This window comes from Mya arenaria, chromosome 6 (assembly GCF_026914265.1).
Source record: "Mya arenaria isolate MELC-2E11 chromosome 6, ASM2691426v1".
NCBI lineage: Eukaryota > Metazoa > Mollusca > Bivalvia > Myida > Myidae > Mya > Mya arenaria.
In genome coordinates this window covers 7,014,700-7,086,788 of record NC_069127.1, presented here as the reverse complement: position 1 = coordinate 7,086,788, position 72,089 = coordinate 7,014,700, and the positions used below count along the sequence as shown (strand labels likewise).

At 37.2% G+C, this 72,089-nt stretch overlaps 5 protein-coding genes across 12 annotated transcripts in view; 2 read left to right on the top strand and 3 right to left on the bottom strand.

Moving 5' to 3' along the window:
* Window positions 1-10,084, top strand: part of LOC128238778 (solute carrier family 35 member F2-like) — a 13,319-nt gene extending 3,235 nt beyond the window's left edge. Inside the window, exons 3-10 of the mRNA XM_052955019.1 lie at window positions 312-436; window positions 4,414-4,520; window positions 5,072-5,265; window positions 6,267-6,426; window positions 7,398-7,554; window positions 8,198-8,253; window positions 9,177-9,331; window positions 9,625-10,084. Of these exons, the coding sequence (XP_052810979.1) occupies window positions 321-436; window positions 4,414-4,520; window positions 5,072-5,265; window positions 6,267-6,426; window positions 7,398-7,554; window positions 8,198-8,253; window positions 9,177-9,331; window positions 9,625-9,951 (1,272 nt within the window). The 5' untranslated portion in view covers window positions 312-320 and the 3' untranslated portion in view covers window positions 9,952-10,084. The remainder of the gene's footprint in view (window positions 1-311; window positions 437-4,413; window positions 4,521-5,071; window positions 5,266-6,266; window positions 6,427-7,397; window positions 7,555-8,197; window positions 8,254-9,176; window positions 9,332-9,624) is intronic.
* A 7,779-nt stretch (window positions 10,085-17,863) lies between these two features.
* On the top strand, window positions 17,864-33,269 carry LOC128238155 (S-adenosylmethionine decarboxylase proenzyme 1-like). Its single transcript, XM_052953754.1, has 9 exons — window positions 17,864-18,019; window positions 22,449-22,535; window positions 23,073-23,199; window positions 23,930-24,032; window positions 27,075-27,172; window positions 27,501-27,581; window positions 28,167-28,334; window positions 28,593-28,673; window positions 29,622-33,269. The coding sequence occupies exons 1-9, from the start codon at window positions 17,910-17,912 to the stop codon at window positions 29,757-29,759; spliced, it is 993 nt and encodes a 330-aa protein (XP_052809714.1). The 5' UTR covers window positions 17,864-17,909; the 3' UTR covers window positions 29,760-33,269.
* On the bottom strand, window positions 33,126-37,709 carry LOC128238154 (uncharacterized). Its single transcript, XM_052953753.1, has 4 exons — window positions 37,449-37,709; window positions 36,825-37,099; window positions 35,448-36,295; window positions 33,126-35,278 (listed from the first exon to the last, which is right to left on the bottom strand). Exons 1-4 carry the CDS (start codon window positions 37,558-37,560, stop codon window positions 34,072-34,074), a joined length of 2,442 nt encoding a protein of 813 aa, XP_052809713.1. The 5' UTR covers window positions 37,561-37,709; the 3' UTR covers window positions 33,126-34,071.
* Window positions 37,710-38,513: 804 nt separating this feature from the next.
* Window positions 38,514-42,531, bottom strand: LOC128238627 (uncharacterized). Its single transcript, XM_052954739.1, has 4 exons — window positions 42,301-42,531; window positions 41,749-42,014; window positions 40,527-41,599; window positions 38,514-39,966 (listed from the first exon to the last, which is right to left on the bottom strand). Exons 1-4 carry the CDS (start codon window positions 42,416-42,418, stop codon window positions 38,994-38,996), a joined length of 2,430 nt encoding a protein of 809 aa, XP_052810699.1. The 5' UTR covers window positions 42,419-42,531; the 3' UTR covers window positions 38,514-38,993.
* Window positions 42,532-67,962: 25,431 nt separating this feature from the next.
* The window catches only part of LOC128239219 (uncharacterized), a 9,541-nt gene continuing 5,414 nt past the window's right edge, over window positions 67,963-72,089 (bottom strand). Inside the window, exons 4-10 of one of the 8 annotated variants that reach the window (XR_008261847.1) lie at window positions 71,212-71,294; window positions 70,687-70,728; window positions 70,338-70,386; window positions 70,125-70,182; window positions 69,755-69,928; window positions 69,398-69,434; window positions 67,963-68,423 (exon numbers count right to left, since the gene is read on the bottom strand). Coding sequence is in view for 2 of the 8 variants with exons in the window: in XM_052955764.1 (XP_052811724.1) it covers window positions 69,399-69,434; window positions 69,755-69,928; window positions 70,687-70,728; window positions 71,212-71,294 (335 nt within the window). In the remaining 6 variants the exon portion in view is untranslated. Of the gene's footprint in view, window positions 68,424-69,397; window positions 69,435-69,754; window positions 69,929-70,124; window positions 70,183-70,337; window positions 70,387-70,548; window positions 70,620-70,686; window positions 70,729-71,211; window positions 71,295-72,089 lie in introns of all 8 variants that reach the window. The other 7 variants (XR_008261845.1, XR_008261848.1, XR_008261846.1 and 4 more) reach the window with 7 other exon arrangements.

The window sequence follows — 72,089 nt, the reverse complement described above, 5'->3', positions numbered from 1 at the left end:
ATTAAGTGTGTATGGGGTAAGCCGCCCGGTTAGTTCAGATGGTTAGAGCAATGTACTTATATATTGTTCCGGCAGTTGTTGGTTCAAGCCTAACACCCGGCTCACATTTTCTTCCTAGCTTAAACTCTATAACTGAGACAATGACTGAACAAAAGAGATGGGGAAAGAGGCTGGTAGAGGTGTAGTTAAAACTACATGTATTAAATAATTAAAGATGTGGCATACCAGAATTTCTGGAAAATAAGTTTTTGTCTAATCTGGAAATGATATTGAAAACTTCCTTACAGCAGACCTTGGAAATTACATTACAGTTCAACTGAATGGCCAATGAGGCTGAGAGAGAACAACTGTTGACTGCGAGAGACTGTCAGGTCAAGGAGGTCTGCCAAACCGTCAGGCGGAGAGGGAAACAACTAGCTAAAGTTTGCTGTACTAGGTATGATGTTTTCTGTACTAGGTATGCTGTATGCTGTACTAGGTATGATGTTTTCTGTACTAGGTATGCTGTATGCTGTACTAGGTATGATGTTTTCTGTACTAGGTATGCTGTATGCTGTACTAGGTATGATGTTTTCTGTACTAGGTATGCTGTATGCTGTACTAGGTATGATGTTTTCTGTACTAGGTATGCTGTATGCTGTACTAGGTATGATGTTTTCTGTACTAGGTATGCTGTATGCTGTACTAGGTTTGCTGTATGCTGTACTATGTATGTTGTACTAGACTTGCTTTATGCTGTACTAGGTATGTTGTACTAGACTTGCTTTATGCTGTACTAGGTATGCTGTATGCTGTACTAGGTTTGCTGTATGCTGTACTATGTATGTTGTACTAGACTTGCTGTATGCTGTACTATGTATGTTGTACTAGACTTGCTGTATGCTGTACTATGTATGTTGTACTAGACTTGCTTTATGCTGTACTAGGTATGCTGTATGCTGTACTAGACTTGCTGTATGCTGTACTATGTATGTTGTACTAGACTTGCTGTATGCTGTACTATGTATGTTGTACTAGACTTGCTTTATGCTGTACTAGGTATGCTGTATGCTGTACTAGACATGCTGTATGCTGTACTATGTATATTGTACTAGACTTGCTGTATGCTGTACTATGTATGCTGTACTAGGTTTGCTGTATGCTGTACTATGTATGTTGTACTAGACTTGCTTTATGCTGTACTATGTATGCTGTACTAGGTTTGCTGTATGCTGTACTATGTATGTTGTACTAGACTTGCTTTATGCTGTACTAGGTATGCTGTATGCTGTACTAGGTTTGCTGTATGCTGTACTATGTATGTTGTACTAGACTTGCTTTATGCTGTACTAGGTATGCTGTATGTTGTACTAGGTTTGCTGTATGCTGTACTATGTATGTTGTACTAGACTTGCTTTATGCTGTACTAGGTATGCTGTATGCTGTACTAGGTATGCTGTATGCTGTACTAGGTATGCTGTACTAGACTTGCTTTATGCTGTACTAGGTATGCTGTCACCTTTATTAGTCATGGAATTTGAATTAGATAAAATGCTGTATGTAAATACTTTTGTTATTAACTTCGCTGTTTCTCGAAAAGAAAAAGATAAGATATATTGTTTTGGCCTTGATGTTATTGTTATTTATTATTGTTAGCGGTCATTTCTCTGGTATGCAAACAGTATAATGCTTGCCATAACACAAACAGTGTTAAAATGCTAACAGTTCTCGAACTAACCACCAAACCGTGCATTAGACTCATTGTCTTAAATAGCATAGAAACAGTCACAATTCTAGTGTTATACGTACGTATATCCACTCCCATTTTCAATGTAACCGAAAATTTCGTGCACACAGTATACAACTTGTCGCCATTACAAGGGACAGCACTCGTTTACAATCTCGATTACAAATGCCGAATCATAGGTACCCAGTTAATTGTTACAAAATGTGGAAATCGTTACACGATGTGGGTATGAGGACATGGGCCACGAGTGTAAAGATCTGCTTATTAAGTACGATTTAGGATATGTGTAGGTCGCTCAGTCTGTCACACTTACAAATAGTTTAAAACACTGCTTACTCCTGAAAAATATTTGATATTATATATATATATATATATATATATATATATATATATATATATATATATATATATATATATATATATATATATATATATATATTTTAATTGGAGCATCTAATGCGTGCCAGTGCCCGTATATATATATATACATTCGACCTACCCTTTAAGATTAGACGGGCACTGGCACGCATTAGATGCTCTAATTAAAAATTAAATGGAGAACTGGGCAGACATTACAATGTACAACGTGACCGAATTTGTTTACATTTTTTACATTGTCTTACACATTTAAATGTTCAAGTCACTGAAAATGAGTTTTATGCTTTCTTCGAGTGTCCTTAATATGTGGGCAATCTTTTTAATTGGTACAGTGGTCAGAGATGTCAAATTTCATTTTATCATCTAATATAAAACCTATAATACGTGTACAATTTAACAGGTAGCATACTTAAAAAATAATGACTGCGTTTGAAAAAGATCAAACAGTCAATAAAGTAGGGTGGCCCTACTGTATTATTATTGTAAACACTGTTTATGCTGTATTCTGGGCCGCAGGCCTTTATTTACACTAAAATTGAGTTGAGTAAAAAATGAAATGAAAGTTGTAACTTTTAAAATTATATAATGTATAGCAAGCCCCGTCAGTCCATCTTAAATGTACCAACTGTCAGCGATGTCCAAATGACCAGTCAGAAAATGTAGGTTTCGCCAACTTTCCATCAACGTTCACCTCACAGGTGATTTCATTGGCCGATATATATTCAGGTACTTTTACCCAGTTTATCATGTTGAAATCACCCTTCCTGGCCATGGTTATTTTTCACAGTTCTTTCCAGTTTAACACAAGGGATATAGTAAATGATATACGTCTCTGATATGCCCAAAAGTACCAAATAATTAAGTTTGCCATACTGACCATATTGATAAATTGGACTGATTTTGTTATGAAAAAATAAAACCGTCCCATTGGACAAAATATATTTTCAAACACTATGTCTATTTAATGACATTAAAAATGATTATAATGCATGAAATAAATAGCACACGTTTGTTTTAGTTTGTTTGAGCAGCAATATTATAATAAACCTCTCATTATTTGCATCAGCTGATTTAAAATGAAGATAGGACACAATCACAGTGCCCTGCATAATAATATCCTGCCATATTTGTTTTATATAAGGCAATGGAATGGCTGTCTGGCCTGTGGAGCATGTATACTGCACATCCACGTGGAGGTATGAGACCTTGGTGCTGGAGCTATTTGTCACTCATTGAGTGGCTGATTCCTACGGTCTTACCAGTACACATACACTCGTTTACGACCATTTAAAGTTAAAGTCAGGCAGTTTAAACTTAATCTTAGTTTAATGTTCAATAGGATACCTTTAAACTGTGTGTAGTTCATATAGGAAAATAATTAAAATACGTGGCCCTGTAAATGTCATTAATGGAAAAAACCCACTGCAATATGGTTGTAAGAAAGAAAAAAAAACAATCATATTATGTAATCTCTATCATTTACCTTTATTCGCCGTGCAGATACATTTGGCAGGATCTTAAATATCACTCTGGAATGAGAAAAACTATATAATAATTATTTACTTGGCCTGTTTGTATTAGATTTCAGTTAACAGTGGGGATCTTAGATGAGCAATTATTTGTTTGGAAATAATGGTTTCATATGCTTATCTGTTAGATAACTGGAGGTAAGACTTTAATATGTTCGGAGGAATAGCTGTGGTATATAGTGTGCAGGTACCAGTATCAGGGATGGAGCCTGGAATTGGTGGGGTGCACAAGCTGAAAAATGTTGAAATGGGGGGGGGGGGGGGGGGGTTAACCTTAAATGGTGGAATTAAGTTGAACATGCTCCCCCATAAAAACTGATCGTTAGTAGTAGGGGTTTCCTCTGGACTCAGATCACAGTTTTGTGATAATTTCATATGAAACGAAAGGACGAAAGACTGATATTTTTCCATTCTAGTGAAAAACGCAGCACACATCTATACTTATGTGATCAATTCATTCATGATTATCTTGTAGCCGTATAATTCATGCATGCAATGATTCATTTATAATTAGCGTTAGTCGTTTATTTTTTTTTGAAGCCTTATCCTCGTAGGTAGGTAATATTTGGTTGTTACCGTGGTAATGATATATGAACTGTATGTTCAATTGTTCATTATTTGCGAACACATTCAGACACATACATCACAGGCTCCTTATCATACAGTGTGCATCTCTATTACAATTGTTAAGTACTGAACTTGGTTGTGACCCCTTTGAAATCCTGTGCTAATGTTGAATGTCCAGAAGTTGCAATACAGATGTATATATTTTTATTTCAGGTACTTTCTGAAGTCATTGCTACTGGGCCAGTTTATATCGCTGCTGTTATGTGGTACGGCCGTTAGCACTGGCCTTTTACAAGAGCAGGGGGTGAACATCCCTACGGGTGAGAGGCTTATGATTACACTAGAAAGTAACAGTATGAAGATAGCTACCATTTAAGCACGTCTGATGAAATACCCTGCAGGGCTTCCCTAAAGGGGCGGGCATGCTTCACAACTAATTTTTCATTCCTCACTGCATATGCCTTTATCCAAGATTTGTCAATACATGTACTGATGTTGGAATAATAGCAAACACCGCTGTTTAAAGGGTTGAAGAGAAATGTTACAGTATTATTCCATAAAGTGTTGAATTTGAATTTGATGAAAAGTGACATTGCGTTAATTATTTCAAACCTGCCTCCCTGAAAATAATGAATATAATAGATCTGCTTGATTTCTTTCTTTGCTGACACATGTTATACTGCAATATCGAAACTATGTAAAGTGATCATACATAGTTTAACTAATAAATTGTAACATATTCTTAGTTAAGTCTAAAACATGTTGAACGCTTTATAATATTTTAACATACCCTATCGTTGGGTATTATCCTTGCATTTCATCATAAGTAACAATCTGTCTAATATTGTGAATCTCAAATGATCTATTCCAGCACAAAGTTTTTTCAACTATGTGCTTCTATGTATGGTGTTTACTACCATCCTGGTGTGTCGGCGTGAGGGGAGAAGCATGGGTGAAGTGTTACGATCCTGGGGCTGGAGATACATCCTTATTGCTGTCGTCGATGTAGAGGCCAACTACTTGGTCGTGAAGGCCTATGCCTACACGACAGTCACTAGTGTACAAGTAGGTGACTTTTGCCTACACGACAGTCGCTAGTGTACAAGTAGGTGACTTTTGCCTACACGACAGTCACTAGTGTACAAGTAGGTGACTTTTGCCTACACGACAGTCACTAGTGTACAAGTAGGTGACTTTTGCCTACACGACAGTCACTAGTGTACAAGTAGGTGACTTTTGCCTACACGACAGTCGCTAGTGTACAAGTAGGTGACTTTTGCCTACACGACAGTCGCTAGTGTACAAGTAGGTGACTTTTGCCTACACGACAGTCGCTAGTGTACAAGTAGGTGACTTTTGCCTACACGACAGTCGCTAGTGTACAAGTAGGTGACTTTTGCCTACACGACAGTCGCTAGTGTACAAGTAGGTGACTTTTGCCTACACGACAGTCGCTAGTGTACAAGTAGGTGACTTTTGCCTACACGACAGTCGCTAGTGTACAAGTAGGTGACTTTTGCCTACACGACAGTCGCTAGTGTACAAGTAGGTGACTTTTGCCTACACGACAGTCGCTAGTGTACAAGTAGGTGACTTTTGCTATTTACATTTACTGTTGTAATTATATAAGCATCTTTAAGCGTGTCAGTGTAACTAAGACAAGGTGTTAATGTTTTCAGCATTGTTGGCGGTATCATGAAACTAATGCCATAAAACCTTGCTTCATTGGCCGTAACTAAAACCGTTGAAACTAATGACATAAAACCTTACCAACTGACAAAAACATTAATTCAGTTAAACAGTTGAATTCAACGTGCGTACAGTAATTAACTTGTATACAGGATAAGGAGGAACAGTTTGGGAGTCTGTAAATAAAGTAATAGGTGAAAAATTATGTCGTTAAGACTGAACGATAACACCAGAAAAGAGAACACTATATACCTAAATGTTTTCTAAAGAGGTATCAGCTAAAAAACATTCTTGTGAGACATTGTAAGTTGGCCATTTTGATCGATACATAAGCACTGTTTTAAGGGCATCCCTAATCACTATTTTTTTCTTTTCAGCTCCTAGACTGTTTCAGCCTTGTGAGTGTAATTATATTGTCGCGGATATTCCTGCGGGCTCGTTATCGACTGCAGCACTTGATTGGGGCAGGGGTCTGCCTGCTTGGCATGACGGGGCTTGTTCTCACTGATGTTCTGGTGGGCAAAAATGATAATCAAGGTGAACACAGAAGGAAAGAAAATACTTTAGTGGAATTTGCTTTAAAGAGACTGTAAACCAGATTGGCACCAACAAAAGTTTTTTTTCTGTAACGAATCTCAGGACAATTATTTAATGAAATGTTTTACTCTTTGATGTCATAATTGTAAAAATACCAAAATGTAAAAAAATCGAGTCGGAGACCGGGTTCGAACCGGTGTCGCCAAAATTACCTCAAGTGTTGTATCCACTGTGCTACGAAGGCTTACCTTATACGGTTGGAATATTTAAGCTAGGAAGACATACCTAGTAATATTTTTTAATGGAAAAATACGAAAAAACTGCGAAAAAGGAAATTAAACTGTAAACTATGTGGTACTCCAGTAAGTAAGTTTCAATGCATTGTACACATCGATACCATGTTAATGTCAGTTTTCGACAATTTTTTTTTTCGCCTTTATCATATCGAGTACAGTCCCTTTAAATACGCGGACCTTCTTTCATTATCTTTTATTTTCGCCAATTATGCGATGTTTAAATTTATGACACCACCATTTATCAATGGCAGGCATACAAAAGATATGTTCATTATTTTGCTTGGGACCGGATCCATTCTTTAAAAATGAAGCCGAATATTCAACCTATGCCAAATTTAACAAGCTACCTTAGTTACCATGTTAAAGATTCTGCATGCTTATATGTTGTTGTTTCTTATATAAAAAAGGCTACATGTTACTCTTCCGAAAGAAATATGTTTGGAAATGCTATTTTTTATGTTAAAGTACCGCTTTCAGGTTGTTCACCTCAGTAATATGGCTCTAGATGATGTTCGGATTATTATGGGAGCCTCAGTGATTGCGGTATAAAAGTGTGGTGCTTGTGGTATGAACATTGCTAGCTCGTTGGTACCACACTATATGGGACGTAATACGTGTACGTGTTCGTGTACTGTTGTACAGAAATTGTTAAATGTTACATTTTGTCTGTTTCAGCAAGTAACATAGCTCTAGGTGATGTGCTGATCATTGTTGGGGCGACGCTGTATGGGGTATCTAACGTGTGTGAAGAGTATGTGGTACGGACATACGACAAGGTGGAATTCCTGGCCATGGTTGGCCTCTTTGGCAGCTTCATTAATGGTGCTCAGTTGTAAGTACCAGACTAGTACATCATATATATTATGTATTTATGGTAGGATACTGTTAAACGGTAATAATACCACTGCGTTTCAGACTTCCTCGATACGTTTTCTATGTTTACGAATCGAATGGCTTTAGAAGATATATTTTTATGACACTTTTCATTACGTTACATTTTTCAAACAAACACCAAGGAATGAACACAAATATTGCGAGTAAACTTCAGATTTTGCAAGTTGGCATTTCAGCACCTGCAAAAATTTGCGAGTACATCTTATCTACATTCAAGCCTTGGTCATGAAGTTGGCGTCAATAATAAATTTTGCACGCGCAGTTTGGTGGAATATCTAAAAAACACACTTGAAAGTGTCAATATTGCATTGAATTTTTAATTTTCGATATGGAAGAATAGTGATTTGTTTCGGCTCATATCATCACAATTAAAGTAATATAAGTCAATTTCAATTAAGTCGATATGATGAGATTTTAAAACCTCAATATATCCTTCATCTGGAATGGTTAAAATGATGAAAACCAATTATTTAAGAAACCTAATAAGAATTTCCATTTCAAACACACACCCCATTTCTTTATAATGTTTATATGGATAATAGATGATATTGTATTCAAACTATTGTTTATTTATGTTGCAGTTTGATTTTGGAGCGTGATGAAATATCAACATTAGATCTTACATCTTACAAAACAGGTATGCGTGAAAAAAAATTCAATCATACTTCTTCAAGCTTCAAGTTCATATGTTTTACCTTTCTTTATGACAATCATTTAATAAACATGCCAAAGAAATTCAAAATTATTGCATGTCTGTATAACTCATGTGTCCCAACTTCAGTGTTGCCGGAAATTGTGCTGTGTCTGCCTATCAACTATTCATTCAAGTGGTTCCGCTTCGGGTGAATGTGCTGTGACTGTTGTTATCGTACCTCTCTATATTTTCAAGTGGTGCTACTGCTGATGTAGTTGCTGTGCATGTTCATGCTTTGTTCGTGTGTGATGGTGGTTATCTAATTATGACTTTTCCCTGATATTGAATAAATAGGGAGACATTTTTTTGTTGGAAATGTCTGTCTGTCTGTCTGTCCGTATGTTTGTCTGTCCGCCACAAATCATATCCAGCTCTTTAAGTCTATAAGCTCTATAAGGATTTTAGAATAACTCGCAACAGATGTTCACCGTATTGAAACGATGTTCAAAACGCATTTTACAACCAGCTTGGTTTAAGGTCAAGGTCAAATTTAAATGTCAAAGGTATTTGACAATTATATGACTATTGACTATTTTTCGTATCCGAAGTTTACCATATTGAGATGATGTGCAGAGCACGTGTGACGACCAGCTCAGTTCAAGGTCATGGTCATACTTACGCGGTTAAATGTCATAACTACATTCTACATTTCGTGCCCACCCATATCCCTTGAAGGATTTGACCTAATGCCACAAATCTTTATCTTATTGAGACAATGCGCAGAAAGTGAGACATCAGCTTTTGATTTTAAAACAACCGTTTATATCGATATATTTTATTGCTGTTACTACTGGTGTATATGTTGTATTTGTTTAATCCTCACTTATGTATAACTGTGGCCACCAAACTCTCTCTATATTTTCTAGTGGTGCCACTACTTGTGTTTGTGCTGTGTCTGTTCACGCTGTACTCATGTATGACCGTGGTCATCCAGCTAACCAGTGCCACAACCGTTAACATGTCAATACTCTCAGCAGACTTCTACACCCTCCTCTTTGGACTTTTTCTCTTTAATTATAAAGTAAGTGCGTTTAAAGTAATTCAACTTACATTTTAATCATCTTTCAGGGTAAGATTGATATCCTTTACTCGAATCTCTCAAATGAAATAACAGTATAGCAATTTGTATTCCAGGTTATACTACACCAATATTGATATTACTTATGTTTTCTTTTCTTTTTTGTATGGATATACTTCAGTAAGAAGTCAAAACTCCAATCTTGATTATTTCATTGTTCTTGTTTGTCATGAATATTTTGTTTTCAAATTGTTTAGCAATTTAAACTAACTCTCAAACACTTCTTTCCCTTTCAGTTTCACGTACTCTACTTTGTGGCATTTGCTGTGATAATCCTGGGCCTATCCGTGTACTCCGCCACACCTACTCAGCTGGAGTCACTAGTTGAGGAACTGGAGGTTCAAGTAGAGGGCTCTCATTTACATCATAACCAGACGGAACTAAAGGTGGACAGTAATGTCTGTATGTCTAGTGGCGTTGATGGTGAAGCAGAGTTTTATGGCTCTATTGATTGTGCTAATGCCAACGGTGATATTAAAGAAAAACATTCTAGTGTTAAGCATGGTGGTTTTTCCAAGTTGGATGACAATGAGGGACTAAGGGTGGTTGAAAACAAATCTTGACCATGTAGTGATAATGCCCAGTGCTGTGACCAATACAGATTGTTCATTTTTGATGCTAATATGATAAAACAATGATGTACATGTGTCTGTTCAACAAGTAAGGCTTAAAATAAAATATAAATGTTTCCCTTTCCACGACCAATAATTTTTTTCTAAAAGTGGAGATGTTAAAAGTGATACTTTTAAAAGTGAGATGTTATTGTTTTTATTTTTGTACAATTCAGATTAAGATATATTTTCAACCTCATTTTAGCCTTTATATAAATTTGCGCTCAACACTTGCATTATCATTGTATGAACAGTTGTGCTTTTGTTTCATTGGTTGTACTTATCATAACAAACTTATAGCATGATGTGGCTTAAATGAGTTTATGTGTTCACAGTCAATATTCCAAGAGAAGTAAAAGGATAACAGACAATTGGAGCTATGGAGAAAGAGGACCCAAATAAGAACGTTCGGTTTAGGTGTTACTTTTTAAAAATAACTTTATTTTAAGGTTTTGACTTGAGTATAGTGTCTCCAAAATTAGTATAGAAATGATTTTTATACCGTATATTATGGCACAATTCTATGCTTGAGCGAAGAAGACATCTGAACTGTTTATGTTTAAATTATAAAATAACATTTAAAGAGGGAGATGACTGCCATGCCAGAAAGAAGGGACTTCCATGCCAGAGTGAGGGGACTGCCATGCTAGAAAGAAGGGACTTCTTTGGCAGAGGGGGGGGGGGAGAGGTTGCCATACCAGAGTGAAGGGACTTACAAGCCAGAGTGAGGGTACTGCCATGCCAGAGTGAAGGGACTTACAAGCCAGAGTGAGGGTACTGCCATGCCAGAAGGAAGGGACTTACAAGCCAGAGTGAGGGTACTGCCATGCCAGAGTGAAGGGACTTACAAGCCAGAGTGAGGGTACTGCCATGCCAGAAGGAAGGGACTTACAAGCCAGAGTGAGGGTACTGCCATGCCAGAGTGAAGGGACTTACAAGCCAGAGTGAGGGTACTGCCATGCCAGAGTGAAGGGACTTACAAGCCAGAGTGAGGGTACTGCCATGCCAGAGTGAAGGGACTTACAAGCCAGAGTGAGGGTACTGCCATGCCAGAAGGAAGGGACTTACAAGCCAGAGTGAGGGTACTGCCATGCCAGAGTGAAGGGACTTACAAGCCAGAGGGAAGGTACTGCCATGCCAGAGTGAAAGGACGTACAAGCCAGTGTGAGGGTACTGCCATGCCAGAGTGAAGGGTCTTACAAGCCAGAGTGAGGGTACTGCCATGCCAGAGTGAAGGGACTTACAAGCCAGAGTGAGGGTACTGCCATGCCAGAGTGAAGGGTCTTACAAGCCAGTGTGAGGGTACTGCCATGCAGGAGAAAAGGGACTTCCATGGCAGAGTGAGGGGACTGCAAGCCAGAAAGAAGGGACTGTCATACCAGAAAGAGGGGACTAACAAGACAGAGTGAGGGGACTGCCATAACAGAAAAAAGGGACTATCAAGACAGAGTAAGGGTACTGCCATGGCAGAGTGAGGGTACTGCAAAACCAGATAAAAAGGGACATCCATGGCAGAGTAAAGGGACTACCATGCCAGCAAGAAGGGACTTCCATGTCAGAGTGAAGAGACTTCCATGGCATAGTGAAGGGACTTCCATGGCAGAGTAAAGGGACTTCCATGCCAGAGTAAAGGGACTTCCATGTCAGAGTGAGGGTACCGCCATGCCAGAAAGAAGGGACTTCCATGGCAGAGTGAAGGGACTTCCATGGCAGAGTGGGGGTACTGCCATGCCAGAAAGAAGGGACTCCCATGCCAGAGTGAGGGTACTGCCATGCCAGAAAGAAGGGACTTCCATGCCAGAGTGGGGGTACTGCCATGCCAGAAAGAAGGGACTTCCATGCCAGAGTGAGGGGACTGCCATTGCAAAGTCAGGGTATTGCCATGGCAGAGTGAAGGGACTTCCATGACAGAGTGAGGGTACCGCCATGCCAGAAAGAAGGGACTTCCATGGCAGAGTGAAGGGACTTCCATGGCAGAGTGGGGGTACTGCCATGCCAGAAAGAAGGGACTTCCATGCCAGAGTGAGGGGACTGCCATTGCAAAGTCAGGGTATTGCCATGCCAGAGTGAGTGGACTGCCATGTCAGAAAGAAGGGACTTCAATGATAGAGTGAAGGGACTGCCATGACAGAGTGAAGGGACTTCCATGCCAGAGTAAAAGGACTTCCATGTCAGAGTGAGAGTACCGCCATGCCAGAAAGAAGGGACTTCCATGGCAGAGTGGGGGGACTGCCATTGCAAAGTCAGGGTATTGCCATGCCAGAGTGAGGGGACTGCCATGTCAGAAAGAAGGGACTTCAATGGTAGAGTGAAGGGACTGCCATGGCAGAGTGAAGGGACTTCCATGGCAGAGTGAAGGGACTTCCATGGCAGAGTGGGGGTACTGCCATGCCAGAAAGAAGGGACTTCCATGCCAGAGTGAGGGGACTGCCATTGCAAAGTCAGGGTATTGCCATGCCAGAGTGAGGGGACTGCCATGTCAGAAAGAAGGGACTTCAATGGTAGAGTGAAGGGACTGCCATGGCAGAGTGAAGGGACTTCCATGGCAGAGGAAGGGTACTGCCACGCCAGAAAGAAGGGACTTCCATGCCAGAGTGAGGGGACTGCCATGCCAGAAAGAAGGGTTTTCATGGTAGAGTGAGGGGACTACCATGCAAGAGTGAAGAAAGAAGGGACTTCAATGCCAGAAAGAAGGGACTGCCAATGCAGAAGGAAGGGACTTCAATAGCAGAGGGAAGGGTATTGCCATGTCAGAAAGAAGGGACTTGAATGCCATAAAGAAGGGACTGCCATGCCAGAGTGAAGGGACTTTAATAGCAGAGGGAAGGGACTGCCATGCCAGAAGGAAGGGACTTCAATGCCAGAAAGAAGGGACTGCCCTGCCAGAAGGAAGGGACTTCAATACCAGAATGAAGGGGCTGCCATGCCAGAGTGAAGGGACTTCCATGGCAGAGGGAAGGGACTGCCATGCCAGAAGGAAGGGACTTCAATGCCAGAAAGAAGGGACTGCCATGCCAGAGTGAAGGGACTTCCATGGCAGAGGGAGGGTACTGCCATGCCAGAAGGAAGGGACTTCAATGCCATAAAGAAGGGACTGCCATGCCAGAAGGAAGGGACTTCAATGCCAGAAAGAAGGGACTGCCATGCCAGAGTGAAGGGACTTCCATGGCAGAGGGAGGGTACTGCCATGCCAGAGTGAAGGGACCTCCATGGCAGAGGGAAGGGACTACCATGCCAGAAGGAGAGACTTCAATGCCAGAAAGAAGGGACTGCCATGCCAGAGTTAAGGGACTTCCATGGCACAGTGAGGCTTCTGTCATAACAGAGTGCAGGCACTTTCATGGCAGAGGGAAGGGACTGCCATACCAGAAGGAAGGGACTTCAATGGCAGAGTGAGGGTACTGCCATGTCAGAAAGAAGGGACTTCAATGCCAGAAAGAAGGGACTGCCATGCCAGAAGGAAGAGACTTCAATGGCAGAAGGAAGGTTACTGCCATGCCAGAAAGAAGTGACTTTGATGCCAGAGGGAATGGACTGCCATGCCGGAAGTAAGGGACTTCCATGGCAGAGTGAGGTACTGCAATGCCAGAAGGAAGGGACTTACATGCCAGAGGGAGGAGACTGCCATGCCAGAAGAAAGGGACTTCCATGGCAGAGGGAATAAACTATGTACTGTCGATTACATTTAACACATTTTTTTATGAAATAAATGTCCAGTATTTTGTTGGTTTTTTAACAACACAGTTCATGTTTTACTTCTTCTAGGTGTTTATTCTTATTTCAAGTTTAGTCTAGACTGATATATAAGAATTCTAAGTATTCTTAGCAGTATTTTTCTCGTTATTCGTCTGGCCTAGTGTTCACACTTCTTTCTAAATAAACATTGACCTAAACATTAAACATTTGTAAGTTGGATGAATACACTCTGGAAAATTATCTGGCTTCTGCAATAAAGCAAGAAGCATGCAAGCTTGGTTTCTGAAACATGGAGAGCTATGTGTATTAAGCTTGGAGTTTGGTAAGGGAGAGATCATTCACAACGATTATTATCCAACAAAAATGTTGTTGCTATGGCAACAAATAAATGTAATTGCCAAACTTAAATGGATACCAAACGAATTGAAGCTGCTAATGTAAATATATAGAGGAACAAGTGTAGAGTTATGCCCCTTATTGACTAAACGAACAAACGGACATCAACGTTCGCTTTGCGGCGCATTTGTAATACATCTTATTTTGTCTTTAGCATAACTCCAAAAGTCTTTGAGGTATTGATAGTGCAGTGTTCATGAACCATAGCTCAATCTTAGGCTATTGCCCTATGTTTATTTTGAAATTAATAGTGGATTTAAATTCCTGAAATCGTGAAATCATGAAATTGAAATCATAAAGTTGAAATGTCATCACGGAAGTTTTGTATGATATTTGTAAAAACACGACGATTTCCTTATTTGTTTTTATTCATATATAATCTACTCAAACGCCAAGGCCAGGGCGCAGAGTTGAAAAACAGAAACATCCAATTTTTCAAAAAGTACCCAAGCTGCATAGGCAATTACATTTATTTGCAATAAATTACTCGTATTATTTTAACCTTTGCAGTTTTCATTTAAATACATTTGATATGTCTTATCTCTAAACACTGCCTTCCATCATGTACTAGTATGAGTATGTATGTGTTATGAAATATTAACTTATGAATAAGATTATATATATGGCAGTCACGTGGTAGATACTATAGTCCAGATACAGGACATTCAATTTTTGAGAAACGTAGAAGAAACACATCTGTTGGATAATCATACGTACCGAGTTTTTCTTTGTGATTTTTTTCTATTGATACAAAGATACTGATAGTACCTCAGCATTTATCATCAAATACAAAACAAAATACAAATATACAGTGGTGTTTGTCCTGGAGTTGGTGAGAGTGAATAGTTGATTATTCAAAGTTACAAACAATTTAGATGTACCAAGTAGCTCAAGGGTGTACTATCATCAACAATAAAACACACAATATAGGCACAGTTGTACTTGTATAAATGAAATACAAAAAAAAAAACAGTCATAAATTACGTACATGTGTACCGACCGACCGACCGATCGACTGACTGACTGACTGACCGACCGACCAACCGAAAGTCCGTATTTCTGGAACCAAATGTATAGCTACAGCTGTATGTTGCACAAGAATATCTAAATTATAGCTATATTTGACGGCTCACTGATAGGATACTGCAACTTTGAGCTACTTTATATGACATTACGTAATAAAACTATACTTGGTACAGGATATTGCATTAATTATATATATTATCTGTATCCGTAACTTGATACAAAATTAGATACGAACTTCATTAACTTAACATCCTGCCATTACACTGTTAAGTAGATATTTGCGATATAATCTACATGTTTTCTTTCTTTAATTGTCCTTTAATATGTGTCAATCACCTTAGTATCATAACCAAAAATTATCAAAATCCCAAAACGTAAATTAACACAGTATTTCATGACGGTAAAGCTGGTAGGTAGTTTGTAGTTTCCGATTCGAATAATCAAGAACATATAGTAGATGTTGATATTTAGCTAGCAATTTACATAATTTTCAGTCGGTTATTTGCAACCAATTGATAGTTGGGGATTCAGATTTTGTTAATGTAAAGAAATATCAACTACCAAAAAAGGTAATTGTATATTCAAATCCAAAGCTACCATTGAACTACCTCCCAACTTTATCGTCATCAGTATTTCTTCAATCTGAGTTGAACAAACTAAGGAAAATTTAAAAAAGAATATGAATCACGAATATTCCATTCTAATTCAGTCACCCGTCTTGAAAAAATGTCCAGGCAATTTTCGATTAAGATCTTGTGTTCTGTCTATTTAATTAATTATTCGTTGCCTCGTGGAACTTTTTAGCTCAGTTGTTGTATTTGTCGGCGAAGGGCAGCATACATATATAAATGGGGCCGACCCCAAGGCTTCCGATCAAAAACTGGCAAACGCTTAGACAAAGGAACCTCAGACTTGGTAGGCAGATGATCCCCTATTGAATTTGAGGACATTGGGTCAAAGGTCAAGGTCGTGGTGATCGCGAGCTAAAAAATCCATTTTGGACCAAAAAACTGAAGAATGCTGCCGGGCAGAGGGACCTCAACTTGGTTGGTTTATCATAAATAGTAGATAACCCCTATTTTGTGAGTCAGTCGGTCTAAGGCGAAGATCGTGGTAGCATATATATATATAAACCTGAAAATAATCCGTGTCCGATCAATAACTGAAGAACTACAATACCTCAAACTTGGCAGGCAGGTTGGTCATGCCCAGTAGATTAACCCTATTGGTTTTGAGGTCAGTTTGCCAAAGGCCAAGGTCGTGGTAACCTAGCTTGAGCTGAAAATCCGTTTCTGACCAATAACTGAAAAACGCGGAGGTCCAAGGATCTCAAACTTGGTAGGCAGGTTGGCCATGACCCGCACATACGACCGTATTGATTTTTAGATTATCGGTTAAAGGTTTCACGCTGTCGACAGTTTCAGCACTACCAGCGGATGATACCTAATTATTCTGACGGAAATAGGCTAAATGTGAGTCATGAGCCTGCAGTGTGCTTTTGTAGAACAGTTGATTTTCAATACAGTCAGCTGGACCATAATTCGATAAATTGACCAATCATATATCTGACAGTGAATAATGGATACTCGCATTTCAAGGCTGTTAACATTTACCTACATCATTCACTTAAAACTTTTGCAGTGCAAGTTATCTTGATTCTAATCATTCATTCACCATGTTTGTTTGTTTCAAACTTGCCGAATTTATAAATACATGTAAGACAACGTACACGGCATTAATTCAATGCCTGTTCTTTTTTAAATATAGGTCCGTGACATGTTCAATAAATACAGATAATATACATTTGTATACAAAAGGCAAATGGACCAGCACCTAAGCGGTTCCGGGGGGGGGGGGGGGGGGGGGCATCTGTACCCCACTTTAAACCGTCCAAGTTAACTTGCTTTATCAACTGGTTCCGAGGGACAGGCGCAAGTCAAAAGGTTACGCCCCATCTAAAGTCCAATCATATGATTGGATATGTTATGTTATGATATCTTAGGGGGCCGCACCTGTACGTTCAGATACAAAGTCTGAACAAACAACTCGGGACACTTGTATCGTCTTCTCAAATGTGCTTATACATATATGTATAGATAATTGATAACTAATTGAGGTTTTATATGACAGATAAGTTATATATATATATATATATATATATATTTTAAACTTGATAGCCACCACGTACGGTCCCATAGATATAACATGGACTTTTTGTACGCTCATCTTTATGGTGCTTTTTCTAATTATTTCACTCATATTCTTAATTATATCTTCATACATGTACAATAAATATTGGCCGGTTTAAATGCACCCTTTCCGGGACGTAATGTAAAGCAAGTCAAACTGTTTCCAAGATTTTAATCCAATAGCTGAAAATATTCCTTGTCCCATAAATGAACTCCGGATATGTGAGAGCGAAAATGTAAAAACTCCTATCTTCAGTATCTGGAACAATAGCTTCCAGTTCATATTCAATAGTGATCATAAATTGTATTTGTGTATTGGGTACATTTGAAATGGAAATTTTCCGTCAGTATACTTTTACATTCATGAATGCCCCACTTGCCCTTCTATTTATTAAAAGCATTTAATATTAACATTTATACAATTTATGAAACGTAAACATTCGTTCATGCATGGTCAAATGAAAGATCGATTAAGATTAATATCGTATGTTGGGCCGGGTTTAATTTAATCACAAACCTATATCCGTCATATAATTTAATAAATTATGGTACTGTAGGCTAACCTTGGCTAAGTAACGAGCTCGCACTTGTAGGTCACACAAGATGGCTGCCTCCAGTGAGAGTACGTTTTTTGAAGGGACAGAAAAGCTGCTGGAGGTCTGGTTTTCTTCAACTAAAGAATCAGAAAAACCGGACTTAAGAACAGTTGAAATGTACGTTTTATTTTTATTATAATTTATTTGAAAAAGTTTTCATGCACTTTTATCACGTAATTTCGCGATGGAGGAGGTAGATATCTTTTTAACATTTTATGTTCTTTTATCGTTTGCGCATACCATTTTTCTTGCATGTGGTAGCAAATAATTATGCCAATATTCACAAGCAATTATTGGCGATTGTAGGTGGATTACAGAGACTAATAAGTTTTATGAGGCAGTTGACACTTCAGTTGATCTAACACTGTCAATAGTCTAAAATTATAGATGTGTCAATCCAATCGCTAACATCTAAATCGGTTTGTGCAAAAACCGGGGATGTTTTGAAAAAATATTGAAATTGTATTAAGTGAAGTATTTTATGGTTAAAATTGATCATAAAGGTTTATATTCATATTTTACCATGTAAGTGAAAAGTTATTTTGCACAAAACAAGCATTTAATGCATTAAAACACATTATTTACCTTTCCAATAAAATGAAAGTTGACTGACACAGACAACAATTATGTCAAGCGGAACAACTCGACCCAATCGTAATAACTCGGCCACCTCCGACAAGCATCGAGATAGACCTCGTAAATACAATCGTAACAACTCGGCCATGGCCGAAATGTTACGATTGTTTAAAAATTGTGCCCTGAAGCCTTGCAGGTGCCCTTCATGTATATAGCGCTTTGTTTTGACAGCAAGAAATGAAAAAAACCCTTCAAACTCATAATTATTCGTAGGATATGACATTTTTATGTATGGAACTGATATAAAATAACATAATCTGGTAATATTTCTTGTTTTTATGATATTTTTTAGATGTTAAATGCTTTAACCCGGAATCCCGATCGGAATAACTACCCACTTTTGATACTAAACAATTTGTACGTGAAGGATTTGCCATATCAAAAAACGTAAAAAATCTGTAAACGTACAATTATTTGGGTTAACACTGTCAAATTCCTAATGCCAAAAACAGCTGATCAATTACTGCAGTTATTACCATAGGCACCCTTTGTTTCTCTAAGTAGTCATTGAAATAATCAAATTGAACCAATTTTCAGATTTGCTAGCAAATAGATTGACTGATTTATATTTAAATTAACAACTTTAAGAATAAGTTGTTGTCTTTGAGACACAATGTTGAATCTGATCTATAATCAAGTGAAAGTTTTTCTTTTCCACATGCAATTTTATAGGGTTAATACACTTTATTCAGGTCGTTACCACTGCAAAGGCCTGCAAAATGGTTTACAGCCCGAGTGCCTAGCATGATTTTAAGTGCCTTTGCAGATGGTAACGACCGAAAAAAGGTGTATTATCGTTTTTATTGCATAAAATACACAAAAGATTAAGTTTTGTGTTTAAAAAATCTGTTAAATGTCACGAAAATGCAAAAACAGTAAGTTCAAAATATCTTCTATAACAGGTACTTGTGTGACGTCATTAGCGATGCCATTGAAAAGGTTTTTCATTAAGCTTGATAAGGGCAGCAACATAACACGACAGTTGCATTTTTGCTTCAACGCCATTTTTTCAGTATTCAGTCGATTAGAAAGTGGTTTTTTTTTTAGAAATTTACTGGATTACTTGGATTATTTACACACAATACCTATCGGGTAAAACATTAATTACCGATATATTCCTACTTTAAGATTTATATGTTTTGGCAACTAATTTAAATCGGAAAAAAATGATAAAAATGTTCTGGATAAAATGTGCAGCATCTTCTGCATCAGAGAAAAAATATTTGAAAACTCTTTGTTCATTGCATATGACGTAATGGACTTATGTCAATATAAGTCGTTAGTTCTGAATAAAATTGACAGATATATAACTAAAGTTGGGAAGAGTTAAACGTTTTAGACTAAAGTTAGTGCTTTAAAGCAAACAAATAATCAAAACAACTGCAGAAAGTATTTTCTAGTAAACACACATCTGCTTGCCAGGAAAAGACAACTCAAAAGAAAATAGGTAAATTAAATGTGGTTTATTTCATTTCATTAATGTTTATATACAGCTATATATGCTGAAATATGTTTTTGTGCAAAAGTTTGCATCGTTGACCCACTTTCGGTCAGAAACCAGGTCGCTCAGCGTCCATTTTTATGATGCAGACCCTGATAGTGCATATGTAAAACCAAAAGCCGGTCATTAACGGCACATGAATTGATAGTGCATATGTAAAACCAAAAGCCGGTCATTAACGGCACATGAATTTACTGAATAAAGCCCAGGTTTTTACGTTTTAGCACATCACAATAATGGACCGAAAACACACATTTTATGCAATAATATAAATTAATGTTAGCAATATAGCACTTATAATTAGGTTATTAAATGTGACTCATGCTACAAAAAAGTCTTCTATTTTTAGAACTTTCCCCGTCAGAAACCAAAATCAGAACATTCATAGGTATTATAATTGGCCCAAGGTTCACCAAAAGCTTGAAAAAAGACATTCATTGGTTAAAACCTCATGAAAGCATATTATCATTGGTTCTAAAAACATATAATCATTAGCTTCTAAAAACAGAATGAATATTAATCTAATAATGAGAAAAATTAAAACCTGTTTGAGAAACCAAAAATTCTATGTTAGGCTGATGGAATCTAGATGAGCTCATCCTGCCAAGTATGGTTGACAACTTTTTTTTAGGTCTGTTCAACATGTTCTGGATATCACTAGGATGCTGATCTGAAATCATTTTTAGCTTGACTATTCGAAGAATAAGGAGAGCTATACTACTCACCCAAGCGTCGGCGTCACCCCTTGGTTAAGGTTTTGCGTGCACATAGGTTAATATCTCAGCAACTACTTGAGGTATTGCATTGAGACTTGATACAATGGTACTCAACCATCCAACCTACTCAATAAAGTTGGATAACTCTAGTTTGCATTTAATGCAAAAAATAGCCTTAGGCCTTTATTATTTGACTTAGAAATTCTGGTTAAGGTTTTGTGTGCAAGCACACATAGGTTAATATCTCAGCAACTACTTGAGGTATTGCATTGAGACTTGATACAATGGTACTCAACCATCCAACCTACTTAATTAACCAAGTTAGATAACTCTAGTTTGCATTTAATGCAAATAATAGGCCTTTATTATTTGACTTATAAATTCTGGTTAAGGTTTTGCGTGCAAGCACACGTAGGTTAATATCTCAGCAACTACTTGAGGTATTGCATTGAGACTTGATACAATTGTACTCAACCATCCAACCTACTTATTTAACCAAGTTAGATAAATCTAGTTTGCATTTAATGCAAATAATAGGCCTTTATTATTTGACTTATAAATTCTGGTTAAGGTTTTGCGTGCAAGCACACATAGGTTAATATCTCAGCAACTTCTTGAGGTATTGTATTGAGACTTGATACAATGGTACTCAACCATCCAACCTACTTAATTTACCAAGTTAGATAACTCTAGTTTGCATTTAATGCAAATAATTGCCCTTTATTATACGACTCAGAAATTCTGGTTAAGGTTTTGCATGTAAGCACACATAGGTTAATATCTCAGCAACTACTGGATGAATTGCATTGAGACTTTATAAATTGGTACTCAACCATCAAATCTACTTAAATAACCAAGTAAGATAACTCTAGTTTGCATTAAATTCAATTATGGCCCCTTTTTTATTCAACATAGAAATTCTGCTTAAGGTTTTGCATGTAACCACTTTTAAGACAATGCTTCAGCAAATACATCATGTATTGCATTGAAACTTTACACACAGGCTCCCAACCATTTAACCTTCTCAGTTAATCAAGTAAGGTAACTCTATCTTTCATATTATATAATTTTTGCCCCTTTATTATGCGACTTAGAAATTCTGGTTAAGGTCTTGCATGTTAGCACACATAGGATAATATCTCAGCAACTACTTGATGTATTGCATTGAGACTTTATACAATGGTATTCAACCACCCAACCTATTTGAATAATCAAGTTAGATAACTGTGTTTTGCAAATAATGGCCCTTTATTATTACACTTAAAAATTCTGGTTAAAATTTTGCATGTTACCACATTAATGTTAATATCTCCGCACATCATGTATTGCATTGAAATCTAATCTAACAGTGATCCATGCATGTTTGGCCAAAACGTTTCAATCCTTACACTGAAAAGCGGCGGAATAGTCGAGCGCGCTGTCTCTTTGACAGCTCTTGTTGATTTGTGTTTTCTCCTTCAGTTGATCTGTAAGTGCTCTTTTTCTATATTAAATTGGAATTTCCTTTTTTAGTGGACTGTTATGTGAGTCAGCATATAGATAATGCCACAATGTCCCCGGATATTGTGGTACACTGGAAACTTATAGTTATAGTTGATTTTTCAAGTCCAGCTGCTTATCACCTCTCACAGCTTCATTGATTATTAATATATTACCTAGGTATGCTAAATGGTAATCAATGTTCATGTTTCAGGTCCGAGTGGAAAAAGCTAATGAAGCTTGTGAATTGTGAAATAATCAGCCAGGCAGTGACAGAGGATATGGACGCCTATGTGCTGAGGTAAATAAACCTTCATGTGCACTTCAGCATTGATTTCAGTGATCAGACATTAAGATAACAAATATTTTCAGGGGCGAATATGTTAGAGGCCCAATATAAAGGGGGTAGTCTTTATAAATAGCCTCTCCCTGAGAACTGATTTATTTCATAAATGTTTGTACATCATATTTGTCTTATTATTATGAATAATAACAGCACATGGTCTGAAATAGTGTACATATAATTATGTAACTATGAAAATGAACAATTCAATTTGAGTTAGAGCTGTACATATACCATGTAAATTTTCCTTTTTGGTGATGTTAAAAAATGCATTTTGGAAAAATATAGACTAGATTGCTTTAGGAATGGGTATTTGCCCCAACAAATTGTTAAAAAAAAGCCAGTGGCAGCTGGAAACGTGTTTGGTAAAAATGACAGAAGATCATATCTTTAGCAGGTCTCATTATTCTGCCTAAAGTTATTTGTAGATGACTTTAAAACAAATATTCCAAAGATAATGTCTTTACATGTGAAAGATGTTTTAATTCATTTCAGTGAGAGCAGTATGTTTGTCACTGAACGCCGATTCATCCTTAAAACGTGTGGGACCACCACGCTGCTGAATGCCATTGAACCGCTCCTGAAACTGGTCAAGGAAAAATGTGGTTTTGACTCTGTCGCTGTAAGAATGATTTAAGTTGTTTTGTAAATTTTGAAAATGTCAAATGACCAAATCGTCAACACTCATGTCTAATATAAGTACAATAAAAAGGCTCTTTTATTGTTTTTTAATGGATTTAAGAAAACGTTTCTGATATTCATAATATTTTTTCATTAAGCCGAAATAGGAAACAAAACTTTTTCATAGACCCAGTAGATACATTTATGATGTTGTTTTAATAACCATGAAAAGGTTATCATAAGAAATGGTCATAATTTATTGCTTTCAAAAAATAAAGTGTGAATTTTGTGTCTGTACACATAAGTAGGGATTGTGTTACAGATGCACTATTACTCCCAAAGGGGATTTACCATATTTAATACAATTGTTTTAATTTACCAAAAAGTATTAATAAATGTCGAAAACAATGATTCTTATGAAGGATACTGTGTTAAATTTGAAAGAAATGTGCAGAAAACACGGAATTTCTACCTTATGAGCTGATATTATATCACAGTAAATCTTTTAGCATTCACCAATCATTTAATATTTTTGTGTTTTCAGCTAATAAATACACAGTTATTTACTTGTTATCAGTAATTGATATTTTCCATAAATGCATTATTTAGTAAGTAGTTGAAGGTTTATCACTCAAAATGAATGTTTGTTATACATGTATATGTATTGATTTTGAACAAGAGTGTCACTTTAAGTCTTCCGTTTGTCTTAATTACTGTCTGTGTGATTGCAGGACATTTTCTACTCCCGCAAGAATTTTATGCAGCCGGATTTACAGCACCATATCCATCGCTCGTTTGAAAATGAAGTTGTCCATCTTGACAGCATGTTCAAGAGTAAGTGCACATTCATCATTTCATTATGTTTTGTTTTGCAAAGACTGCCCTTAGGTCAGTTTAATTGATAGTTGTTCATGTGGACACTTTTGCGTAATCCCTGTCATTGGGAGAGCCAAGATTTCCCTTTTATGTATTGTTTTTAGCTCGACTATTCGAAGAATAAGGAGGGCTATACTACTCGCCCCAGCGTCGGCGTGTGGTTAAAGTTTTAGGGCAAGTTGGGATTTTCACTTATAAGTCCAATACCCTTCCTTCAATTGACTTAATACTTCACACAGTTGTTCAGGGCCATCACATAAAGAGGTTAGATAACTCCATATTATCCTTTATACAAATTATAGCCCCTGATTGACTATGGAACTTAGGTTAAAGTTTTAGGGCAGGTTGGGATATTTATTAATAACTTCTATACCCTTCATTCAATAGGCTTCATACTTCACAAAGTTGTTCAAGGCCATCACACAATTAGGTTACATTACTCCATATTATCCTTTATACAAATTATGGTCCTTGATTGACTTAGGAACTTAGGTTAAAGTTTTAGGCTCAATTGACTTAATACTTGTGTCATTGTTTGGGCGGGCTGGTGGGAGGGCAGCGTCAATTAAAAGTCACCTTATGTATCAAATTAATTTAACTAGATTTGACATCTAGTGACCAAACTTGGTATATAAGAAGAGGTTGTAGAGACCTTTCATGAGATTGTGTTTGAGTCCCATAGGATCAAGGTCAAGGTTAAAGTTATTATTAATAGAAAATGGTTGGTATTGAATAACTTAGTAAAGTAAGGGTTGACATATTGCGAGCAAACTTATTATATATAAAGAGTTTATAGAGACCTTTCATGAGATTATGTTTTGGGCCCCGAGAGTTATGGTCACTATTTACTTTTTATTTTGATTTTTATTGCTTTGACAGGCACATACATCAATATTGAATTCGCTTCTCAGTCAAAGCAGCGTAGTCGAGCACGCTGTCTCACGACAGCTCTTGTATTGAAGGTTGTTCATGTGGACACTTTTGCGTAATCCTCATCATTGGGAGAGCCAAGATTTCCCTTTTATGTATTGTTTTTTTCATAAGTATTCTGAGTTTCTAGTTACATTTCCAACTTCACCACAATATTATTGCACTTTAATTGTACACAAGTTAACACAGTGGGTGTGTCAAACTGGAAATATCTTTGAAGACATCTCATCAGTGATTTTGGTTTCCTTTTTTCCCAATGTAAACTGGACTGGATGGGGTCATTCATGCATCTCAGCTAGTGAAAACATTGACATGCTTGTGCAGTGATCTTTTTTGGTGCAATTCACTGCCTTCTTAAAGCTGTTTCCCCAAGCAAAAAAGTGTTCATCTTCCCCAAAAATTCATGATATTTTCCCAATTGAATGAATAAAAATCCTGTGAATGTATAAAAAACAATGAATTTATTAAAAAAAAACACTCTTGACAAGACTAGCCCTTTGACAGCATACTGTATGCATTAAAGTAAAACATGTATTCTTGCTATTATATTTTCTATTTAAGCATGATTTTCTATTTTACCCATAGTTGAAAAAAATCCCAAATCGGAGCAGGCAGTGAGAATAATTCCAAAAAAAATCACTGTTGTGAATATTTTTTGATGAAGCCCTTCCTGACCATTGTATGATGCTAGAATGTCTCCACATCTGTTCTCTAACAATATGTGCATACAATCTGTTTAGAATGTTTTGGCTGCAATAGTAAGTTGTTTAGTGTGTGTTGTTTACAATCTCTTACTAGTTTGCTTCTCATATATATTGTATGGTGCACCCAATATTATTTTACAATGAACTGAACAGAACAGAACTGAAAGTGTATTAGAAACAATGATTGTGCCAAAAACAATTAAAAATTCATATTCACAATGGCAATATAAACGTTTTTTAATGAGAAGAGAATGAAATGTACATACTTGCATTTATAAGATATCTGTCAAGTTATAACATTTTCCAGTTTTGATATAAGTATACCGGTACTTACCAAGTTGGTGAACCAAACATGTATTCTCTAAGCACTTAACAAACTACAATTTTTTTGCTGAGTTTGCCAGTGGCAGTAACATGTAGGTAAACACATTTTTAATATCAATATAAAATTGGCATACAAGAATAAAATGGTATTCGCTTACGTAGCCAAATGCCTCGTCATCTAATAAGTGTTGCGCATGAATGGATTAACAAGATTCCCACCGTCCCTATCTACTATATAGCGAAATATTCATATTACAAATACACATTTTCTATCATCTAGGTATATTCATAAATCGTCCTACAATCCCCAATTTCTGGTCTTAACAACGCAATCTACTAGATGCTGTCTATGATTCCATTAGTGACACTATCAAGATATTTTTCATCAACATTAAGATTTTTTTTATTTGGCTGAATGTACACAGTGACATATGAATGTACACAGTGACATATGAATGTACACAGTGACATATGAATGTACACAGTGACATATGAATGTACACAGTGACATAGCATTTATAGTTGCACACCATATACAATGAAATATTTATTGTATTGTATTGTTGAAATACTCAAATGCACATGTATTGATGGTTGTAATACAAGGCAGTCACAGTAGCGAGATAATTCTAGACAGTGTTATGGAACGGTTTCCTAACCCACCATATATGGGACACAGATAGGACTAACTATGATGTCATCACTTCCATAATTGAGTTTTTTCTCCTTTGTGGTTATACTATAAATTTATACATGCACTTTTATATTCATGTAATTCTATATACATGTATCCAGTACTACTTTTTTCATTTAGCTATCTGCTGCAAAATTATGTTAAGTGTCTATGCTGAATTCTACAAAAAGTATTTCATGACATATTTGTTCACATTTTTATTATAATGGCAAGGCCTCAATTTCAACCGGTATTTCATAAAGGTTTTGACACATGATGGTCAAACTAGGTCACCAACTCGTCTTTAAAGTCACATGATTGGTCGGTCCTGATGATATACTGATGCATTAATTTCATTGTTGATTACAGATGGGGCTGCATACTCCTTGGGCCGCATCAACAAGGACTGCTGGTACCTGTACACACTGGACGAGGTGGGAGTGTCACAGCCAGACCAGACTGTCGAAATATCCTTTCTGTTTTCGGTTACCTGGTGTTACAGGTTTACTGTCAAACCATGTTTAATTAAACATGCTTTTTGGGATCTTGCATCGGGCACATTAAAACCTTTTAAATAGATATTTTAACATAGGAATGAGAAACTGAACAAATATCAGTTCACAAAACAAGTTTTTAAGTATGTGAAAAAGCCCAATAGAACTGGTTTCTATGCAGGAAATGGATTTGAGCGTTGCTTTGAGCTTCTTCGCGATCAAGTTCAAATATTCATTAGAATAAAGACATTGCAAATAAGTGTTAATTTGTTGTTAATTGTTTTCCTTGACCTCCTCTCACCTGTTAATGTGGGATCTGTGTCCGAAGAAGATGAAGATCTTCACAAAAGAGGTCAGCAAGGACGGAAAGGAAGCAACCCACGTAAGTCACATGCAACAAGCTGTATACCGAGTAACTGAACCCTTCCTCGTGAATTATAAGAGCGGAGGCAACACAATAAGTTTGATATGTCTAAGATTCAGTGCAGGGCTCATATCTGGTTTAGCAGGCTTTATTCAAATTTATATATATCATCATTTTGCAATTAGTTTGTATATGTTAGAATTGAAATGTATGTAGATTTGATGCTTATTAAGGGACATTGATTTTGCATGAACTTATTTAGATATTATAGTGGATGTAAAACTACTTGTATGCGTAGCTACCCATATAAATGAAAGTTGTAGTAGGAACTAAAAACAAAGCATGTTTTACAAAGCATCACCATCATTGCACTAGGTTACTGTAACCTGTATGACGTAGATCACTCATTTTTACCTCCACTGTATGTGTGCTCTAGTTATTGAGAGCTAGGTGCTTTAAATTTTACACATACCCGGTACCGGGAGGACATAGCACTTAAAAAGTAGACAACACATACAGGTATAAGTAGTCTTTTGCAAGCTCCCTTATGTTTTAAGACAAAGTAAATTACATCTTTAACATAATGTTTCTAACCATTTACAGAGGTCGGGGATAGACAAGATAATCCCAGGAGCCAAGATAGATGACTTCCTGTTCGACCCATGCGGGTACTCAATGAATGGGCTCATGCCGGAGGGCAAATACATCACTATTCATGTGACGCCCGAGCCCAATTGTTCCTACGTGAGCTTCGAGAGCAATGTGCCGCAGGTTTGTTTAATGTAGTACTGACTTTCTGTATGAACCCTACTCCATGAACAGGCTTTTGCCAGAATACTTATGCATTATTATCCAACAGTTACTGTTCCGAGGTCAGAATATCGGTCTTAAACTTAATCAGATTTAAATTTCTTGATGTTAAACTTTACATTTGGAGTTTTACGATGCATATCTGCTGTTTTAGATTTCAGTCATTCAGGATATTCATTAAAAAGCAATTGCATTGAAGAAAACCTTTTTCATTTCCAGGAGTCTTACAATGAGCTGGTGATGAAGGTTCTGGAAACATTCAACCCGGGCAAGGTCCTCATGACCATATTCGCGAACAAGGTAATGGCAAGCTTTCAACTATTGACTTTGGGCAAAAGGCATCTATTTATTTTGTACATACCTTTTTTCTTCTGACAGGGTCAATCAAGGTCACGTGCATTCATGCAAGTTTCAGGGGTCAATCAAGCTCATGTGCATCCATGGATGTTTCAGGGGTCAATCAAGGTCATGTGCATTCATGCATGTTTCAGGGGTTAATCAGGGTCATGTGCATTCAAGTATGTTTCAGGTGTCAATCAAGGTCATGTGCATTCATGCAAGTTTCAGGGGTCAATCAAGGTCATGTGCATTCATGCATGTTTAAGTGGTTCATCAGGGTCATGTGCATTCAAGCATGTTTCAGGGGTCAATCAAGGTGATGTGCATTCATACATGTTTTAGGGGTCAATCAAGCTTAAGTTCATTCATGCATTTTTTAAAGGTCAATCAAGCTGATGTGCATTCATGCAAGTTTCAGCAGTCATTCAAGCTCATGTTCATTCATGGATGTTTCAGGGATCAATCAAGCTATTGGTTCTGGGGTCAATCAAGCTTTTGGTTCAGGGGTCAATCAAGCTATAGGTTCAGGGGTAAATTAAGCTTTTGGTTCAGGGGTCAATCAAGCTATTGGTTAAGGTCAATCAAACTAATGTGCATTCATGGATGTTTCCAGGGTAAATCAAGCTAAAGGTTCAGGGGTAAATCAAGGTTATGTTTATTCATGGATGTTTCAGGGGTCAATCAAGCTCAAGTGCTCTCATGCAAGTTTCAGGGGTCAAACGAGCTCATGTGGATTCATGGATGTTTCAGGGGTCAATCAAGCTATTGGTTCAGGGGGGTCAATCAAACTCAAGTTCATTTATGAATGCATGTTTCAGGGGTCCAAGCTAAATTGCATCTGTGCATGTTTTGGGAGTCAATCAAGCTTAAGTGGTCAATCATGCTAAAGTGCATTCCTGCATGTTTCAGGAATCAATTGCAAGTCAGAGCCACAAGGATCTGGACGCTGTGCTGGACGAGGGCCAGTACAGTCGCGTGGACCACCAGTTCTGTATGTTCAAGAATTACAACCTGACATACACATACTTCACCCGGCCTGTCATCTAGGGGTACGAAAACAGAGGCGATTGGTCAAGCTGCATAATACGCGAGTCGGATGTCAGGGACGTATTGTCTGCAAAATGTAGGGTTATCAATGTGGAGAAATCTTCTCAGAAAAATCTTCCTGTCTTTGTTGCTCTGGAAGATTCTGTTGAAGATACAAGTTCTTCTCCTATAATCTTGAAAGATTTAAAGAACTGTACATCAGTCAGTATTAATATGTTGGTGACCTCTGACCTGTGTAAAGTATGCGCTGATCGACCCTCTGTTGACTATTTCAGTCAATGTTTTGTACCGTTATCCTTCCTTCGAAAATTAGGTATCTTTTATTTACTCAACTATCTCTCTGTTGTTAAAATTGTTTTCCTTTGGATATCTACAAAAATGAGACAAAAGTATAGGTTTTCCTCCTTTGCAGTGACAAGAAAGTGCAGATAATAAGGCTTATAGGTGCTGGGATATTTACTCTTATAATTTGCTTTGTTTAAAAAGCTCTGCAGTTAAATGGCTCGTCCAAATCTTATCAACGAATGTATTGCACCATCATAAATTTAAACCACTTTTTAAGAGTAACCATTAATGATAATTATCTAAAAACATTTTTAGCTCGTCTGTTTTTCGAAGAAAAAAAGTCGAGTTATTGTGATAGCCTTGGCGTCGTCGGCGTCGTCTGCGTCTGCGTCTGCGTCTGCGTCGTCGTCGTCGTCCAAAAACTTTAACCTTACCTCATAACTCAGACGAGCGTTGGCACCCACTCCGCGGTGCTCTTGTTATTAGATTTATGATCTTTCAGTTAAAGAAAATTTGGTTTTACAACTAAACGTTTGAATTTATTTGTAACACTGACTTCGATCTAATGCTATTTCGTCATACACTTGTTGATAACAGGACCCATCCCCCTGTGTTTTGTTCTAAAAGCACTTTTTGCCATACAAAGATATAAATAGACGACATGATAGGTTAATTTATTAAACACATTTTTTCATGAGTTTTATGCGTTAAAGTTTTAAAAGTTTGTTAAGTTTTGGTATTTGATTATTAATTTTTGAGTCATTGTATCTATGTATGTTTTTCAATTGTTTTTCCACTAAGTGGTTATGCATATTGACCCCACTTGGAATCCAGCTAATGTCCAGGGGTCGACACTAAGTCTCTTTCCCGGGGATCATTAATGGACACCAACAGTTGAAATCAAGTGTTCTTTCCTGAAGTCAGGTTTCCCACCGACACTGAATTGTCCTTTTAAGTTTTACCAAATTTTCACATATATTACTATTACTTCTATGACTATAACATTGCTGTCCTGAGGAAATATATGACATGTAGGTTTTGGTGTCTCATGAAATTTGGTGTCAGGGCCCAATTTCTGGTAACTTCTTCAGTCCCTTATAACAGGATTAAGCTAAGCTTGCTATTTTTGTTTTTCAATAATTTGTGTAATATTAACTTCTTAACTTTTTATACTTTCGATAGGAATTAAATTTATGATTAACACTATAAACCATTTTCCTTTCATAAAAATTCAATTTAAGTATGTATTTTAGCTAATTGAAATAAGCCTATTAAGCTTAAGAAGTTTCGAGAAATCTGGGCCTGAGAATCCTGGGACCTTTAAAGTGTTGAACGCTAATTATTGTCATTTGTTTGAAAAGTACACAGTCCTCTTGAAGTCCAATGCAATGTCAGTGAGATCTAACATCTATCAGATTATTAATTCACTTATTACCTTGAAAATAATGTATAAGTTTTAGTTTTGGTAAATACTCCTGTTACTTATATAGGTCTGAAACGAAAATAATAATAATAATAATAAAAGTAATAATATCATTTAACTAAGGCTATTGCTTGCTATAGCTAGTGCCTGAATTACTAACTCTGTCCATTTGATCATGCATACTGTTGAGAATTTACCATCAACATTATCATGATATAAGCAGCTGTTTTTGTAAAATATATTTTTTCTCCCATTGTTATTTGCATACTATTTTTTATTGTTTTAAGAAAGAGATTACAAAGAACACAATATATTTTAGAAAGAGCTAAAAAAAATAGAATACAAAATTGTATTCAAATCATTCATTTCATCTCAAGACAAAAATGTGGCCATAAAGAAACATTGATTACAGGTTTTAAATTTTCAAGCCTTCACCCTTGGAAGGTTTTTTGCCTTGTTGAAATGTTGCTTTTTATATGTTTTGTACTGAAGGCCACAATTTTCATTGGAAGTCTTGTACCTATTTTGGAACTTGAGCCCATTTTTAGGGGGTAACATACATGTACTACCAAACTTCCTTCAACGGAAGCCCTGTACTTTGTGCATATTGAATTGTAAGGAATGTATTTAGTATTTGTTCTTCTTATAAACAAATATGTCTCAATTATATCTACTAGTTAAAAACCACCGTGCAATTTGTGATTTAATGTTTATATCATAACATGTATTTTTTAGCTTTCATGCATTAAATTTTAAGACTTCATGCAGTATTGAGATGGGTATTGTACATTTAGTCTTGGACATAGGCATTTTAGAACTAGTGCCCCTTAATCAATCTCAATAGTTTTGTCTCATATTTTTATATTTAGAATAAAATTATTGATGAGAAGCATATTTATATTTGTATGTTTATGTTTGTATTACTTTCTTGTTCTGATTTGGTTCCTTTAGAACAATTTACACTGGATTATTTCATTACATTTTACAATTACAAGGATATTTTCGCATGCAAATTTTGTAACAAATAATTTGAACTGTATTCATCTGGTTTGTTAACATAGTAAGGGCATTTCAAAGGCAAATTCTTAATTTTGACCTGTGTATTTGTTATTGATTGCGAAAAAATATTGGTAGCATTATTGGGCCTCTTCATGGCGTTTTATTAACCTTCTTAAAACATGTCGTGAAAATGAGAGAACCTTTTAGCGCATGTTTTTTTAAAAAAATAAACAACTTCTGAAATTTTAACAAATTCTTTCAGAAAAAAAAATTGTGTTTGTAAAGGTCATCCTATAAGATCATCTGACAGCATGGTGTAGTAGATAGGATCTTGAAATGATCCCTGTTCGATCTTTGCTGGTCTAACTTTTTTTTTTCTTCTATTCTATGAATTGTTTCATTACGCTACAACATATCACATTGATTAAAAAAATCTGATATACACGTGATTACATTGAACTACAGGTAATACACGTGAGTACATGGAACTACAGGTAATCGGCCTTAAAGGCGATAAGATTGCTCTTCTTACAAATCAGTTGCTTAAAAGGGGAAATATAGGGCTTTGAAGTTGTGCTGTTGTAATTGTTTTAGATTTTATTTTTGTTTAAATATGTACATTACATGCTTGCATTATTTCTATTGTAGTAAATTCTGTACATTTTCTTGTCGATTTGCGTATTTGGTGATGCTTGTCACATTTGAAATGTTGGTTTATGTCTTAAACAAATCCAAAGATTCTTTTTGTGAAAGACACCCATATATAAGACCTTTTCAACCATTTTAATAAACTTTGAACCTAACATTGTCCATTGTGATGTGACACACCCTAGAATGAACCAATACAATTACAGTTTTCCCATCACACATACTTGCAGTCATCGTCAAATGCTTTTCCAGAAAAAACTACTTATCCTGGTATTTTATTTAAATCTGACGACAGAAAGAATACCATGGTCAGTGAAAATAGTTTGTGAACGTTGTTCCTTGTTTTAGTGTAACTTTTTCAGAATCTTCTAAAAATAACACCTATGGTGCAATTAACTTTGCAACATATTCTGAGCGGCATTTTTATTACATTCAAAACTTGCTATGTCGAGGTCATTGAGACCTCGGGAAATACTTTGAGATAACGAACATTCGATAAATCTAAGAGTACTGAAAGAGTACAACTTATGCACCAGTCAATTGTTACCACGGCCCCCCAGGTCCGGGGGTATGCCGGGGATAGCCGGGGAATTGGGCCGTGTTTTTACCTTTCAGGTGGCCCCGCAGTGCCGGGTGAATGCGGTGGTTTTGTCTTCGCGCAAAATACAGCGGGGAATTTGCCTTACCTAGGCTCCCTGGGGTGCGGGGGCATTTGGCAGGGATTTGACCATCAGTTCGTCACCGTAGGGGGGAGATTTTACCCGGGGTTGGCTGGACCAAAAGTCAAAGTCCCAGCTATTCCTCGGACCTGGGGGGGGGGGGCGTGGTTACAATTGACTGGTGCATTAACCGAAGAAAGTTCGACATAACCAGAAAATCGTGATAACATAGTTCGATATAGCGAGTTTCAACTGTATCCACATGGTCACTCGATCAGTCAAACCAATTATGTTCATATTACTCCAGTTTTAATTGAGCATTCATTTTATTTTCAAGTAGAGAGACGGCCTTGTCTAACTGAAATGTCATAACGAGTTTACTTGTTTTGCCCATCATTTGTAGATCTCCGTGTGACACCATAGATAATGCAACAAGGTTTTTAGTGCTATGTTCATTTTGCTTCATATACGTTTTCTTATCAATATGCGTCATAAGAACAACGGCGCCACTATCACCATACTGTGCAAAACAAGTTTCTTCAACGACAGCTGTGGCACCTTCCATTTCGTGCACTGCCATCAAGCCACCTTCAGAAAGATTCGTGTCTGCCTCACTATCAATCCAAATCAGATAATCGTTATCTGTTTCCCCGGAGCATGACTTTGGTATAAGGTTTATAGACGCTATTGTTCCGTAAGTGAGACCTGTTTTTGCCCCATATTTATAAACGTGCTCACCCACGAGACCTTTTCTATCGCCAGAGTAATACTCAGACGGTTTTGTTTTGTTAGTTGTGTCTCGAAGCTGCCTTATGGCTTCATGTTTCATATATGTATCAACTTTACACAGGGCACAATCCACCAACATCGCATCAGGTGATTGAAATATTACATCAGATGGGGAATTGTGCCCAAGAAACACCAAATAATTTGGATTCTCAGACGAATACATATAAGCTTCCGAACTTTTCTGCATATGTCCTTTTCTAAAAAGCACATGGGCACAGGTCATGGCATATAATGTTGAGTCTGAAGATAAAAAACATCCTAATGTTCCTTCACGAAATGTATCTTGATCTTCTAAATCACAAGTCTGAATTGGCTGGCCCGTTCCATACCCTGGCACGTCTGTGGCAGGTTTTAAAGCAAGATTTTTTGCTTCAATTTCATGTTTGAGATGATGTGGTCTGGCAAATTCAGGCAGCTTGTTTGAAACATATTCTATGACGTAAGAATTGGATGACGTTACTCCATACTTTTGCAAGACGTTCTTTATTTCTTGCTGTGTATTATGTCTTACCGAAGATTTTCGGTAAAACCCTGAACGATCTTTTGATTCACGGGATGATTGATTATCAATCTCTTTCCTGTTTTCATTCAACCGATCATCTACTCTAGCCTCACTCGTTTCAACATCCGTTGCTTTTTCACCATGTGTGCTTTCGACATCGACAAATACAGCGATTTTATCATAAACGTTTCCAATCATCAACACGTGCTTGATTCTGAAATGGCAGAATTAAAACATAGATCATGATGATATACAATGAAATTTGTGATACTAGTAGTATGCGTTTTATCAGTATGAATAATTTAGTAAGTATTATGTGGTAAACTTAATATGTATGTGAAAAACTACAGAAAAACCTAAAAGCTAAACTTTAAATGTCATACCTTAGTAGCTCTTTCTTCAATTGTGGTGGAATACTTCGGACTCTGGTCGTTAAATTAAATTCTCCTGTGATTGTTCTCTCCAAGCATCTTTCTACTTCAAACAAGAGTTTTTCTAAAGTAGTATATAAAGACATCGCAGTCTTTGTTATCTTTTGTAAATTGAGAATATTTCCTTCTTGTTGGATTAAGATATCCATAGTCAATTTTTGTACAGACTTTCGTACCGACATAAAGTGACGGGGATAACCATCAATGTGTGTGCAATCAATGACTCTTTTCCTCAAATCTTCAGTTAGAGTGCCAACAAACTTACTTTCGTAATCGAATTCTTCTACAATATGCCTGACTGTTTCAGCTGATACTCCATGTTTGTCTGACAGAAATGGAAAAAGGAGACAGTTTGCAAAACGAGTATATGTCTTTTGAAATATATCCTTCTTACATTCATCCTTCGTGTCACAGTCATTGTCTATATCCTTTTCAATGACAGATTGGGCATCATATAAATATGTTGCCAAAACAACCGTAATGTTACTTTCCTCAACCAATTCCTCAATTGTATCAATACCTCGTGTAATTGGGGCTTTTCCAATAAAGTTCAAAATAAATTCTTGAAGTAAACTGAAGCCGGTCACAAGCATTGTTTCCAAAGTCATTGATATTTGAAACATCAATTCTTTTCTTTTTAAAGAAACCTGCACTACATTCGCCTTTGTTTCAATACTCTCTAGTTGACTCATAATACTCTCCTTTTCGATCTCAGTTAAATCTGAATCAAAGGCCAAAAATATGGACATGTCCTTTTGTACAGGAACTTGTTTCAGCTCATGGACAATTTCATTGAAGTCCTAGAAAGTGAGAAAAACACACACAATTTATTTATCATAAACATATTCTGACAAATAATGACATGTTAGAAAGTCACATTGACTGATCTTGAATCTCACATTTTAGGTCTGGTCTGCTAAAGATGGTGCTAAGGATCATCGTCAATGTTGCACTTTCTCTGTCATTTGACAATCTATATCAAACCGAGACTTCTTTTCGTACTTCAGATGTATAAGAAAAGCTTTTATGGAGTCGGAATTGTATATCATATGTTACGAGAGTTGTCATTTTGAAAACAAGCAGTATATTCATTTGCTGCGGGAATATGATTTTGATTGCTTAACATAAAAGCTTCTGTACTTATTGTCTACTCAATTAAAAGTACATATCATAGGGTTCATTTGAAAATGGTTGTATCCGTAAAGTTGATCAAAATGTATATATATATATTGAAGCTACACATGTCAATTGTCTTTTTATGTGATTGACCCTATTTTTTGAAAATTATTTGGGATAATTCTGCTTTCTTTAGTAACATAAAAAGATTACCTTCATGTCAGCAAAAAATATTTTGACTTCATGACCCGATAGGGAGGAGTTTTCCAACGTTGCTGCTTTGGTCAGTTGTAATTTGTGATCGGCCTTGCAACCCTCTGTGTTAATTTCATCAGCTCCAGGGTTGTGGTAAAGAAACTCTTTGTAAGGTGGAACCTCTTTTCCGTGTAGGGTAAACTTGATGTCACAATCGAACATGGTAACCAGTGACTGTAACCTATCCAATGTCTGTCTGTATGTGACACCATGAAAACGTTTTGGAAATGCGCCTGCAATACGCATTGTTAAAAAATATAAATTATTTTAACCATAATTTAACTATACCTTGAATATAACGAAGAATCAGTATATCACCTGGGATTCGTTAAGTTAAACCGTTTCAATTTGATTAATCGATGTGTACGGAGCGGCCTTAACTTTTCTTAAAACCTTAAAAAGCCACATTGGTTTCCAGGGCTGATATGTTACCGGTTGTCATGCAGTAAGTACCGGATGTTTCTAACCGAGATAATAATATTGATACACAGTTTCACGACCAAATACTATAGACATTTATAGTGACCAACAATAAATTAATGTTATAAATGTTGATTAAAATCGGAGGTAATAAGACCTTACCTATCAATCTCTTGAATCTCGGAAAAATATCCTTTAAGCGAGTGTGGAAATATTCCGGCCTCGGGTAGCAACGTAAAGGCCAGTAATGTGTTTCTTGTTGATAAGCGTCCATTTTATTATTGTTGTATAATTCACTTAAATTATTTTAAACGGTATTTTCATATGTATCTGTAACTTGTCTAATCGTATTTAAATCCACTAATGTTCTTATCAAGCAGGCGAAAAAACACAATGAAACAATCCTTGTTCTCAAAATGACTCATATATCACATGAGTAGGATATGAGATAATCAGCTATTTAAGCTTATAATGGGAATCCTAACCATAATATACATGATTTTCTAAACATAGGTAATATGATAGTTTACGAATACATCATATTGCTAAATTTACCCTTTTCACGGTTGCGCCAGATTGGGATGATTAAGTATCTTTTAAACTTCAACTGAACAATAACTGATACCGAATACCACACTCAGTCTTTATATACTAAGGATATTCAATATTATAAAAGTACAAAATTAAATACTGATATGAATCACGATTGGATTAACCCTTTGACAAAATAATAAAACTTGTAACAATACCGATATTCATAATGATACTTATACAATGATATATGTTATTCATTGGAATACTTAAACAATAATCTGCTCAATATCAATACACCTCACTTATGCATATCGTGAAGCATACTATATATATATATGTATGATACATCGTAAATGTGTCGCCTTCCATGGTCAGTTTAGTAATGTATTTATAATCGACAGGACTTTCTGACAGTGCATTGAATGCATAATCGACAGGACTTTCTGACAGTGCATTGAATGCATAATCGACAGGACTTTCTTACAGTGCATTGAATGCTAAGAACTGTACATCATCAAACAAATTTGTTAAAATGGTAACTTTAAAAAAATAAAAGTAGCCAAGTATTAAATCCCATCATTTTTCAAAACTAAGGAGCCAAACAAACTTGTTTTTCTCTGACAAAGAAACAAAGTTATAATTAATTAGTACAATGATATCAATACAAAGTTTTCATTTGCTATCATAGGCTTTGCAACAGTAATAAAATGGACGTCATCTAAAGAGAATTTCTGTTATGATATTGTTCATCTGCCAACTTCTGTCTTTAACTAGTATAACTAATGCTAAAGTTTGAAACACTGTTTCTTACTTCTTGGTTATCTATCACTCTAAGGCATGTACGTTCAGGATAAACCGCTAACAAATTATGCAAGCGTTTCCTACTGCATTCAAACATTATTGAAAACACGAAAAAATGCGATCAACAATTATATCTAAATCATGAATAACAATCAGTACAATCTGCAGCTGCTTTGTGTTTTATTTAAACGAAGATCCAATCAATTGATCAATAAAGTCACAAACCTTTGCGTGTTATGCAATACGAATATTTCAGATTGTTTTCCTACATAATTGTTTAAGCAAATGTTAATATGTATGAGTAGCACGAATGAAAAATGTCGTAAAAAGACACCAAACACACATGCACATAAATAACTGGTATATGAAACACTATGACGTATTTCTTGCATCGTTGAATGACCAGATGCCTGGTTGAACAAAACCTAGGTTCGCATTCATATTTGCCTGTTCAGCGACAATTTCCAAGGCTGGTTTTAATTGAAAAGATACTGTTTTCCCACATGCACTCGTGGTCTGAAGTCCTCCAGTTAACATTGAAATAATTTGTAAGGTAGGGCGTTGACTGCCATCTTCGAAAGTTGCACTTAGTATCAGCGATCCACTATCGCCAGGTCCACTGAATATTGAGCTATGCCCGGGAGAAAAATCTGCCTTACTTTCAATAAAGACTATTCTATTGCTGACATCTACATCGAAATCGGTTGACGCCACAATGCCCTCTGTTAACCCTGTACTTGCTCCATACTTGAAAACGTTCAAACCAGGTTTTAAATCTTTCTTTTCAGGGTCATAAATAACAGATGTGCGAAAGATGCCATCGGAATCTTTATACTTGGGAATACAGCGGTTTCTTACATCTCCAACAACTTTAACTGCAGCTATATCAATTACCCCGTGAGTGCCTGATTTGATGGACATGTTTGGTGTAGCCCGGCCAATCACAGGCGGTGGTATAAACCCTGGCTTTTGCACCTTAACTATTGAATCGGATCCAACGACATGTTGACATGTCAGCATGTAAGGCTCTCCAAACCATTGTACAAAACCCCCAAGGGTTCCAAAGCCGCCCCCTGAAGCGGTTATCTTGTCTCCTTGTTCAATATCATTCATTGCAAATTGCTGAAAAGGTCTGCTGACAACTTCAACGTTTAGAGCGGCAGCGTACTTGTATTTCATTCTGATGTGCTGTATTGTGTTGATGGTTTCCTTAAAACAAGCCTTTTCTAGAAGCTGTTTGGTGTTGCTATGCTTTGTGAACTCGTCCATGTCGACAACGGCCGTTGCTTTCAACAATACAGTTGGCTCGTTGTATAAAGTACACACAGCATAAACGTCGTTCACTCTGAAATAAAATTTTAAAACTACATAAGATTATTTTACCTAAACATTCCACTAGTGAAATACAGGGAAATTGCAATTTTGAAGAGTAAAGTATGAACATTTTCAGAGGGGCGTACCCACAATCCCCTGCCAACTCTTTAAAACCAAATAAATTTAGGTTTGTAGGGAAGACGGAAGTATGAAGGCTTACGCCCCTAAGTTACACACCTTCTAACGTCAAATCCAAGATCTGCCCCTGCATTCATACCATTTTTTTTATTATCAAGTTAACAATATCATTGACCCAAATGTTGAGTGATGCTTCCAATATAGTCAGCGCAGAACGCCTACTTCTACATCAAAACAATAATAATAATACATTATTGGTTTTGTCTACAACTTAATATTGCTAACTAACTAATACTTCAGCATCACCGTTATTTAGCACGACATAGTTTGCCATATTTCACACACTGACCTTGCTTTTGCAGACACGTGTATACGCATCAATAGTTTAAACCCCATGTTTGATCCTTTATATCTATATATATCCATATACATGTGATGAATTGGGAGACTTACGCGAGCAGGCTCTTCCTCATTTCGGGAGGTATTGTCGGCGGCGGAGGTATGTACGACTGGTGCTCAGTTCTGCCTCCCTGCAGCAGGTACCCCTCTATCTCGAAGGTCAATTTTCTCAGAAGACTAAAGATGTACTCGACGTTCGACATGGTCTCTTCATAGTCATCAACAAGACCTTGAATGTCATGACCAACCTTACTGACAAGCCATTTAAGGCTAACCCGTTGAGTTTTAATACGGGGTTTCTTTCCTCTTTTAACACACACCTGTACGCGATGATTCCATCCATAGTCGCCCTTTTTGGTCAGCTCTACATAATTAAAGATAAAACCCTTTGTCACTGAAGAAACACTTTTCACAAATTTTTCCTTGAAATTCGTCGATTCCAAAATGTCATTGACATTACATGGTGGCAAATTGTATTTGCAGCTGAAATAGTCCACAATAACACTGCACTTTATTTGCCCAGCCAATGTGTACAGTCCAGCATTATCAAGTAGACAACCAAAGTCTGTTTCTTTTGTAGCTTTTTCTTGTCGTTGATCCTCCTTGACACATTTCTCTGGTTGTTCATCACTACCGCCAACTGCACCTTCCAAGTCATCTGCAATGTGTAATTGACCAGAAAGGTCATTCATATTTTCAATGGGTACGCGGCGAACACCCGGTTTCTCGTTTGTAGTGTCATAGTCGTGAAAAAACATATGCAAACATTTTTCAACAGGGTGATTAAGGAAATATGTTGAAAACGACTCATTAAGCCTTGATCGATTGCTTGTCACGAACTTCTTCAAGAGGGTTAGAGCTGTTTCGAACCCGTCTATCGCCATATTCTCAATGTATGTCGATATTGCCTCGGCCAGCTGTAGCTTATCCGGACGTCGTATCAATACAACCAGTATGTTTTCATTTGGGATGTTTTCAGGTAAACAGTTTGAAACGTGACGTGAAAGTTCTGTTTCCACATCGGTTGTATGTTCCCCTGGTGGTATATCTACAGCAATGATTACGCGCTCAGATTCGAAAGAACGTCCTTCGAAGTGGTCACAGTCTTCCATAATATGTTTAATATTCTGAAGAATGAAAAACAATTATTAGCTTTGGTGTGTTATAGTGATGCCATAAGTACTGCACTTGTATTTTATATTACATTATGAATATACATGTTCACTTTATTTTCAACAGTCTACTGTGTTCAACAAATGTATGATGTACATTTTACCTGCTGTAAACTTCCATTCCTATCATGGATCCGAGCATAACACACATTAATCTTGAGGGGTGGCTCATGACTTAGTTCTGTTCTGTGCTCTGGGACTGATGTGTTGACGTGGTTTCTCAGTTCAACAGGGTCCACCACGTAAACCTCTCCCGGTGGCGGCCTGTGGTGGCCGAGGAAGCGTACCTCCAGGTCGAACCCAAGTCGTTTCCGGATTTTCTCAAGGGCAAGGAGACAGAAGTCGTCCGTTAACGGGACCGGAAGCGCTCCTGCGAACCAATATTTTTTGATAGTTATTTGTACTACTTAGCAATAGTTACATGTTTCATTTACGATTTAAAAAAAAAAGATAGACTTGTACTCAGATGGGTCGAAAGATTGAGAAAAAAATCTCGCATCACCGATTTTTTTTTACGTTTATTGTAAGTCTTACATTTTTCAACTTGAGAAAAAAATCATATCGTTGTGAAATACGTACGTATTTTTTAATCATTTATAATCATTTCGGGTTATACAATTCTATGATAAATGTATTGTTTCATTAACTAAAAATACCAAGTATTCGCAGGAGTCTGTCGTGAACGTCATTAAAATGTTTCCGAAAATAATGCGCTCGTGGGTAGGCTGTCCAAGGCACACGGACGCTATATCCGGAATTCACACACTCTTCCATAACAGTGGCATCTATGGGTTTAATAGTGCTCTTGCATTTTTATTGAAAACAGTTGCAGTATAAAGCTAATGTCAGGTTTTATTTTCCATTTTCGTTCCAATTGTTCTTATATTGCGAGTGAACGCAAGACAACCCTACCAGCACGTACAAATGACAGGAGTAAAGTCCATCTTGCACTGAGCATGCGATATGATGTCATGCATATACTGAAAAACCCGCATGATACTATTTTGGTCTCAATAGAAACCTCGGGGATCCCAACATTACCTCGGCTATTTCAATCGAAACAACTGTGGATGTTTGCCAGTACGACAAAGTAGAAGTTGTTCGTAAAAAAAGTAAATAATAAAATTAATCATTTAATTGTAGTGTCTTTTGTATTAGTAAGTTTAATTGATTGCCAGTAAAGTGTAGTATTGCATAAATAGTTAAGGGTCCCAAGAGTTTTCATATAAAATGTAAACTACTAAATTGAAACTACCACGCGATCTACTTGCAGGGTAGTTAAAGCTGCACTCTCACAGAATGAACGTTTTGACAACTTTTGTTCTTTTGTCTTGGAATGAGCCATTTTTTGCGAAAATCCATGGAAAATAAGACTGCTGACAAAAAATTAGATCGCAGATTTTTGTATTTAAGTTCAAAAAATTATGTTTTATGCATTTGTCTTAAACCGTTAGTAACGGTTTAGGCCATAAACATTTAATTTTAAACGGAAATATTGAAATCTACGATCTGATTTTCAGCAATGTTATATTATTTGTTTGCAGATATTTAAGCAAACATTTGCTCTTTCCAAGATAAAAAATAAAAACAAAGTTGTAAAATTGGTAAATCTGTGAGAGTGCAGCTTTCAATGTAAAGAATTCTGACATTATCAACCGTCAATTGTTTTCAATGGAATGGCCGAGGTGTACCGAATGTCGCACACGATAAAATTTGCGCGTTTTGCTTGAAACGGTCGATCTAATAGGTGTATAATATATAATCAAAGCACTGATAGTGCTGAATGGCTTGAGCGATGATTCATTTTATGTGATATTGAAAAAAGATCATATGAATGATAGCATGGCACTCGCTCAGTTGCTCTCACGCCTGCCCGTCTACTCATTCAAAATACCGACACAACCTGCACTCACTCACTCACTCACTCACTCACTCACTCACTCACTCACTCACTCACTCACTCACTCACTCACTCACTCACTCACTCACTCACTCACTCACTCACTCACTCACTCACTCACTCACTCACTCACTCACTCACTCACTCACTCACTCACTCACTCACTCACTCACTCACTCACTCACTCACTCACTCACTCACTCACTCACTCACTCACTCACTCACTCACTCACTCACTCACTCACTCACTCACTCACTCACTCACTCACTCACTCACTCACTCACTCACTCACTCACTCACTCACTCACTCACTCACTCACTCACTCACTCACTCACTCACTCACTCACTCACTCACTCACTCACTCACTCACTCACTCACTCACTCACTCACTCACTCACTCACTCACTCACTCACTCACTCACTCACTCACTCACTCACTCACTCACTCACTCACTCACTCACTCACTCACTCACTCACTCACTCACTCACTCACTCACTCACTCACTCACTCACTCACTCACTCACTCACTCACTCACTCACTCACTCACTCACTCACTCACTCACTCACTCACTCACTCACTCACTCACTCACTCACTCACTCACTCACTCACTCACTCACTCACTCACTCACTCACTCACTCACTCACTCACTCACTCACTCACTCACTCACTCACTCACTCACTCACTCACTCACTCACTCACTCACTCACTCACTCACTCACTCACTCACTCACTCACTCACTCACTCACTCACTCACTCACTCACTCACTCACTCACTCACTCACTCACTCACTCACTCACTCACTCACTCACTCACTCACTCACTCACTCACTCACTCACTCACTCACTCACTCACTCACTCACTCACTCACTCACTCACTCACTCACTCACTCACTCACTCACTCACTCACTCACTCACTCACTCACTCACTCACTCACTCACTCACTCACTCAACTCACTCACTCACTCACTCACTCACTCACTCACTCACTCACTCACTCACTCACTCACTCACTCACTCACTCACTCACTCACTCACTCACTCACTCACTCACTCACTCACTCACTCACTCACTCACTCACTCACTCACTCACTCACTCACTCACTCACTCACTCACTCACTCACTCACAGAAATAGCCCACACACAATATCAATTCGGTGTATCCCATGCGCAGCAGAATAAAACGTACATCAAAGCAAGAAACTAAACTTGTATACAAGTATGTTATTCTATTGTGCCAATGAACAATTTGAAGAGTAGAATACACAATATAATACCATCATAGCTTAAGAAATGAGAGTTTACGAAATTATTTTTACAGATGTACATACTTAGACCAATTATCCGTAACAGTACTATATGGAAATAAGAATCATTACAATTTTCATGGCTAACATACGCAGGGGTGACTATTTTTTAACTTCTGCACAAATACATAGCAATACGGAGGAAAATAACCCAGTTACCCAAGAAGTTGGAGTATGAACGCCAATACGAGTTTGCAAAATCTAAGGAATATATTAATTGATAATGATAAAGGATATATGTTCTTCCATCTAACATAATATGCTACTTGGTATATTTCGACCATTTAACTAATTTCACTGTTAGAGCAGTGCAGGCATATATATGGGAGAAAACCGCACTGAATCAATTATGTATTGTAAATATGAATTACCTCCGTGTGGTATATTATTTATAGAACTACTATGTCATATTGCTCCATTGAAGTGAAACCCAGAACTGCAAGGAACTTTCCAGTTTATAGGAGTTCTCCCTTTCATAGCCGTATTTTATACGTGTTTTACTGCTAATACATGTATACACAAAATCTGTCATACTCTTACATGAACTTATTTTGTAAACAAACATTATTCCAGGTATGTTTCACAGCCTGATTTTCATTGAAATCTGGTACTTTCGAGCATGATGTTGAACTCAGTTGTTTTTTTTTGGTCTATTAACAAAGACTTGAGCTAAAGCTCAAGCCTTAAAATTGATTCTAATTTCAGTATGAATGCTCGACAGCGAATTTATCTTAATGAATAACCAACATTGCTGCCAATGAATGTACGAAAAATAAGAATCACTCCATAAATGATAACATTTCACTAAATGTGTTCCTTTCGTCATGCTAATGCAGTTAAGCGAATGTAGTAGAAAGAATGGACAAGTAAAATGCTGTTGTTTTGACACACCTGTCACGGAAGATGACTTCAATTTGACAGCATGCCAGTACATCCCCGTGTGTGTCTAGGCCCAGGTTTGATTTGCCCTTACATATCCGTGCCAGTGTGTCTAAGCCCAGGTTTGATCTGCCCGTACATCCCCGTGCCAGTGTGTCTAAGCCCAGGTTTTATCTACCCGTACATCCCCGAGCCAGTGTGTCTAAGCCCAGGTTTGATCTGCCCGTACACCCTCGTCTCAGTGTGTCCAGGCCCAGGTTTGATCTGCCAGTACATCCCGTGTCAGTGTGTTTAAGCCAAGGTTTGATATGCCCGTACATCCTCGTGCCAGTGTGTCTAAGCCCAGGTTTGATATGCCCGTGCATGCCCATGCCAGTGAGTTTAAGCCCAGGTTTGATATGCCAGTACATTCCCGTGCCAGTGTGTCTAGGCCCAGGTTTGATCTGCTCGTTCATCCCCGTGCCAGTGTGTCTAGGCCCAGGTTTGATCTGCCCATACATCCCCGTGCCAGTGTGTCTAAGCCCAGGTTTGATCTGCCAGTACATCCCCGTGCCAGTGTGTCTAGACCAAGTTTGATATGCCAGTACATTTCCGTGCCAGTGTGTCTAGACCAAGTTTGATATGCCAGTACATCCCCATGCAAGTGTGTCTAGACCAAGTTTGATATGCCAGTACATCCACGTGCAAGTGTGTCTAAGCCCAGGTTTGATAGTCGGTGCAAACCCATGTCAGTGAGTCTAAGCCCAGGTTTGATATGCCCGTGCATACCCATGTTGGTGAGTCTAAGCCCAAGTTTGATATGCCCGTGCATACCCATGTCGGTGAGTCTAAGCCCAGGTTTGATATGCCCGTGCATACCCATGTCGGTGAGTCTAAGCCCAGGTTTGATATGCCCGTGCATACCCATGTCGGTGAGTCTAAGCCAAGGTTTGATATGCCCGTGCATACCCATGTCGTTGACACTATAACAAGGTTTGATATGCCCGTGCATACCCATGTTGGTGAGTCTAAGCCAAGGTTTGATTCGCCCGTGCAAACCCATGTCGTTGACACTATAACAAGGTTTTATATGCCCGTGCATACCCATGTCGTTGAGTCTAACCTCAGGCGTGATATACCCGTGCATACCCATGTCGGTGAGTCTAAGCCCAGGTTTGATATGCCCGTGCATACCCATGTCGGTGAGTCTAAGCCCAGGTTTGATATGCCCGTTCATACCCATGTCGGTGAGTCTAAGCCCAGGTTTGATATGCCCGTGCATACCCATGTCGGTGAGTCTAAGCCCAGGTTTAATATGCCCGTGCAAACCCTTGTCGGTGAGTCTAAGCCAAAACCCATGTCAGTGAGTCTAAGCCCAGGTTTGATATGCCCGTGCATACCCATGTCAGTGAGTCTAAGCCAGGGTTTGATGTGCCACTGCATACCCATGTCGGTAAGTCTAAGCCCAGGTTTTATATGCCCGTAAATATCCATGTCGGTGAGTCTAAGCCCAGGTTTGATGTGTCCGTGCAAACCCCTGTCAGTGAGTCTAAGCCCAGGTTTTATATGCCCGTAAATACCCATGCCAGTGTGTCTAAGCCCAGGTTTGCCCGTGTCAGCCATATCTGTTGGAATGGTAATGCAGATGCGTTCCGCGAAGTGGGTATATCTGTACTTGTGAAGTTTTTTTTTATTATTCCACACAGGATTTTAGTTCACTTCAATTTCATACTTTGATGGGAAAACACCGCGCGGACCGCTACGAAGCATTAGGGGGAAACTCCTATTAAATATTAATAAGCGCTTGTCATCCATGGTATGGTGAAAGTGTTGTACAAGTCCGCGGGCAGGGAAAGGTCTGAAAAATGTCAAAAACACCTGATAAAGTTGACCGTAATAATGATACAAATTCTGCAACATGTGATTTTGGTGAAAGTTTAACCTTTCATATGTATTCACACAGTCAGCTGCCACCTTTCGTTAAGTCCGCACCGCAATATATTGTATTACAATATGAAGAACTTTCTTCGTCTGAGCATTATTATTGGAGGATTATTTATTGCAGGTAAGCTTAAAAAAATGAATTTCGAGACATGAGAATTGCACAACTTTACATTGAGCATGATGCGTATGAAATTACCGTTATTTTGTCATTTTACATCGTTCAGTATAGAAATAGATGTTTACTGCTAACCAATTGTCGACCATATAGATAACGAAGGACATTCTAACTAGTGAAAAGAAGTATTAACAGTTATTTGATGTTTGATTATCAACTATAAGAGTAGTTGATATTAATTTTATATATATATATATATATATATATATATATATATATATATATATATATATATATATATATATATATATATATATATATATATATTTAATTTTATGGTGATATTTTATAAGTTTTTTTTTTATTTTTCAAGTCAAGTCACACGCTAACTTGCTTACTACATGTCAAAGTTGAACGAGTGATCTCGACACGGTTTGTTGGTCATAAATATCGGTGCCGTAAATGAATCTATTAAAGCTGCACTCTCACAGATTTACCGTTTTAACAACTATTTTTTATTTTTTTGTCTATGAATGAGCAATTTTTTAGCGTAAATATCTGCCAATCAGTGATATAAAACTGCTTACAAAAGATCAGATTGCAGGTGTTCATATTTCCGTTCGACAATCACTGTTTTGTGGCTAAAAGCTTTACTAAATGTGCATAAAACATCAATTTTAGAACTTAAATATGAAAATCACTGCTTTGATATAGTACATGATGTTACTTAACCTTTTTATGGGTGAAGGAAAACATTTCTGTATTGAAAAATGACACGTAGTAGTAAATCATTACAATTCTGTTATACTGTGCATGTTTAAGATAGTTCTTTCAAAACACTGCACTACCTTTGGAATTATCCAACAACAATTAACCCCAAAAAACAATCTATATAACATGTCAAACAATAAAATCATTGAAATGCTTTATTGAAAACACAAAGGCTAAATAACAATCTTAGATCGACGACATAAAAACAATGTATACTTCCGGCTTTCCCGACCTTCTCTAAATTGTATTGCCACCATTATTTTATATTCTTTTGCGAATTTCTTTTCACAACTTAAGTGTACCGGACGCGTGAATGTGCAGTTGACCGAAACAAAATGGCGGTCGTTCTAATTTTCAAAACTGAAGCACCACAAATTCGAATATATCGGGTTTTAAAACGAGGACAATTGTTTTGGGATACGCCTTAAAAGGAATGCGAACAATTCTTAGTTAACGGTTATCCAGCACACGCACCGTCTTCAGAAGTTTACAACCTTACAGTATACTAATTACATGTCTGTAATAAATGTTTGACAAAATGCTTCAACGATTTCTCTGGCAATTAATGTAGTTCGTTGCGACTGCTCGTGCCACGACGAATGGAAACCAGTTTGTGGGGAAGACGGAAGCACATACGGAAATGCGTGCTCTCTGGCTTGTAGGTGAGTTGCTGGTAATAAAATGAATAAAAAAAATAGTTATTGTATAATACCTAGAAATACAGGAATGGTTTTATTGTCACATACTTTAGTAACTGTTTAGAATGAGACGAAAGTGTTTAGTAAAATATCGTTGATTGTCAGTCGTCCATCCACATTTATCTGAAGTTACTCCCTCGCATCCACATTATTAAAACGATATTTTTAAAAGTGAGATACAATTATCAATAATATAATCTATCAATGGTCTAGATTGGACTTTAAAACAAATAGGTACGGCCGTTGATTTACCCCGAAATGCTCATGTCAGGAAATATGTTTTAGGTCACTTGTTCAAATTAAAGACACATTCTGAGAACATAGTTGAAGGTTCATAGGTTCATCTTGCAAACATGACACATTTTCAGAATGACTCGTCATGATAAAGGTCTAGATCGGGTCATGTAAGGCAAACATTTCTTCAGTGATTTGAGAAGTAGCTAACACAATTTGAATGGCCAAATATCAGGGCCAGAGTCTCATATCTCGCATGAGCGATCTACAGCCATTTTCGCCGTCATGTTTATTAAAATATCAGTACATGTCTTTTTCTTATTAAAAAAAAATAAAATAACGAAAATATACCATCACAAGCTGATACTAGTTAACTTTGGAGGTTAAATGACTTTAACATCATGATTTGTAATTAATGTTTATCATATCTTCACAAATGGCAGCGGCGTACAAATGAAGCACGCTGGAGAATGTATATCGAGACGCAAGCGGTCGTTCTACGCGTATGATGAATGCGAATGTCCGAAGGTACACCTCCCCGTGTGTGGGGAAAACGGTGAAACATACCCGAGTAACTGTGTACGCGAGTGTGTGTGAGTAGACCTAATATCCTTCCTGATGTAATCCGTTTAATATAAGGCTATATTGGTGCATGTGTTGTATGTTGATGGTGTTTGCATTGAGTATGTGAGGTTAATACGTTTGTGTCTCTAGCTCATTGGCGTTTGGGCCCATGCTCTGTGTCTCTAAACAAGGTATTTTGTTTTATTTTTTACTTCTGTGCTTGTTCCTTTTTTGTATAACAGTGAATATTACAATTGTTTTTCTTACTAAACGTAACTAATACATAAAAATGTACTCATTGTTTTGTTTGTTAGTGACATAGCGCATTTACAGGCTTTAAAATTAAAAAAAAGATTACATAACTCAGGGGCAGTGATTACGAACAGTCTCAAGTCTGAGTTCAGACTCAAGACTCATTATTGCAAAACTTCATTTCATTGTAATTTTCCGTCTATCAGAGCATTGATGGTAAAATTTGTGGAAACATATTTCTATTTGAATATTTCACTAGTATTTACCTATCTTTTAAGAAATGAAATAATTATATTTTTTTTCTTCCTTTATTAAAATGCTTTTCTGAGTCTGAGTCTAGACTTGGAGTTTAGACTGTTCGTAAACATGGCCCCAGGTGTTTGTGGTCTATAGAGCTCCTGGTGCACAGAGGCCATTATGTCGCTATTTACAATCGTCCTGGGGATTTCTGTGTGCCAATACCTTTATGTGCAGTCGAAAATACACTTTCGTTATGATTAACATTTCAATGTATTTCTGCCATTTTTGTTGAACCTTTTCAAAACACATTGTGTACATCTCTTAACATTTCTTTGACATGTGTTTTAGGGGTGTGGACCTGAAATCGTACGGAAAATGCCCGGACATGTGATCCGACACCTGCGTGCAGTGTGAAGAATCCAATGTTAGTTTCTGTCTTGTATAATCACGAAACGTTTAAAGAGAAATACAATTTGTGTTGATTTCTGAGTTTTAATGATTATAAATACAATGTCTACAGATTTGAAATGATTTTAAGTTAGTTCTTTTCAGTCAATGTCTGCGTTGTGTGCAACGACTGCGGTAACAACTAGTGCTCCAGTCTTGTCCATACAAAAAGGTAGATCCTAACCCTGAACCTACACATAAGGCGGGGTTAGTTTCCAAAAAAAACCTAACATTTCGTTATGGAGCGTGACGGTTAGATACACTTGTTAACGTACATTTAAAGCTGCACTCTCACAGATTAAACATTTTGACAATTTAAAAAAAAAAATTGTCGTGGAACGCGCCAATGTTTGCGATAGTTCATGGAAACCAGTTATGTGATTCTGCTGGCAAAAAAATCGATCGCAGATTTTATATTGCCGTCCGAAAAATGATGTTTTATGCAATTTTCTAAACCGTTAGTTACGGTTTAAGCCATAGAACATTAATATTCGAATAGAAATATGAAAATCTGCGATCTGATCTCTTGTCAACAATCTTTTATCATTGGTTGGCAGTATTTACGCAAAAATTGGTTCTCTCCAAGACAAAAAAAAGAAAAAAAAAGTTGTTAAAACGGTAAATCTATGAGAGTGCAGCTTTAAAGATGCTTTGTTTTAAATATGATCTAAGTAAGGATAAGTATATAATCTAATTTAAGGTGTTATCCGTTTTCAACGTATCAGTAGAATTTCGCGGTGTGACCCCCCCCCCCCAATTTGAAAGTCTCTTTTTCGAAATAGAACACATTTTAAGACACATAAACAATGTTCCATTCGATTGCTCCGTGAAAGGCGCCTAAATACTTACTGTCAACAAAGCAAAGATTACGAGGGAACAAGAATAAAGATTCTTGTGTATAAAATGACGTTTGCGAACGTGCCGGTATCCCTAATAAAAATCCCTTGGGTAAGGTCGACGACCTGTTTCCGTTTATAATACCGTTCAGTATATTATGCATGTATGCAGATTATCAGAACCACTATCGAACGCCCTCAATTACTGGTAAATAATATATTTTTTATCGTGCATGGACATAATTTTCACAGGCTTTTAAAGAAGTCGGTTACTACCAACTTGCACTGATGGAAAATAGTGACACAGGCGAGACAAGAGAAATATACTGATCGTCTGTAAACAATGAATGACTGAACATTTCGATTGATAACGTCCGTGATGGAATTGTAAAAAGAAGGATCTCCGAATGAAAACATTAGAAAAAATGCAATGTCTACAGAATTCATTTCATTTTCATTGCTATTTGATAGCTTTATTACTTTTGGTATGTGCATCTATGCCCGAGCAGGTGAAGCTTTTTATGCTGCCAGTAGTTGTTAAGTCAAGCCGCTCAAATTTCCCTGTAAAGTACATTTTATTGGGTTATAATCGCCAATGTAACTATATAGGAAAAGAACAGTAAGCAAGTACGCGTCCTCTTTCTTGATGTAATAACACTGAACACGTACTTCACAGTGACATTTATAAAATATACTGTTTACCTTTCATCTCTTATTAATAAAACTGAACACAACCAACTTGAGATTGTGTTTGTTCTTCAAAAAACTATATTTTGAGTCACCTGTCTTTCTTGTTTCATACCTTCAACATCGGACACGTTGTCATTGTTTATATTCTCTGTGAATGTATAAAAGATATTATAGTATTTAAATTGTTAAGAACAACCTCTCTATATGAACACTCGTCCTACCTTTGGCACCATGTAATAGTTGCTGATTGTTTTTGCTTGACTAAACCAGTAATTCGGTTTGAGCGCGAATTACTTATACTGGCCAGCTAACGAACACACCTAATAAAACCAATTTATGACTACATGGATTTTTGGCGATTGTATTCGTTAGCGGCTTTCTAAATGATCAAGTAAGAATCCATCGGCGAGCTTATCGACGGAGACATGAGTGTAAACACTGAGGAGTTAATCATCAATCACACGTACTCTTTTTCATTAATATTCATAATTACTGTATATGTTTTTGTTTAACCCATAAGAATAAATTTAAGATACAAAGCAATACAAAAAAATCCATTTACAAACTTCCGGTTCTTTCGTTGTGTTGGAATTATAGTTATACACTGATGCACGCTGAAGAACGAGGGTAGCTCTAACCAGAGTTATATTCTGTCTGCGCACTATGCGCCGAAAACCTAATATGATTAACAATCTAATCGGAACACGGCAAAGTGGGCTTTGCCCAAGTGCGAGTATAAAAAAAGCTTACACACCACCACCTCGTTTTAGATTTACGATACCCCGTGTGGAGTTATAATCATGAATTTTCGTTTGTGCCTTTGTTGGTTTGATTGTTCTAGAAATGATGTCACACGTTTTATGATAGTCCAGGGATTATATTTCTACAAAATTACAGGTTTGTCAATGCACATATCATTCAGTACTCGGTATTCAACTTTTGTTCAATAATTATAATTTTGTTTTCTTGTCTGCTTTAAGTTAAATCTGTGTTCGATCGCTGTCACTGCTTAAAAATTATAACAAAAATATCACATCTATACATACCAGTTAAACAGATAATGTATTATAATTTGTTCAAATCCAGCCATGGCACTCATTAATAAACAAGTACAATGGTCGCTCCATACACTAACGTACCAAGCACTATAAACCACGAATGTTACCAAATACAAAGAGCACAAACATTTAAAGCGTTTTGATTTATTTGAATTTGAATACCCACTGAATAAATGATATTTACAAACATTTTAAACACAACATATGCATATATATAAATCGTAAGCATATCTTGAGCACATATTTATACTGATAAACATAACCACGTCGCCTAGCTTCGATCTAATCATTATAGGCAGCAACTAGGCGTTTTGTTGGTGAAAGTTCTCGTCTTTTGCCAGACAGATGAGAATAATTAGAAGCTGCCCCAATGCTGGATGTATCCGATTCAGAACAGTCAGAGCAGTGTGTGCGTTTCCATTCCAATAATTCTTCAAGAGCTATGTTACGTTCCCACACGTCTAATGCTTTAGAAACATTCCTAGGCAAGTCCATGCACAAACTACTCTCAATTTTTACGAACTGTGGTCCACGGTGATTTCGCTTGTAAAGTACAATTGCATATATGCATTTTAGCAAATACCAAATGTACGCAAATAAGGAGAACGGTTGACAGAGCCATGGGCGGTCGTGATATTCCAGCACCAATTTGAACCGCAGATGGCACCAGTGGGCGTGTGCCTTCTCTTTGACCTCTGTGAATGTGTAGTTGAACATTGCAATGAGTAGGTTCAAGAACAGCACCTGTACGATTAGCATGTATACCGCTAGCATAACAGGGATGAAGTAACGGGAGACGTCTGAAGGACATCTTGAGACGTTTTCATTTCGCCAGATGGTCTCGTTTGTCGTACACCCGTCAGCACCTGTAAACACAAACATACTTTATTTTCACCTGTTATTATCATGCCACTGAAGACGAATGGACTGCATACTTAATTTAGATTTATAATTAATAGCTATGCAACAGTGGATTATAAATTGGTTACCTTTTCATCCAATGCAGTTTAAATGTATTGCGTTATATGAAAAATGTAAAGCAAATAACATACCTTCCAACTAGTCCAGTCCAAGTTCCCCAAATATGTTCCAGAACGGTACCCTCAGTGTTTGTATAACTGTTCCCCAGCTTGGAGACGAATTCGGATACATAATGGATTGTGTTGCCACAGCGTACGCAACAAGTACAACAAATAGAATAACCATAAAATGACAGAGATCTTGTAACATCTTTCCAACCATTATGATCTGTGGTCCAATAGTTTTTAAACAAGAAAAGGTGTGCAAAAATCGTGCACAAAACAACATAAAATCAAAGGCAAGTAAAATGCGTCCTGCGTCAAAACAACAAGACGTGCAACGCATTCCTTCGCCAACAGAAAATGCAAGTAGAGCTGCAATATCTAAATAATTCCATGAGTCATTTTTGTAAGCATGTTTCCTGGTAAGAATTTGTCGCACCTCCTCTGCAAAAAGGTTAACCACCCATACGTACAAAGCACAATCGATCAGTCTCATGTTTGATGTCATTTCAAATATCAGTCCGTAGGCAAAGACGATCAAGAACACACCATTCGCAAATGCATTATACATGAAAATAACTATTGGACACTTCACAAAAAGCCATGAAGTTATAGCAACGCTTTTAAGTAAGCTTTTCTTGTTGGTTTCCTCGATTTGAAATCTCTTTTTGCGACCGACAACGTGAGACTGCATGTTTATATCAAACACAAGTAGAACATACGCTAGGAGAGGGCATGCAAGGCAAATCGCGATCTTCCAGTGCGAGTTTCTGGTATCCGCTAAATCCAATTTTCCGTGCCAAATAACATTTATTTTTTCCTGAAATGCTGGATGCTGCACAAGGCTTTCGTTTTCTTCGGCTAAGGATAAAAGGGACTTTTCTCCAAGAATGGTTCTTTTTCTTACAAGCATTTGTCCTGTTTTAATTGGCTTTTCGTCGAAGCAACGGTCGATAATTGAATGAGCTATATCATCATATTTGGCCTTATGAACTGCGAGCTCCGTCTGTTTTTCTCTCCTCCTTTCACATTGAATATTTCGTCCTAAAAATCCTGGCAACCAAAGTAATAAACTTACAGGGTCTTCTACATTTTTCAACAGTCTGTCTTTGGGGTCAAATTTGTGAGCAATTACTGACCAAAGAAACAGATAAATTGACCATAGGCTGTGTACGTTACAATCGACTTTCTCACGCATAAAAGAGACATCTAGACCTGTGTGATCTTGTATAAGTTTATCGACGTTATTTAAAGTGTTAACGTATTCGGTGCCGCGTATATGCAACCTACGAAATGTAGCTGGTACAACCTCTTCTAAAATAGTTTGATCACTAAATCCATCCATTAATTTAAAGGCCATTGAAAAATTTTCCAATTCGAAAGAAAACGCAACCATCTTGCTTTGGTGATCACCTGTACCCATGAACTTGTAACTTTTGGAATATTCCCATCTATCATTGAACACAACAGCTAATCTTAAGATATCAATGTCTTGAGGCTTTATTTTATTAAGCGTATCAAGTATTACCGGCATGTAATCAAGTAACGGTGCGTCGACTACGCGAACATGCGGATGAGTTTGATACAGTTGGCGATTCACATCAGCATCAAGCGCATTGACAATGACAATTGTTGCAATGTTTTCATCATTTGGGTACAGGCACAACTGTTCAGTGTTGTTCATTACAATCAACACGGCAGGTAGTTCGTATTTTTCAAGACCCGTTGTGGTTGTTGAAATATGTCTATTTAGTGCACACTGAACCGCATTGACGTCATCATGATCCTCAACAAAAACGAAATGCGTAAAATGATCTTCAATTGCATAAGTTTCGTCATATTTGAATGCAGCATCGCTCTCCAGCAATGTCCAAGGAAACACGCCGACAACAACAGGGCAGTAGTCTGATGACGATTCGACCTTGTTGACCAGCGATCTAACGAACTGACCAACTTCGCCGCTAGCTGAGGACGTAATCCAAGCCCCGGTTGTACGCACTAAGTACTCTAGGCTGTTCTGGAGATTTTGTAATGTCGCCGGGTTATTCTGATTGCATCCACCTCCAGCGAAGGAGAGAAGGAAACCAGGATCGGGAAGCTTCCATCCTTTTAACACCTCGGATATGTTATCTCCTCTTGCAAAACGAACATAAGGCTTTGGCTCTTGTTCAGCAAACTGTAAAGTTCCATTCTTGTAGTTTTGCATAATTTACGTTGCAGCAAGTATGTTGTTTAGTTTATGAGAACATTTTGTGAACCACACATTGAAACCAATGTCTTTCGTTACCCGTTATTTCACAACAAGTAAGCATTCAGTATACATTTCGATGGATAAAACGCGTTTGTTTGGACGCTAGTGTTCTACAAATCCTATCGTTTACTTACCATTCAAAACAAGTTCCCTCCATTCAATGTTCAAGCAAAAGTTTTATTCAATTTTACCTACAAGGATTATATCGGAAATAATCTTTATTTATCTTGAGAATGACCGTATTGAAAATCGTTAATATTGAATAGAAACCATTTACATTATTTACGCTAAGTATGGTCACAACGAAGGCAAATCTAAATGCCTATTTCAACAATAAGTTTTTCTTTATTCGGACTTAATGCTTTTAAGCAAATTATTTAATTATATTCAACTTGACCAAAACACGTTTCAACCCGAAATCAATGTTCGGATTTATCTCAATACTTTAAAAATACACCCTTAGTCCCAAATAAAATTTACCACAATTAATATACTTGTTTTTATATACCAAAAAGGATGAATAGATGTCGAACACCATGGTTCTTATGAGAGATAATTTTTTGATTAATTTGAAAAATGGTGCAGAAAACACAGTATTTCCACCATATGGGGAGATAGTAGATCACAGTAAATCTTTTAGCACCCGCCAATCATTCGGTATTTTTTCATTTTCAGCTTTTTAATACACGGTTACAATATTTTTATATTTTTATTGGTAATTAATATTTTCAATAAATGCATTATTTAGTTCTAGATAGTTAGCGGTTTATCATTCTAAATATATGTTTGTTAATTGTGTTTATGTATTGATTTTGAATAAGAGTGTCACTATAACTGATTCCTACTGCGAGTAAACATTCATAAAGTGGAAGATAATCTGTATATAAAGGAACATGAGCGGTCATTTAATACGGGATTCATTTTATAAATTTTCTAAAAGTGCAATAACAACGAGCTTAGGGATTTTTTATGCCACTTAAGTAAATTAGTATGATGAATATTCGTACTGAATGACCACGAATGTTGCTATAAAGCGCGACAATTTTCAACGCTCTTTATGAATTCAAACAGAACAGAACAGAACGTAACGTCACAAGTTTGGGATAATTATAACACATAGTACGTATAATGACGTTGTTTCTTGATCGCGACGTAATTTATGATATAGATATTATTTCCAAATGTCAGTTATAATCATAGATCATCAGCTTGGTGTTGATTTCATTCTGTCGTAGCTGTGGTCAAACATGTTCCATATGAATGTTTCATAAGGTCAACGTTGATGGCCGTGGTTTGGTAACCGTTTATGTTCATATTACAGCCATGTTTTAAAGTAAGGGAAGGATCTTTGGTGTTTCATTAGACAGCTTATATGATATGAACAACATTTATACCATTGACTTGTAAACAGTTTTCCGTGTTCGTAAAGAAACAGGGAGGTGTCAGTGCAAGTTAAGATATGAAGAAAACGTATTTTTTTTTAGTTTAAACAACCTTGAATTTGATCAAATAAACAGGACGTCTTTATGAGAAAGAAAACTAGATTCGACAATGATGGATGAGGTGATTTACGACTAGTACTATAATATTTTCATGAATGTACGACATTGTATATCTCCATATATCTTGAGTGTACGGGCATCAACGGTCTCCGTACATATTGAGTGTACGGGAAAAATGCTATCCGTACACTTTGAGTATACGGGTATGTACTGTCCCCGTATATTATGGATATTCGGAAATATACAAGTTCCCGTACATGCTGAGTTTACAGAAAAATAGTATATTCCGTAGCAACTCCCAATTTCCGTAAACCCAGCAAATAAGTTTGTATTTCATTAGACAACATATATGATATGAACAATATTTATTATATATTAGTGACTAATGCGATCGTTTTCCCGTGTTTTGCAGAGTTAGTTAGATGTTAGATGTTAGTTCAAGTCGCGTTTTTATCAAAATATTAACATTTGTATGTGTTTTAACAGTCTTTGAGTAAACTAAGCGACATCTATATATGATAAGTTTTTTTTTTAAATTCGACAAAGCTGGTTGGACTGATTTACTGCTAGAGCTCAGGAATGATTTGTTACCAAATAAATATACACTAATACATATATGGACTCTACGAATTTATAGCAGTTGTACTTGACAATCAGATGGAAATATAATAAAACCTGGTAGCACATAGCAATAAAGGCAAGTATAACATCAAATTGGTTCATTTTCAGTAATGCACCAGTCAGTTGTAACCACGCCCCCGGTCAGGGGGTTTACCGGGGATAGCGGAGGAAAAGGGGCATGCTTTTACCTTCCAGGTAGCCCCACGGTGCCGGGTGAATGCGGTGGTTTTATTTACGCACCGCTTGGAATGGGCCTTACTTAGGATGTCACCGGGGTGCGGGTGCATTTGGCGAGGGTTTACCAGCAGTTTGTCTCCGCAGGACGGAAATTTTACCTGAGACTGGAAGTAAAAGTCCCCGCGTTTCCCCGGGACCTGGGCGGCGTGTTTACAATTGACTAGTGCATAAGGCAATGCAATATTTGATTTAGGTAAAACTAAGGGTGTGTAAATGCTAAAAAAGGGGAGGTCTGTTGATAAGTGCACATTGTCGGAAGCCATTGCGGATAGCACCGGATAACTGATAAGCCCCGCCTAATCTTGAAACTGATTTGTCAGTCGGGTACTGACAGGCTTGTTTGACTGACAGTCATGCCAGTAAGTGCATGTCTTGCTATAAAATTCACATGGCTAGTAGGTCTTAAAACCTTTCAATTAAACATAAATTCTGAAAAAAAAATGCTTTAATTAATTCAATAGACTGCGGAACATTTTACTGAAAAATAAATATAAAAGCCCTTTTTAACCCACTAATTATTTTATGTTAACAATTGTGACATTTGTTTTGATTAATGCTGATAAAATCCGCTCTGAGATCATTTCAAAGATATGAGGTCATCAGTTTTTTTTATAAAATAGAAACAAATTGAAATTACAAAATAAAAGCAAAGTTTTGAAAGAGATGAAATATAGAGGCCCTAGCTTTAAAATTGAGCTCTCTTAAATTGACAATTTTTACTTATTTACCTTTCGTCTCAGAATCAACGTAATTTAGCATCAATGCCTTCATTTCAGTTATTAGAATAACTCACAATAATAATATCAACTATTGGAAAAAACTGCCGATTTTTGTTTTTCTTAAAGCGTTATAACAGTTACAGCAACGCGTTAAGCCATAGAAAATCCATTTTTCTTTTTTGCTTTGCATATTGATGCGACAATGATAATTTCACTTTACTATTTTTTTTAGCAGACTTCCCATTATATGGCCTTATCTGATGTCGGTACCGACACGCATCCACAGGCAGAGCTATTATCCCGACATAACCGAATTGGTCCGACATGTTTAATCCTGGCACGCGACATGTCATAAAAAGTATGCAATAAACCGTGAAACTGATCTTTAATCTGCCTGCGGAAAGGCTGTACAGTTTGCGCTCCATTTATTGTCAGGTTAAATTGTTGCGGTGCTCCATTCAGTTTGGTTTTTAATCGATTAATTAGCACATACTATACCATTGCATACTTGCAAACTGTTCAAACAAAATGTTTGAAACTGAATGTGAAATGTTTGAATTAATTTAAATGAACGAATGTAGAGTTAGTAAGTTTGCTGGCTGATCCTTAAAAAATCACCATTATATGAACTTTGAAATAAAATATTATAAAAAATGAGCGACAGTCGAAGTTCCCAAATACTAGCCATTCGTCTTCAAAAGATCGAAAAGAAAGAGGAAAAAATGCTCTAGATTCAGGTCCGTTAGATTCTTATTACTCAAAGCCATCCAAGCAAAGGAGAACTGGAAAGACGACAGCTGGAAGCAGACGTTTTCCTGGTTGATCATCATCAAAGTTGGTGAATTCAACTGAAAGCATGTTTCTTGATTAGACCTCGGGTAGGAGTTTTGAAAGGGTCGTTGGTCCGTTCAACGTGGGAATGGAAGACCTTGCTGTCATTGCAACCGCCGGACTTCTAATCCCGGCGTCTATTGCAGGCGCGTAGGAAGCAAATTGACATTTGAGCCGCGGTCGGGGTTGGCTTGGGAGGGGTGGTTCCTCCCTTCGCCCCTCCCTTCGAGATTTGTTTTCAATACTTAGCATTGAAAGACTCGATTTCCAGTTAGTTCAACTTTAATTTTAATGTTTTCTTCTCAACCTTTTTCGGTTGTTATAGTTGATAGATATAAAACTAATATCGCTTAGTAACATTATTCAAGTAGCATATTAACGCAGTTTATATATTCATAGTGAAGCCACGAGTGACTTTGGGACCATTACGAGTTGAATGCTCTGCCTTCATTTTGAAGTGCCAAGGATCTTTTGTGGAAATTTAAAAAAATAGACGGTGAGCAATACGAATATGATGTTTCAGTGACGCGGTGGGCACCAGGCGAGAATCTCCGACTTCCTGTTAAACCATGATGATGTGTTTGCTGATTGACACCTGTATATGCGCATACAATGTAAAAATAATATAACTACAACAAAGCTTTTAGAGGTTATTAAATTTTATTAACTACTACTACTACTACTACTACTACTACTACTACTACTACTACTACTACTACTACTACTACTACTACTACTACTACGACTACTACTACCACTACCACTACCACTACCACACGTTGCTTGTTCGGGCTCAATACTCCCATCCCGTACACGTTTCTTGTTCGGGCTCAAAAATCCCATCCCGTACACGTTCCTTGTACTGGCTCAATACTCCCATCCCGTACACGTTGCTTGTTCGGGCTCAATACTTCCATCCCGTACACGTTGCTTGTTCGGGCTTAATACTCCCATCCCGTACACATTGCTTGTTCGGGCTCAATACTCCCATCCCGTACACGGTGCTTGTTCGGGCTCAATACTCCCATCCCGTACACGTTGTTTGTTCGGTCTCAATACTTCCATCCCGTACACGTTGCTTGTTCGGGCTCAATACTCCCATCCCGTACACGTTGCTTGTTCGGGCTCAATACTCCCATTCCGTACACGTTGTTTGCTCGGTCTCAATACTTCCATCCCGTACACATTTCTTGTTCGGTCTCAATACTTCCATCCCGTACATGTTGCTTGTTCGGTCTCAATACGTTGCTTGTTAGGGCTCAATACTTCATTCCCGTACACGTTGCTTGTAAGGGCTCAATACTCCCATCCCGTACACGTTGCTTGTTCGGGCTCAATACTCCCATCTCGTACACGGTGCTTGTTCGGGCTCAATACTCCCATTCCGTACACGTTGCTTGTTCGGGCTCAATACTTCCATCCCGTACACGTTGCTTGTAAGGGCTCAATACTCCCATCCCGTACACGTTGCTTGTTCGGGCTAAATACTCCCATCCCGTACACGGTGCTTGTTCGGGCTCAATACTCCCATCCCGTACACGTTGCTTGTTCGGGCTCAATACTCCCATCCCGTACACGTTGCTTGTTCGGGCTCAATACTGCCATCCCGTACACGTTGCCTGTTCGGGCTCAATACTCCCATTCCGTACACATTGCTTGTTCGGGCTCAATACTCCCATCCCATAATGGGAAAACACATAGAATAACTCAAAAATTTGCTAAAATTACGAGCAATGCAAGTTCGGTGCTTATTAAATTTAAACTATGTGCAAGGTGATTTTATTTTAATCATTTCATATTTAATAAAGTGTGGGTAATTTGCATATAATTATGGATGCACTTGTGCTTTTTCTCCTGAAATGCATTTTCACCATTTTGCTTCTTATTTATGAAGAAACTTTGGGGTGGAGAGGGGGACCTATCCCCAAACTCACATCGATCCATCGGGTATACAAGTTTTAAAGGCTTAGCTACGCCCCTGTCTGGTAACACCTTCTTTCAGGGCGTCCTTACCTTAAAACCCTTGTCTTCAATTTTGCCGAATTCTCGAGCATTTTTATCTATTGTTTTTTATCAGCACATGCTAGCCCCCTCCCCCCCAAGATTTATTACAATATATGAATACCATAAGAACAGCTGCTAAGCGCTGCAGAACTGGATTGTTAAACTGTGACAAGCAGTTTAGATGCTGAATAGCCTTGGATTCATTGGAATCCTGGTCAGAAATTTATTATGAACTGTGGTTGCTATTTGTCACGTGTGTGCCTAGAAACTTAAAGTCTGCCGGGTTACATCCCAAAGTACTCGAGGTCATAATTGAAAAAGAAATTTCTATGTTACGCATTAATGCCCTTTTAAAATACCCCTAATGTCAAATTTGAGAACTTCCCCAATCGGAGTGGTTTCAAAATCAACCGGTGGTTTTCGTTTAATCACACATCTCTCTTACACACCTGGGCTAAACGTCAACGCCGGTATTGATCGTCGTTATGTATAATATGGTGAAATATTCTACTTTGATGAAGACGCAGATATGATATTTGATTAAGATTTCGAGGCCTTAATGGTGAAAAGGGATATAAATCCGCATTCACGTAACTACCTATACACCCGTCGGGTTTTCATCTTCTTTGCATGAAATTTGGTGGCAATATACCATTTCGACAAATGTATGAGTTATGATTGCAGCTACGCCCCCGCTCATTTTGAAAATGTTGCAACATTCCTTCATTGGTTCGTATTGGAGGCATACAACTTACAATCTCTGAATCATTATTTAGACTGTTTCATATTCGCGGGACCCAGGGATTCAGATATTTGTAGTATTTTGGTCGATGGGTTCATGTATACTTGTAATCGTCTTCGTTCCTTTTTCGGAGAAAAACTCCGCCGGTCCGACAACTTGTTTAACATTTCTTGGTCTCGAAATCGACACGATAACTATGTCAATTCGAGTACCTGTTGTAAAAATCTAAGACTTACAAAGGTCAATAAGGTACATAATAAATAGCAGCAAAATTAGATTTGCAAATTTGCGGTAATTTTAATCACTGGCCGGTAAATTTAGCTTTGCTTGTCAAGCTATAAGGGGGACGCACATTTAGCAGACGATTGTACGATGCAATGATAGGTATTCACAAACCTTATTTTTACGTCCGTAAAACATAATCTTTAAATATTTTGATGATGTGGTTATTTTTCTAAACTCATTTAACGGCATTGTTCACATGCCTAAAGTCTGTTTGGATTTCAAATTATATCTTAGAATGGTGCATGCCACATGCAGGGGCGTTGGCTTACTTTCAATGGTCAGCGTACTGCAGGGTCAATGTGTTTTTGTTTTGTTTTTAAAAGGCTATACCATTTTTAGAGCTAGTTCCAGTTTGGATAGCCTTATACATTTGGGACCCTCGTCTCCCCGCTAAAAAGTTGATCTTGTGGTCTGACAATATGAGCCTAGTGAAAATACTTAACAGTCACCAATATCAAAGCGCGTAGTGCACCTACCTCGCCCCTTAATTCTGTGAATCATGTTCCATGACATTGTTTTTAGAGCGCGTTACATTCCAACCAAAGAAAATAAAATTTGATAACACGAAAGATGTGGCAGAGTTCCGCCAGTTGGCCACAGAGGCGGGCCCAATTTCGTAAATTCCTCACCCTCATTTACTTGCCGAAGCTGAAACTCTATTAAACTTGGCTATAGCCCAAAACACCATGTCGTCGTATGCACAGGGTCTGGCCAATTTTTCCGAGTTTCGAACATAGTACTCTTTATCTCATTTACCTCACTTCAGTCAAGCGCTCCGGCCACTGCACGGTTATATGTTACAGCAATCGGTAATAAGTGCATGGGGGCACCAGATCCGTCAACTCAGTTTTTAGTGATAAAACTCCTTAAAGGCTAACACCTTCAACGAGCGGGAAAAGACACACGCCTGCCCATCACACCACCTATTTTAAGAATTGCACGTACGAAGTTACCCATTGTACCAATAGACACGAATCTTCCCTTTTTCTACAGCCTTTATCATTATATTTGTTGGATTCTTCTAGATAGGGGATCGTCAACATAATATAAGTTTTATAAATGACATCGCGTTTGGGAAGGTACACTTAACAAAACATTACGTCATTCAGAAACAAACCAGCTTGGTGCTCCTAAAACAATAAGCATAAAAGTTCTAACGACATGGTTTGTCCCGTAACCTCTCTCGTGCAATTTTTACGAGTGCGCCCAAAGTTGCGGGACCCCTATTCTGCCATTTCGATGGCTCCCCTGTCACTAGGTATCAGTTCACATCGGTGCTTAAAAAGGCATCGGGAGTGGCAGGTATGGACTACGCGGTTCAGTTCTCATATGTTTAGGATTGGTGCGGCCACCACAGCCGCAATTAAGGGCATGTCTGCTAGGCAGATACAGAGGGTCGGTCGATGGCCCTCACAGGCCGTCCGCAGATACATTCGCCCCAATCTGGTTAATGTCCCCGATCTGTTATCAATTCATTACAATGAACTTCCAGGATTTGGCCATGGCTTACTAAGGTTAGACCCATTTTAACCATATGTATTGTCTTTTTTGCCAAACGAACGAGTTTCCCCTTCTAGTATATTGCGGGGCTAATGATATAGGTCGGGTGCAAACTTTCGATATTATGTCCGAGTTTGATAATCTGTTGGAATTAAAAAAAAAACAGCTGCCCAAAACTAAGTTCATTTGGACTCAAATGCTACCGCGTAAAGTTTGGCGAATTTCGTCCGAGTGAAAGCCATGTAATCCGTCCGCATAAGGGTAAAAAGCTATGCTGCAAAATCTTTTTGGAATCTGGTGGCCAGTATTTAACATTTTTTATGTGACCATTCTAGTCTCTGGCTTGCTTTAAATGACATTTCAGCAGCTTTGTACGAAGTCATACATCTTGGCTCGCCTGTTTGCTTTTGAATGTTTGAAGTACTTAAAACCTACCAAATGCATCTATGGTTACACTAAACTTAAGTTTTTTTTTTTTTTTTTTTGGGGGGGGGGGAGGTGTTCCTGGATCCCTTACGGTCCTAGATTAACCTTTTAAGCGCTTGATCCCTACGAGCCATATGGCGGCTTCGAGGTACCAACACATTTTACATAATTAGGAAATCGGCTTACGCAGTCCAGTACCGCTGATTACTAGGGTCCGCTGCGGACGGTGATTTCAATACGTTTGTGACTTTGTGATCGGTTGTGTACTTTGTGAACATTCGTGACTTCGTGAACATTCGTGACTTTGGGAGCATTTGTGACTTTGTGAACATTCGTGACTTTGTGAACATTCGTGACTCTGTGAACATTCGTGACTTTGGGAGCATTTGTGACTTTGTGAACATTCGTGACTTTGGAGCATTTGTGACTTTGTAAACATATGTGACTTTGTGAACATTCGTGACTTTGGGAGCATTTGTGACTTCGTGAACATTCGTGACTTCGTGAACATTCGTGACTTTTTGAACATTTGTGACTTTGTGAACATTCGTGACTTTGTGAACATTCGTGACTTCGTGAACATTCGTGACTTTGGGAGCATTTGTGACTTTGTGAACATTCGTGACTTTGGGAGCATTTGTGAACATTCGTGACTTCGTGAACATTCGTGACTTTGTGAACATTTGTGACTTTGTGAACATTCGTGACTTTGTGAACATTCGTGACTTCGTGAACATTCGTGACTTTGGGAGCATTTGTGACTTTGTGAACATTCGTGACTTCGTGAACATTCGTGACTTTGGGAGCATTTGTGACTTTGTAAGCATTCGTGACTTTGTAAACATTCGTGATTTTGTGAACATTCGAGACTTTGTGAACATTCGTGATTTTGTGAACATTCGTGACTTTAAAAACATTCGTGATTTTGTGAACATTTGTGACTTTAAAAACATTCGTGATTTTGGGAGCATTTGTGACTTCGTGAACATTTGTGACTATTCATGACTTTGTGAATATTCGTGACTTTGTGAACATTCGTGAAAGGGATGACATACATGGTCAAGTTACGACCCCGTCTCCCGCTGTCCTTAAAAAGCCGTGCATTCTTCTGCCAAACCTCAATATTAATAAATTCATAAATATACATTATCAATTAACATGTGTAGCCTTTTATGAATTAACAGTTAAGATAGTGTGATGTGTGAGTTTGTATAATAAATACATACTGTGGTGTAACATGAACATTCTTGATTCCTAGTGTTCATACTTTAATAGCGTCTAGAAACATAATTTGAAGCCGTTGGTTAAGCCATATAAACTGACCTTTGAACAGTTTATACAAGATGTCCGTCATTTATCTAAGCGAGCATGATGTCTGTCGATAACATTCGCCTGTTACCATGCATTTATAAAAAAAATCTGTTTACAGTTGTATCGAATCAAATTCCTAATGAAATTAAGGATTGATTCTTATTTTTTGTGCGTTCATGCAGAATGAACGCTCGGCCGCGATTTTGCATATGCATGAATCGCGCTAGCCATTCTTGGACACTATGCATAATCGCGGCCGAGCTTTCATACTGCATGAATGCATAAAAAATAAGAATCAAAACATTTTTACAGCAAAGGGGAACAAAACGTGAAGATCGATTGTAAATCATCATTTCATTTTTTACTGTCTTTTATCTTTTGCAAAGGTATTAAGGTGTTGTGTAGTGCTAGTCTTCTCGAATTGTCCATATTAAGCCGTTTCTTCGACCTCGCGAAAATACATGACAATTTGACAATCCGATAATGGATCATACAGTTGAACTAGAAAGAAATCACCGAACTCAGAATCAACAGCCAAGATTGATTTTACAGTTGTTGCATACGAAACGTAGTAAAAACAGCATCGATTTTAATTTGTTTTTATTATTTATTTTTCAATGCGTGCTCTTTTGTTATCAAGCATTTTTCAAATGATATTTCTAGAAATAAATGTATTTTAGTTAAATTCTTCTTAAAACATCAAGCAGGCATGTAAACAAGCCGGTATTCAACAGAACATGTGCCCTGCTATATCTAGCAATAAAGTAGATCGTAGTAAGATCACTTCGCACGGTGATTCACCAGCGCCCAATCAGAGCGTTGTTTTCTTGCCAAACTCTGCCTACAAAGCACACGAAAGGTCGACCGGTTCATGCAAATGAACTCAATTTTTATTGTTCAGAAACTCAAGTACGGATGTATATATAAAAACAACAACAACAAATTTAATATTTTTATGGGAATAAACAGCTTTCTATGGACAGATAAATAGCTTTTCTTTAGATAAATACCCAATGTATTTCGTAATGTTAATTCGGGTATAATAATGTGCATATTCCTGAAGTAAGTGGTTCTGGTCTTTTCTTTCATGTTTTTCTAATGCAAGCATTTGATCTTATTAATGAACACAATTTAAAGATAAACGCATCATTAAATTATTTAGTTGATATTTGGGCAGGTAGAACATTCACAGTTAAATGATATACATCTTAGAGGTATGTTACTGTTACAAATTACAATACAGCTATAATTACTTTTGAGTCACTTGTTACGCATTATAAATCACCATACTTTCAGATGGTATCCAATGCAAATATCTCGCATTTATTTTTAAATTGAATTAACTTAGTATTTATTAATGTTGCTGTTTTGCTCGCACCCTCTGCATATCTACTGGATGGCTGAAAAACAAACATATTTTATAACACTTTGGAACATAAAATGTTCGATTATATCTCAAATCGAAAACAAACATATTGTACATATCCTTTCTTGACCGTATATTTACACCTCAACTTCCATTCCTTAAATGAACTGCCTTTCGACAATTGCTTTTTTCGATCGATGAACGCAACATCTTCGGATATGTTCGGATCGCAATTCATCGCTTAACAATATACAAGAAAACTATAGATCCTGTTTTTGTTTGTATTGTGTCAGCAGTTCCCGTAAAATATAAATCAACAATTTAGCAAGTTTTATGATTATGTTTTAAATGTATTGTTACCAGTGTTTAATTTTACGTTTAAAAGTGATTTCAAGTGATTGATCTTTTCCCGCGTTATTGTGACGTCATGTTTCGGTTACAGTCGGGTCGTTCTATTTACAGAATGGGTAAGAAAGGATTAATGATTGGTTTTCTTAAATGAAATGAAGTATTTCTTTAACAATTCTTGAATGGATAATTGGTGTCAATATAAGTAATGAATGAATAATTGCGGGGTTGATATCATTATCAGGGATATAAACGCAATTATGCTGGTCAAAGTACGCACCTTTAGACTCCACACACTTTGACCAGCCCAATTGGGTTCATACCCCGATAATGACATCTACCCCGCAATTCATTCCTTAATTGTTGCACCTGGGTATGCGTTTACTCTTGAGAGGCAACTGTTTTGAATGTAACACCTCTCTATCAAATTTATGACTGTCAAGAATAATACATTGTATAAAGACCATTTAATTATGTGACCGCCACCTCGTCCCCTTGGAAACCCTTTCTATAACTACATTAGCATAAAACAATGTTCTTTTTTCAAATTACAAATGCATTACCCTACCTTAAATTCCAAGCTGATGTTGACAAGAATAGTGCATTTAAAAACCAAATTGATTATGATGAATCCACGCATGTTAAAGTAGATGTGCTTACTTTAAACACCGGATGGTTGGGACTGGCCTTCTCTCATCTGCATTATAAACAAAATCGCATACATTACATACACACATTGCTTTGACGTTATTTATACTCGTTATACTTGCAAAATAACTTAAAACAAAAGCAGAAATAATTTTAGTAGCAAACACATTTAAGTTTATATCAATAACAACAATACCACATATCCGGTGACGGAAACTATGAAACACAAACACCATATGTCAAAATTAAATTTGTCTTTTTTTTTTCATAACTGCCATTTCGAATTGCATCTGACTTGTCGATAAACACATGATATAAACGCTGTTTCATGCAGTCGTTGAATAGTAGTTCGTACATACAAATTCATACCTCATCCATAATTTCCACGATCTCTTCCGAATGACCCCTGCTGTACCTCATCTTACGCCTCTTCTCATATATGTTGATGCTTAGCCTGATTTCAGCCTCCGAGTATTCACGGTCAAATATCGTAACTAGGGCCTTGACTAGTACATCGGCATCGTTTTCGGATGAAGAGGCGTTCTTAAGTGTAACAGTATATTACATATTAAATACATAAATAATAAAACTGTTTTTACCAACAATGAGACTACAGTATGTACAGGTAATGTAAAGCGATAATACCAATGTGATAAACAATGTTTGTATCAATTTTTTTTTGGAGTAAACGTGGAATTATAATTTCTAGTACATTGTAAACAATAAAATAAATATTTACCTTTGCAATTAAATGTATGACCTACCGCATACACCAACCAATGTACTACAAAACAAAACTGAAGAAAGAAAGTATTTAGAGGGACACTAAACAAAGACAGATGCAAATCATAAGCACATACAAGTCATGTTAATAGCAGGGTAAAGGCTGATTTTTTAAAAACAAAACCAAACTTTTTGCAACTCTGTTTAATTGAAAAATGGAATGTTATACCTGGTTTGGTGTTGGTTGAAAAAGCACCCGCCTTGTTCAATCTAGTTATCTTAAAGACACTGAGAATATTTAGTAATATAGTCATTGTTATCGAATATGTTAGACATGTCATACCGAACCGTATTAATACTTTATCCATGTATGAGTAAGTATAATACCGTTTATTGTATATTTTATAGTGACCAGTCAATATTTAATAAATATTACATACCGCTGATGGTCATTTGACAATATAAGGACCGGCCAGTCAGTCCGAGGGTGTATATGGACCGAGGCGTTAGTCTAAACAATTTAAAAAGACAAATAAACATGAACAATAACGTTTGTTAATTCAATCAGCTGAACATACCGACTCGGAGTGGAAGGTAGAAGAATCGAGCCGAACAAAGAGCTTGAAATTATATGACCTCGTTTGTAAACGTTGCTGTGCAAATATGTAGGTTGTAGTCACAATAAAGCATTATATAGTTTTTTATGGTAAGCAGAATGAAACTATTATACAAATTAAGATTGCTACAGTTCATGCTTCGATAGCAGTATTAAAGGATGCGTTACACGACACTTGACTGGGGATATACTTCAAACAGTTTGAATGCCCATGTTATAAAGGCCTGGTGTTTTATTGTATACATCCGGTAATTCCCAATCAAATAACATATCTGAGGTTTAGCTTGGGTCCATGTCGGTCGATTTAACGTCTGCTACCACCAGACTGACCATAAAGCCTTCGGTAGTGTTGATCTATATCTTAAATATCTGAGTGCTAAAAAGAGTTTGACTATACATTTGATTTTAGATCGTGTAAGAAAATACAAAAGCAAAATCATGATCCAAATAGTCAACAATGTGTGCACACACAACACGCATGTCTTACATTCCTTGATACCAGATGATCGCTGCTGGAGTTCATCCCTGCTTCATTAGGCTGGGCTCCGTTAACCACGTTGCCGTTCTCACCTACAACATCAGGATATCATCAATACCCAATAAAACAGCAATACAACTTGTCTAACAGACTTATTGTCAAAATTGAGTCTTGAGGTTATACTTTGGACTTATAAAGTCCAGCTCAAACTAGAAAGATTAAAATATATACAGATGAAAAAATACCTTTAAAACAAATACCCTATACATTATATAAATGATGAGAGAGCGAATAGATCGAGCGAACAATGCGAATGTAGATTGTGTAAGCTTCTGCAAATCGCAGCCTACCACGTTATGTCAATGATTAGGTTGCACTTTATGACTTTTGTACTCTAGTTGTTCGTGCTTAAAAATCATACAATGCGTAAGGCAGTTAAAGATGCACCCTCACTCTCAAATAAGATTTACGACAATTAACAATATTGTTTTAATATAGCAAAAAGGATTAATAAATGTCGAAAACAATGGGTCTTATAAAGGAAAGAAATGATCATACAACACGGTATTTCTACCTTATGAGATTTAAGTAGACCACAGTAAATCTTTTAGCATTCACCAATCATTTAATATTTTTGCGCTTTCTGCTATTAAATACACGGTTACCATCTTGTTATCAGTAATTAATATTTTCCATAAATACAACAACAACAACAACAACAACAACATTTATTTAGCATTAAATGTACAACATTCATAGCCAAAATGCTTCACATATTATCAAACGTGAAAGGTCATAAGAGAGAATTACAAATTGGATGTTATATTAAGATTGTTTTATGAATTAATATTATCATACATATATATTTATTATATGTTACTCTAAAC

What these genes read in the sequence shown, in the direction of transcription:
- LOC128238155 (XM_052953754.1), top strand. Translation starts at nt 17,910, where the DNA reads ATGGCTGCCTCCAGTGAGAGTACGTTTTTTGAAGGGACAGAAAAGCTG. An exon ending in AGCCAGACCAGACTGTCGAA is followed by an intron (nt 27,173 to 27,500) that starts ATATCCTTTCTG and finishes ACCTCCTCTCAC; the next exon opens with CTGTTAATGTGGGATCTGTG. An exon ending in ACGGAAAGGAAGCAACCCAC is followed by an intron (nt 27,582 to 28,166) that starts GTAAGTCACATG and finishes AACCATTTACAG; the next exon opens with AGGTCGGGGATAGACAAGAT.
- LOC128238154 (XM_052953753.1), bottom strand. Translation starts at nt 37,560, where the DNA reads ATGGACGCTTATCAACAAGAAACACATTACTGGCCTTTACGTTGCTAC. An exon ending in GAGATTCAAGAGATTGATAG is followed by an intron (nt 37,100 to 37,448) that starts GTAAGGTCTTAT and finishes TGCGTATTGCAG; the next exon opens with GCGCATTTCCAAAACGTTTT. An exon ending in TTGAAGAAAGAGCTACTAAG is followed by an intron (nt 35,279 to 35,447) that starts GTATGACATTTA and finishes CTGCCATTTCAG; the next exon opens with AATCAAGCACGTGTTGATGA.
- LOC128238627 (XM_052954739.1), bottom strand. Translation starts at nt 42,418, where the DNA reads ATGGAAGAGTGTGTGAATTCCGGATATAGCGTCCGTGTGCCTTGGACA. An exon ending in CAGACTCCTGCGAATACTTG is followed by an intron (nt 42,015 to 42,300) that starts GTATTTTTAGTT and finishes ATTGGTTCGCAG; the next exon opens with GAGCGCTTCCGGTCCCGTTA. An exon ending in ATGAGGAAGAGCCTGCTCGC is followed by an intron (nt 39,967 to 40,526) that starts GTAAGTCTCCCA and finishes ATTTTATTTCAG; the next exon opens with AGTGAACGACGTTTATGCTG.